The sequence below is a fragment of the Mytilus edulis genome, chromosome 6 (genome assembly GCF_963676685.1).
Source record: "Mytilus edulis chromosome 6, xbMytEdul2.2, whole genome shotgun sequence".
In the NCBI taxonomy this organism is placed as follows: Eukaryota; Metazoa; Mollusca; class Bivalvia; order Mytilida; family Mytilidae; genus Mytilus; species Mytilus edulis.
In genome coordinates, this window is record NC_092349.1 from 5449843 (window position 1) to 5521931 (window position 72089).

Here is a 72089-nt window from a genome sequence, read left to right on the forward strand (position 1 = left end):
TGTTTAAAGGGAGATAACTAGATAAGACAATTAAAGCATAACATATTTTTGATAAAAACTCATGCTGAAATAGACAGCCATTAACACAATAAACCAATCAATAAGAGGACATATACTGTCACAATACAGTTGAGAAACAACCCAGTCAAAAGATGATCTAGATTAACTCAACTCAGCGAGACAACTCAAGACAAAAACAACATAGAGTAGTACAATATAGTTGCAATACAATCAAGCTAATATTGGACCTATGATATAGTTTATAATTATAAACAAGTGTGACAACCAAGCAAAGGGCCGACATATCTTACCCCAATACAAAACTATGACACACAGTACCACGACAACATCACAAGGTAGACATACATTTGCATAATACAGTACCAAGACAACCCAAGCCATAACAGGTCCGAGACTATGAAAAAACAGATGTTAGACAACCACTGCCAAAACAGGACCGCGACTAGCAAAGTACAGCTGTACAGAGACATCCACAACCCAAAGAATACATAGTACTACACGCACAGTTGTGTACCGCGTCGAACACAGCACAACGAGGACACAGACGAGAACAATAGAGTTTGTCAAGACAAACAAAGAAAAAACACCACATTAAGCACACAATTCTAATGCAACAACGTTTGTAACGTTCATTTTGATTGGATAACGTCACTTTCTTACATGGCATCAATTGACAATTGATGCTATGGGACGTACGCGCAAGCAAATACCCGTTAACTGTCTCCGCTAACGCGTCGCCAGTAAACTTAATTTGCGACCATCAAATCCCCAATTGATGCCGTCGGAGCTTAAAATACAATACAGTTATCTCCTAAGTAGTCGCAAAGATATGTACACCTGTAAAAACGTCAATTTTCTGTGATTCAGCAATTGAATATAATTTGTTTTCGATTAAGAAAACTATAACGGTTTTATGTAAATAATGGTACGTTTTTATTTTTATTTTTAATCAATATTACATAATTTTGTAGAAATATTTGTAAACATTTTCCATAGTTTTTTTGAAATCTTGTTTTGAAACGGAAAAATGTAGAAATACTACATATATCGTCGTACTGAAACTATCCACGGAGATAATGATGTTTAGCCCAATACAAATAATTGACTAGGCATTATAACTTAGGACAGCGGACTCTTGATTTATTTATAAAATATATTTATATATCATATAGATAGATTGTTTTTCTTTTTTTCTTTTTTTGTTTTTATGGTTTTGTTTGTTAAATGTATTTTGTGTATGTTTATATTTGTCACAAACTTAATTGTTCAGAGTTTATATGACAATAAATGTTTAAAGTATTTGAAGTATAAAAGGACACGAAAAGACATATGCAAAACAATCCGAACGGGAAAACTAACGACCTGACTAATGTACAAAACAATTAACTAAAACAAATGTAAAACAACAAACGATAACCACTGAATTACGACCTCCTGACTTGGAACATGCACATACAGAATGTGGCGGGGTTAAACGTGCTTATTCCTCTCCCCCTTATATTGGACAGTGATGTAACGGCACAATATAAGAACACATTATAATAATCAGTTGAATCAGGATCAAACAAAGCAGAAATCTAAGTTTAAAACACACATACCAGACTTGACAGGATATTTATAAATCAATAAAATTGAGGAGAAGACAACGTACAGATCTTAAGGACTCGAAGTTACTGACAGCAAGTTCAAAGCCAATAACGCCAATAAAAAACATGCATCTACGACTTAAATATCAATCAGTACACATCCGACATCAAATGGATTCAGTTAAAGAAGTAATTTACAGTCATAGAGAAAACACAGACCGGACGTTACAGGATATGTAATCAAGTATGTAGGTAGGGAATTCAGTGTCCAAGTGGTCTCAGTATTTCTACTACTGTAATCACTAGCCATTCGACATTGAGGTTGTGAGTTCGAACCCTGCTCGTGCTAGTGCACTCGACTCCAATCATAATTGACTAGGATTGTCAGTTTTCGTATCAAAGGTCTGTTGTTTTCTTAGGGCACTTCTGCTTACTCCAACAATAAAACCTTGTCACCCTAAATAGCCCACAAGTGGTGCTTAAAAGTGTCGTTAAAACTCCCAAAAATCAATCAATCAATCAAGTATGTAGTTGACAAGATTACAATTTGTGTAAAATTTATTATTATTATCACATAATTAGTACAAATAACAACATTAAATGTTTGAAATACTTCAAAAAAAAAAAAATTAAATTATTATATCACATATTTAGTAACAAAATTTAATATCATAAATAAAAACATCTGCTAAAAACATTATTGATAAATAATATTAAAACAATTACAAGTAAATCATATGCATCCAGCAACAAGTATAATAACACTTAAGGTAGATAGGGTGTCTTCCTCCATCTTGGATTTGGAAATACCAGAAAACAAGGTCTAGATCTTTAATAGAATGTGCAAATTTTTAGAGTAGTGGGTAATTCATGTGTAAGAACTTCCACTTCGGTATAGAAATGACATGTTTTATCATACTTGTGGTTGTATTTTACAAAAAAACGAAATCATTTGTCTGATCAATTTTTTCCCAACTTTACCGCATAAGGGGGGGGGGGGGGGGGGGGGGCAACTCAAATGCAAGGGCAGATAATTCAGATTAAGGTACTTTTACAATAGAATGTGTTAGGAATTTACCTATTTTATAATGTAGCAAGAAAACGGGTCCGGTGATCCCATTGTTTCTTTTTCTTAACTAAAAGCATATTATTAAAGCCATTTTCTCATATGTTATCTCAAAATTCTATGGTGTAGATTACGCTTTATTGCAGAAAATTGGATTTTCCATACATAATCTATACAAAATTTGTTAATTTTGAACACCGTGTAGCGTGGAAATAAGCCTGGTGACCCATTAATTTTATTATTATTTTTTGAAAAGCATTATATAAACTACATTTTGGCAAATTATAAAAAAAATCTATGGATTATAATTTAGACACCCCATCTACCTTAAACTGCTACGTTTAAGAACTTTATTCACGTGTAACCTCGTGAGTAATCAAGGTCGTTAAACACCCCCACCCCTTTAGTACATGTAGCAGTATATTCAACGAAAGTCTATTAAATGAAATATTTTTATCTGATATAGGTTTGGACGGAGAAACCAGTTTGTTTCTTTATTCATACAAAAATAAGAAATTTTGGTTTAGTTGCCATTGAGACAACTCTCTGCAAGAGACCATATGCCACAGAATGCACTAACAATAGGTCACCATACGGCCTTCACCAATGAATAAAACCAACGTTACACTTATGTATTATTCCTTCAAAAATATATTTCGAAAAAAAGAAGGAATTTTGGTATAAAGTTGATTTTTTATAAAGTTGGTAGTATGTGTCTACAGAGGAAGGAGCTTTTACATTTATAAATTACAAATATGAATGTCAACGTAAATTAAATCAGTCTCAGAAATACTTTGTGCAGAATTTATGTTTATTTGAAACCTATGCATTAGTTAACTTATTTTTAAAATTTACAGTACAAAATACCTAAAGCTGTATAAACCTGACATTCTTAGGGTTGGTGTCTAATCAACTTTGGTTAAAACTTTGGAAAATGATAGGTATAAAACTACCAATTAAGGGGAAACAAGGTTCTACATATAACCTACTAAACTGCCATTACTGACACAGAATAAAAATCAATAATATCAATAAATCATAAAAAATAAAAAGAAGATACAAATGCAACAATCAAAATTCATAAATCGATTTAAAAACAATACTCTGCCTCAAAGTTTTAAAGACAAAGAGTAGAAAATATTAACAAAAACATTACATTCTACAAACAGGAGCAACCATTAAACTTTAAAAAGGGGGGTAACGTTGTTGTTTTTTTTGTCTAGCCAGGAATTGTTTTCCGCAAAGCGAGAACATTTTTTTTCGACGCTTTATCAATCAAATTTAATTTTTTCAAAAGTGAACATTAGGTATTGTAAAAATCTGGATTCAGAATATTTTTGTTTTGTCATCTGCTTGACCACAATAAACCCAGCCCCCTTTTTTAAAAAGTGAAGTTTTATTGTAAACTGAGCACGTTATCTTTCGCTGGGTGCATGTATCTGTCTCAATGATGTAAAGCCCAAATCTCCCATTATTCAAAGAGAGAAGAAAAGGATGTTCGCTTAGACATTTCGAAGATAAATATGCAAATTTAATTACCCCTTTTTCTAACCTCAACATAATAATAAATATATTCGTGTCTGTATCCTTACACATATAGTACTTTATGACGGCCTTACAGTAAATGTTTATTTCAAAAATATATATTTTCATATCTTTTGCATCTAGAATAATATAGGACTTTCATTGACACATTATTAATACGGATTCATGCAAACACTCATGATATACCATGAATTGTTCGACATAAATGCATTTAAATCTATTTTCAAATTGTTTGATTGTCATCTTCAATATCACTAAGCATTGATCGTCTTAACGAATGACATGTTAAAGATGTTGCCATGCGCACTTGAGCAAGCCATGGTTTTTCTTTGAACGAATTTGCAATTGTTAAAGATTTGATAGCTCTGTCTCTAGAAGTTGCACCTTTGTGTTTCGATACTTGATCTAGTAAAGGCAGAACATAATCCTCCTCTCGTAATCCGTTCCAGTAAAAGAATGGACGACTCATGTTTTCTGTACTGATGAGGGGAAGCGGAACTGCACCATCGGAGGCTTTTGCTTGAGAAATTAATAAAGCAGACGTCAGTCGCTTTCGCTTACGTGACTTCCGCTCTTGCGTGGTAGCACTTGATTTTTCGGTATGAGTAGGGGATCTAGGTACTTCAGAGATCATCGTTGATGTTTTTGTTTTATCGAGTTTTAAATTAGACAATGTTTTGCTTATTCCTTTATTTGGAGTTTGAAAGAAGTTCTTTGGGTTTTTCATACCGAGGCTAGGCGGGTTGTTTTCTTTGACATCTGTTGTATTATCTGTAAACACATTGTCGTCAGATGTTGTCTGTTGGTCCTTGCGTTTTAAAATTGCGGGAAGCTTCAATAAAGTTCCCTTGCTTTCAGTTTCCTTATCTTCAAGTTTCGACTTTTCAGTCTGATCCGGCTTCTTTGACGTATCGTCAGTGGGCTCTATAGTCTGGTCTTTTGATAAGAGTTGTTTACTTCTGAATGCTGGTTTGGCTGGAGTTCTAATGGATCTTTCGTTTGATTCGTCTATGATTGGAGCTTCGAGAACGCCCTTGAGTTTGCCTAATATCCCTGTTTTCAACGGTTTTGTGGGTTCTGAATCGTCTTCCGAAATGCTTGTAACTGTACCTCGTCTTGCACGACTTATAACAGAACCAGGGGGGCCAGTAGGTTCATTGATTGAACTTATTGACTCTAGTGTTCTCTGTTTTGCACCAATTATTTTTCCTAATGTAGAACCAGGCTTTTTCGGTAAAGCAGATCCCTCGTCTTCTGATTCTTCAATAGTAGACTTAATACCGGTGATAAATCGTGTCCCCATATCAGTTCTATCCAGAACATTGCCCCACTTGGTATTTTTCTGTAGTTTCATATTTTTATAGTTTGTAACTGCTGACATCTGTTTAAAGTATTGTTCAGGATCTTCCTTGTTGATTCCATATACATCTTGAAATACAGACAACGATTTCTTTCGAATGATGCCAAGTTCAGATCGAGGTTTTCCGGTCATTGGGCTATCAGTCACGCCATTGACGACGGGTAGACCAAAACTGACCAGTGGTCCACTAGTAAATGATTTTTTCTTCAAAGATGATCTTGTTGTTCCATACTTTGCGAAACATCTTTCTTTTGCAATGGTAGCCCATTCTTTAACTTTACTTAACGTTTGAACAGATAATGCACCAAATTTACCAACAGAAACCTTTGACCATTGCCTTGTTAGCAGAAACGAGGCGCATGGTTTAACTTTTTGACGCAAGGCGATATTAAGTGGCGCAAGGTCGTTTCCATTTTTAGCCATGACGCAAGTGATATCGTGATTAACCATTAATCGCAAAACACCAAGCTGATTATTTTCAGTTGCTTCGTGCACCGGTGCTTTCTTTGTTTCGATATGTGGCTCGATTCTCATCCATTGTCGGAGGGGATGTTCGCCAATCTGTTCATCTGAACGAATGCCTTGCTTTATAAGCGATCTAGCTAAATCTACGTTTCCATAATGTGCCGCAATAAATAATGCCACTTTCATTTGAAATCGAGCTATGACTTCTTCCGATGATATTTGAGCCATCACTTGAGGAGTAAATCCCATAATACAAAGATTTATAAATTCATTCCATCCATCCCAGTTTTCTAATCGAATCGTTTGGCCTGCCTCTACACCATAGTCGAAGAGCTGGTGGTCATCATACAGTTCTTTCTTGTTATACACAAGACGGAACACCGATACCGGAAGTCCTGATTTCTTAGCACAGAGCGTGCGCAGATCCTCAATTTTCATTAACGGGACAGACAAATCTTTATCAATAATTTCGATATTTTCATCGTTGTACGTACAGTAGATGAACAACACAGGTTTCACTTCTTCCTTTATGATAACCCTGATAGTAGATCCCGCGGGAATACCGAGGTCAGTAAAACACCAAGATTCCTCCAAATCCGCTCCGCCGTAATGGAGCACCAGGATATTTCGATCCTTTTTATTCAACTCATCAATATAAATGTTAAATTTATCCTGAAACAACTTTTTCACATTACCAACTAACGTCCCTATGGGTACATCTAGAGAGCATCGCTCTCCTTCGTATAATCCGAAAACTAACATGGTTGTCTTTCGAATTTTTGCTTTCCTTTTCATAATCTTGATTCTTGACGGACAAATTTTATACAATTTCAAAAACTCCTACGTTGAAAAGATGGCTGCTCCCGGAAAGGTGAACTACCAATATTCAAAATGGAGTTTTGACGATAAGTTTAAAATAAACAATACAATCCGTGCACAACACTTAAAATGCTGACACTGCCGAACTTCACTGAAAATCTGCTATTCCTAAAAAGTAAAAAAGAAAAATTATATTTATAAAAATTTGAAGGTAATAAAATTAATGCATATGTTTATATAGGTTTAAAATGAGGAAACGCGGTCTTTAACTTAAATGTTCTGTGTTGTTAATGTTTGGTTTTGGTAAACAAGAGGCTTTAAAGAGCCTGTGTCGCTCACCTTGGTCTATGTGAATATTGAACAAAGGAAGCAGATGGATTCATGACAAAATTGTGTTTTGGTAATGGTGATGTGTTTGTACATCTTACTTTACTAAACCAATTATCTCTATCTATAATGAGCTTGGCCCAATAGTTTCAGTGGAAAATGTTAACAAAAATTTACAAATTTTATGAAAATTGTTAAAAATTGACAATAAAGGACAATAACTCCTAAGGGGGTCAATTGACAATTTCGGTCATGTTGACTTATTTGAAAATCTTACTTTGCTGAACATTATTGCTGTTTATAGTTTATCTCTATCTATAATAATATTCAAGATAATAACCAAAAACAGCAAAATTTCCTTAAAATTACCGATTCAGGGGCAGCAACCCAACAACGGGTTGTCCGATTCATCTAAAAATTTCAGGGCAGATAGATTTTGACCTGATAAACAATTTACCCCATGTCAGATTTGCTCTAAATGCTTTGGTTTTTGAGTTATAAGCCAAAAACTGCATTTTACCCCTATGTTCTATTTTTAGCCATGGCGGCCATCTTGGTTGGTTGGCCGAGTCACCGGACACATTTTTTGCTCACCTGACCATGTGAGATTTTCTCATCACTTTGCGTCCGTCGTCCGTCGTCGTCGTCGTCTGTTAATTTTTACAAAAACCTTCTTCTCTGAAACTACAGAGCCAAATTAAACCAAACTTGGCCACAATCTTTATTGGGGTATCTATTTTAAAAAATGTGTCCGGTGACCCGGCCAACCAACCAAGATGGCTGCCATGGCTAAAAATAGAACATAGGGGTAAAATGCAGTTTTTGGCTAAAATTTTCAGATGAATCGGACAATCTGTTGTTCGGTTGCTGTTCCTGAATTGGTAATTTTAAGGAAATTTTGCTGTTTTTGGGGCAGGTGAGCTAAAAATAAAGAGCGCATTATAAAAACCCAACGAATTGTTCTACGCGACAATTATATATTACATGTCATGTACACTATCATATAGTGCTGTAGTTTTTTGTTTTTTTTTATTGGATCCTGTTGAATAATCATCTCGTTAGAAAAGAACAACTTCAATGTATATTATTTTCACATAACATCAATACCCTGTGCATGTACGCAGATATTCACATGTTCGTATGTGTCAACCATAAAAAAAAAACTTTCGAACAAAATTGTCTATTAATATTTGTCTGAAAATTTATGACTTCCCTGAGGTTAAGTTATAGTATATGTCAATGGAAATAAAACATTGAAATGATATCATTGTCCAACATATACATTTCAATACTCCCCTTTCATGAGATAAAATTCGTGACACTCCAAAAAATCATGAAATAATGTTTTAATATACACAAAATATAAAGTTGGATAATCTCCCTTTAATAAGACAAAATTTCATATGTAACAATCTATGAAACATAAAAATAATGTTCATCTTGGTGGACAGTATTTCATCTTGGTGGACAGTATTTCATCTTGGTGGACAGTATTTCAACTTTGTGGACAGTGTTTGATTTTGGTGGACATATTTCATCTCGATGGACAATATTTCATCTTTGCGGACAATGTTTGATATTGGTGGATAGTATTTTATCTCGATGGACAATATGTTATCTTAATAGGTGGACAATATTTCATCTTGGTGGACAATGCTTCATCTTGGTAGACAGTATTTCATCTTGGTGGACAGTGTTTGATTTTGGTGGACATATTTTATCTCGATGGACAATATTCCATCTTTGCGGACAATGTTTGATTTTGGTGGACAATATTTTATCTCGATGGGCAATATTCCATCTTTGCGGACAATGTTTGATATTGGTGGATAGTATTTTATCTCGATGGACAATATGTTATCTTAATTGGTGGACAATATTTCATCTTGGTGGACAGTATTTCTTCTTGGTGGACAGTATTTCATCTTGGTGGACAGTGTTTGATTTTGGTGGACATATTTTATCTCGATGGACAATATTCCATCTTTGCGGACAATGTTTGATTTTGGTGGACAATATTTTATCTCAATGGGCAATATTCCATCTTTGCGGACAATGTTTGATATTGGTGGATAGTATTTTATCTCGATGGACAATATGTTATCTTAATTGGTGGACAATATTTCATCTTGGTGGACAGTATTTCTTCTTGGTGGACAGTATTTCATCTTGGTGGACAGTGTTTGATTTTGGTGGACATATTTTATCTCGATGGACAATATTCCATCTTTGCGGACAATGTTTGATTTTGGTGGACATATTTTATCTCGATGGACAATATTTCATCATTGCGGACAATGTTTGATATTGGTGGATAGTATTTTATCTCGATGGACAATATGTTATCTTAATTGGTAGACAATGCTTCATCTTGGTAGACAATATTTGATCTTATTGGACAATATTTGATATTATTGGACAATATTTGATATTGGTGGACAATATTTCATCTCGATGGGCAATATTTTATCTTGTTGGACAATTTTTGATAGGACTATTGCATGCTTTATAGTATTTGCAGTCTTGAAATACAAGTATTTAAACATACGGAACTGGAATGTAAGGAGGGTTAAAGAGGTTTTGTTTCATGTATATTATAAGTCTTTTTGAAAAACGATTTCTGTATCTTAACACATGACATGAAAAAGTTTCAAGTTCCCGAGTCCAGTTATCGTCTTCCAAAACTAAGAATTTTAGCACAATTATTGTCGCTTACCTTAGTGGCGAGAAAAATCCAAATTGTTTTCTCTTTTATAAATATAACATATGTTTACACTTATGAAATTTTATTTTGAATGACGTGAAATGAACACACGAGATGTAATATGCTTGAACTCGTTTGTTTATTAGCTCCTTGAGGTTACGTTGTTATATTTACATTCAGTAGTACCTGATTAACGGATTTGATTATAGAATTAGTAGGAAGTAGATTAATCACAGTATGAAGTGGATTAATAATTAATAATCTGAAGAAAATGAGAGTGGCGGGTCAATAATAATTATGATTCGCTTATATATTATATATAGTCTGATAAGATATAACAACCATGTGTTCATTCCTTAACGTCCAGTGACAAATATGTCATGCATGTTCAGGACAAAATGCAAGCATGGTGCATGATATCTTATGACAAAACAAAAAGTGTCTGGTGAAAAAAAAGAAAACAGCTATAAAACATGTAAAAATATTATTCCCAATAACGACTAGTATATTATATATAAATAGATGTTTGATTTCTGCAACGGGAGACATAATTTTATGCTGAAAGTCGCGAGAAGGTTAATCCTTTAAAATAAACTATTCATAAACACAAAGCTTACAATTCTGTACGGCAAACGCGAATTTCGTCAAAAAAAAGTCTCATTAGTGACGCTCGAATAAAACAAAAGTAATAAGGATATAGAATTTGGACACATAATTGTGTAATGGGAGATAACTAGATAAGACATTTAAATGTTTTTGTTCAATTCAAATATGTTTTTAACGAAAAGAAAATAGGATTTGACACAATTTGTAATAACATAAGAGACTACTTCTTTCAAACGTTGTTGATAGTTGCTTCGTATCCAAGAATATACAGTTAAAACACATATGGGACTTAACAACGCAACTGGAATTTAAATTTGCATTTATGTTATCTTTTACGATGCTACTTTCGTTGATAGTCAAACAATTATTCTGCAATTTGTAGTAATACACAACACACAAGTTACCAAACACTGCTTTTTGTTTACTTCTTCCCCTCGTTTCAACTCTTGCCAGTAGAATTAAAACGCATGTATAACACGCTGGTAGTAGATACAACAAAGCAAATATAAATATATGATATAGTTTCACATTATAAACTAGCGATACGACCCAGCCCAGCTGACCTAGCTTAGCCCCATACAATATTATGACGCGTCCAACCAAATAAGGCTCACACAGTACCTCGACGATAACATCACAAGGTTTACATATGCTAGCATAATTTAGAACAATGAAAGTCGTAAGAGGTCCGAGTCTATACAAATACAGGAGCGAAACAACACCAATCATTATAGAAACGCGACTAATACAACTCACAGTAGACAAACAACCCCGGCAAAAACGCGACACGAGCACTATATACAGAACAGAGAAATAATATCTATAAGAGGACCGATACAACCACTGCTAAAATATGACAGAGATTACCAGAATACAGTACAAGACATGTACAGCCACAATTCAGGGAATACGAGCACAGTGAGGTACAAATGTATCAATTCAAAACAGCACAACGAGAGACCAGCACAATAAAAAAAGTATTAAGAGGACTAAACACGAAGAGTAACGAAACTATTGAGAATTATAAGTCGCAAAGATATGCGCACATGTAAATACTTGAATCTTCTGTTACAGTAGTTCAGCAACTGAATAAACTTTGTTTTCGATTAGGAAACCTATTATGGTTTTATGTAAATAACGGTACGTTTTTACTTTGATAATTTAACATCACTTTAATTATTACATAATCTTATAAAAAAAATCTAAATAATTTTCCATAGTACATGTATTTAAAATCGTGTTCTAACAGAAACCGGAAAATGAGTACATGATACAAGGTCTCTATAGAAATACTACAATGCATATAGTCCTACTGAAACTATCCATAGAGATAATGAGATATAACACAATAAATAAAAATATTTGTTGTAAACATCTAAAGTCCTTATATCATCAAGTCGCCAAAGTATTCTACTTTCTTTCAATTTGATATTCATCTGTATAGCAAATATACAATATCTATATCGAAAAATGATTGTAAGCCCAAAACATAATTTGAGATGATTTAAAAGCTAATATTTAAACAAGCTCACATTTTCCCCATTAGCTTTTATAATCACCGCCCCCATTAGACGTTAACTTTGATTCACATTTAAAAATTAATTTATTCCCTTTTAAAAATAATTTCAACGCGGCTTTCCAAACAGTTATATAATCCAAAATGTTTTCTTCGTTATGTTATTTTATATAATCGAACGAAATTAAGCATGATAATATCATTTAGGTTAAATTGTCCTGAGAATTAATACAGTTATAATGTTAATTTAAACAGCGTATTTTATATTATAGTAGAAACACGACGGGTGTCACATGAAGAGCAGGATCTGCTGAGATCATCCCCATTTTTTGGTGTAGACTAGTGTGTGTTGCTCAGTCTACAATTTTGTTGTTTGTGTACTATTGGTGTGTCTTGTTGTTTGTGTACTATTGGTGTGCCTTGTTGTTTGTGTACTATTGGTGTGTCTTGTTGTTTGTGTACTATTGGTGTGCCTTGTTGTTTGTGTACTATTGGTGTGTCTTGTTGTTTGTGTACTATTGGTGTGTCTTGTTGTTTGTGTACTATTGGTGTGTCTTGTTGTTTGTGTACTATTGGTGTGCCTTTTTGTTTGTGTACTATTGGTGTGCCTTTTTGTTTGTGTACTATTGGTGTGTCTTGTTGTTTGTGTACTATTGGTGTGTCTTGTTGTTTGTGTACTATTGGTGTGTCTTGTTGTTTGTGTACTATTGGTGTGCCTTTTTGTTTGTGTACTATTGGTGTGCCTTTTTGTTTGTGTACTATTGGTGTGTCTTGTTGTTTGTGTACTATTGGTGTGTCTTGTTGTTTGTGTACTATTGGTGTGCCTTTTTGTTTGTGTACTATTGGTGTGTCTTGTTGTTTCTGTACTATTGGTGTGCCTTTTTGTTTGTGTACTATTGGTGTGTCTTGTTGTTTGTGTACTATTGGTGTGTCTTGTTGTTTGTGTACTATTGGTGTGTCTTGTTGTTTGTGTACTATTGGTGTGCCTTTTTGTTTGTGTACTATTGGTGTGTCTTGTTGTTTGTGTACTATTGGTGTGTCTTGTTGTTTGTGTACTATTGGTGTGCCTTTTTGTTTGTGTACTATTGGTGTGTCTTGTTGTTTCTGTACTATTGGTGTGCCTTTTTGGTCTTTTTCTATTTCAGCCATGACGTTGTCAGTTTATTGTCGACTTATGAGTTTTAATATCCCTTTGGTATTATAGTTCGCCTATCCTTTACCAAATATGTAAAATCTGCTCACAAGAGTACAAAAAACCTAGAAAATACTGTCATTTGCTACACTGTTCGGAAACTTAAAAGGGAATGGATAAATATTCAACAATGTTTTGCACATGCGCTAGCTTATACAACATACAAAATTGAGAATCAGTTGACTGTATGTATATCTGATGCAATAATTGGTTCATATATATGAAAAGAAACTAAATTTTCGTCACAAATAACAAAATTTAAGGTTTCAAAGTATGACCCCCATTTATCTCATCTAAAGTATTGAAAAACTTTCTTAGAGTATTACATAATTATCAATCTGAGATAGTTCTTTGAGTAGTAGACGTCATTGTTTAGTGAGAAAAATTGGCAAAAATCAGGTAAATACCAAAATTTACACACATAAAATTTATAAAAATAACAGCGATATAGTTAAAGTATTGTTTTATGTTTAATGAAGTTGAACATTCTACATGTTCACTTTTACTACGAACATTTTTAAAGAGTTTAATAATAACTGCTTTAAAATAGATTAATTAAACAATTAAAAGCCGTTTGTAGGTCTATATGTACTGATCCATACCGCATGCTGTTCTAATTTTTAACCATTCGTATTGGATTAATAAAATCTTGGCTTAGCTGAATGACAATGGGTGATGATTGAAAATAAAAACAAATTCGAATAACTGACGACATAGAACAATTTGTAATTACTGACGAATCAGACAATGCGGCTACAATACATCGACAATATTTAGATTAGAACTGTTGACCATAACCGACCGGTCAGATAAGGCCATCGATCCCATGCATGTGGTTTTCACAACAACAAAAAATAGATTTTTTGTTTCCTTATCTAATATTCTGTTTCTGTCATTTTCTGTACATTCCCAGATTTATTTTATTTTTTATTTTATTGAAAATAGCCAGGATTTTTTACTCCAGACATCAATGATCTTAGCCATGTCTGACGCAATTTGCTGATTTAAAAAAAGAATTAATTCTAAAATTAATTTTTGATTTGTTCTTCCAACTGTTTTGAATTCAAGTACAACCGTCAGTCATATTTAGACGGAAACGGCCGTCTGCTTGTGTAAACAATGATTCCCTTTTATGACTTTTCATCGGAGAGCATGAAAAGGGAGGCTACTGATGAAAGATTCCAAAGACTTAATTTTAGATTTTCTGATTTTACTCTTCGCCAAACGCTTAATGGCTAAACGGGTGCGGTAAGTCATTTGTTAGATTTTGGCCAAGTCGAAGAGTTTCACATTTGTGTTTGCTCCTAGTGCGGTAAGTCGTTTGTTAGATTTTGGCCAAGTCAAAGAGTTTCACTCCTAGTGCGGTAAGTCATTTGTTTAGATTTTGGCCAAGTCAAAGAGTTTCACTCCTAGTGCGGTAAGTCATTTGTTTAGATTTTGGCCAAGTCAAAGAGTTTCACTCCTAGTGCGGTAAGTCATTTGTTTAGATTTTGGCCAAGTCAAAGAGTTTCACTCCTAGTGCGGTAAGTCATTTGTTAGATTTTGGCCAAGTCAAAGAGTTTCACTCCTAGTGCGGTAAGTCATTTGTTTAGATTTTGGCCAAGTCAAAGAGTTTCACTCCTAGTGCGGTAAGTCATTTGTTAGATTTTGGCCAAGTCAAAGGGTTTCACTCCTAGTGCGGTAAGTCATTTGTTTAGATTTTGGCCAAGTCAAAGAGTTTCACTCTTAGTGCGGTAAGTCATTTGTTAGATTTTGGCCAAGTCAAAGAGTTTCACTCCTAGTGCGATAAGTCATTTGTTTAGATTTTGGCCAAGTCAAAGAGTTTCACTCCTAGTGCGGTAAGTCATTTGTTAGATTTTGGCCAAGTCAAAGAGTTTCACTCCTAGTGCGGTAAGTCAATTGTTAGATTTTGGCCAAGTCAAAGAGTTTCACGTTTGTGTTTGCTGCTGATTTCCACAAAAAGTGCGGTTTAAATTAGTTAAAGCAAAGGCGTTTGAACTCAGAGTCAAAATTATATTTGCGGGTAGAGTGAAATATCCATCGGGACTATAAAACATGTCACCTAGCACGTAAATATTCGACTTAGCATGTTGGTCCAGTACAAGCAAGACTTTAAATGGGGTTCATCCCGAATATGCATGTAATATTTGCCACTGAATGTTGAGAAGTCGTAATTACGAATCAATTAATTTAAATCTAGTACGTCAAGATGATTTTTATTGAAAAACAAAACATAGTGCTTGACTGAACTGATAAAATGACAAACGTGTGCATATTCTCCATAACTGGTTTAACACCAAATCTTGGTCAAAAAGAGTATTACTATAAAATTGAGGAGATGTGATGATTGCCAATAAACAACTATATACCAAATGAAATGAAGTGGAAGTAAGCTTTTATAGGCCATCGTATGGACTTCAAAAGTGAGAAAAAAAACCAATATCGTATATAGCGGACTTTAAAAGGCTCAGACATAAATATATGAAATGATTCACACCAGAAAACTAACGGCCTAATTTTTAACAAAGAAATATACGAAAAACAAATATGACAGACATATATTTGTCAAATTAATTTTTATATTTGTAACCGAAAAGTTTATTTATGGAATAAATTTTATACAAACTAAAAATAGCGTACTTTTAATTAAAATTAGTCCCTTTGATACAATATTTAGAAGGAACAAACCAAAACTAATCAAACAGTAGAGTGAATTCGCCTTTATCAAACCACAGGAATATAACTGTTTTCAAATAAAGAATTTAGAGTATAAATAAATGTTAACAAGGTCTATCATTCCAGTGTAAATTTTAATAATAATAAAAACAAGTGCTTAATATAGCGAGAAGTCATGTATCCATCCTTAGTTCACTTTAAAGCGCGGGAAATGTATTTTTCATCAGCAAATCATTTACTTTATGATATTATGTGACAGTTAATCCCGACTGAAAACTCAGATAATAGATGTATGGTGATTTTTTTAAGTTTATACACCTGAAAGATCAGGAATCTGTACAAAAGTTCATTATTAACTTACAAAATAACGGCTTGATGCGCTGACGTTTCGATGAAAAAAAGAACAATCTCCCAGAAGATTACTCGCAGTTTCAGAATAAACACTTTTATCCTGCAATTAGCCATCTATTGTACAAATAACAGGTATACAAATAAATTTTAGTTTTATTTGTACTACGTGTACAAATAAAGTCCCTTGTACCACACTTCTACGTTGAGCAAGCGGTAATATGAATATTTCTGTTTCCAAACCAGTACATTTTGGGGTCCTCTTCGCGTTTCAACGATGTCGATTTCTTTGAGAAATTAAAGACAATGATTTTGATTTTAATAACTAGTTTCAAGTGTTGGGAGTAATTTAAGGATAAAAACAATATATGTACATCGTCGAAAAATATAAAAGTTATTTGTAATCGCTACGACACAGGAGAAAAGCTCGGCAGAACCTCGCTTTTCGTCATGTTTCTAAAGCTCATACAAATAAATTATATATTTTTCGACAACATTCATATATTGTATATCTACTCTAATATATCAGGAAATTAAGCAAGCAACAATCAATCAATCAATTAATCGATCTATATCATGACACATAGATCATATACTTAATATTTTAAAATAGAACAAATGATTAACCAAATCTACAATCTTAGAATTAATAACATGTAAAAACTATTTGATGACTTTATTCATGAAAACACCTGCTTTTTGACTTCTCACGTCAAAAAATGCAATTAGTCTTAAATACATTTAACTATTGTTAATTAAAGGATTTAACTTAATATGTCATATCATGCATTTTGTATTTAAATGCTATCAGATTTAAAGGACAAATATATGGACTTAGATTGCATGCGGTATTTAAATTTTATAAGAATATCAAAATTCGATCAGTTTTACGATATGTATTTAAACATACTTATCATTGTATAGTCGTTGATTATTTGTAAGGATAAGGTCATTGATATATTCAAAACAGATTTTTGAACAAGTTAAATGTTTAAGGACAGTTATTTCTAAAAACCAGACAAGGTCCATTAAAATGGTAAAATTAAATAACGCACGGATTTTATGGTTTCATTTCATTTAGTTACCGGACAGGTTCAACTAAAAAATATGAAACAATTTGTTTTAAATGTCTTCGATCGTCCTGTGGTATGCTTTTTCTAACCCTTATAATTCAGTAGTTATGGTTGCAGTCTTGTAATTGACTGCTCCATAGGCTTACATGCAAAACAGCTGATCTTTGAAAATAAAAAAAATAAAAAATGCTACATAGAATTTTTTTTTCATGTTCATATCATGTATGTACTAATGTGAAATTGTGATTTAATCCAAAAAAAAAAAGGGTCTTGCCACGAAGAATAAAAAGTTACGTAATCCTGAAGTCAAAACATTTTTTTCTACTTTCTGTTTGCTATTTTTACTAGGCCGCACCACTTCCAGTAAACATGATATCCTTCCACTTTCCTGGATTGATATCCTCCAAAAGATGCAAGATATTTTTAAAGTCTATATATATGTTTCAATTCAGCATAAACCTATAATCAAACAGAAAAAATTTAGTTCAGAAAAAAATTCAGAAAAAAATGCACTATTTTGTTTCCCTCCATGCACCGGAAACTGGAGTTGTAATACAAGACTGGTACCTATAATATACTACTGCTCTACTATGGCTCGCTAGTGGGAGAGACGATGACGGGGATGGACCGAAGTATTCGCGTTATGTTTATGATATCCTTAAAATGGCATTAAATTCTATTGTAATTTCAATAGTTCTCCCCCTTTCGTATATGCGTTCTATACATGTACAATTTATACCCCCACTAATACAGGCATTTGTTTCTATCCATGGGTAGGTCGACTATCCCTTCCCATGGATAGAAACACTTGCCCGTGCTCATTAACCTGTATAATCCAACATTAATTTCCGCTCACTTCTATATCAATTCATTTGACGCTTATCGTAAGAGGGGACTAATTATTCCGAGTTTGTCTCACATGAGATATCTCAACAACAATGCTAGATTTACTATTTGTGTTTATATTATATTCCAAAACTGTGATAATATCAGTGGTTTCCCTCCCCGGACTATGGGTAACCCCTTATATGTCAAAGATAACTGTACCTTATACACGTATACATGAAATATTGATATTGAAAAAGACAGACACGCCTAAAGACCCAATTAAATAAAAAGAATCTTTAATTTTACTATCGTCAACATTTAACTTATGATTCTAAAGACGTTTCTTTTTTACATGACAGTTTTTAGCGATATGTTTTTAAAAATTTACCAGAAGGCAAGATGATTTTTTTTTTTAAAAGAAAACGATATATATGGCCAAAAGAAAACAATAACAGAATACATATATATCAGTTCATTTATATGAAAAGAAAACTAGCGATTGACCACGACAAATCTCAATTTTTAAATGTACTTTGAGGGTCCTAAACATTTTAGTATATCCAGCAGGAAATATTACAAGCATATCAGAACAGCATGTACGGACAAACAAAATTGGAATGGAAATGGGGTATGTGTCAAAGGGACAACAACCCGACAAGAGAGCAGAAAACAGCTGAAGGCCATTTAAGTTCTATGTTATTTTAATTTATGGGTATGTATATTTTGAAATTTTCTTCAAATACGATATCTTAGGGAGCTACCATTTTAATTTATTTTAATTTATTTTTTTAGCTGTAATCTCTGTCCTGCCTTTTTATTTTTCACTCTGTTCGGTCCTGCCTTTTTTTTTTTTTTTTTAGTTTATCCGGTATTTTTTTTACCTAAATGTCGTCCTGGCTTTTCTTTTTGTAAGTGTCTCATCCTGCCTTTTTTTTTTACTCAAAACTCCTGTCCTGCCTATTTTTTTCAAATTTCATCCTAGCCCCCCCCCCCCCCCCCCCCCCCCCAAATCAAATGGTAGCTCCCTTACATCATATTTTTTTCTAATTTAAGTACAATATCAAAGTCCTCCGTAATTTCCCATACCTTCTAATCTATGTGAAATATATCAGTTATGCAGATAGAAAGGTCACACGTACAGATCTTATTTGTTAAAAAAAGTAATTCACCAGTTTATAAATGTTTCTTAACAGTTGTTTGCGCTTATATTAAGAATGTTTACTTTGATTTTTCGAGATGTGGAATATCAGAACCTCAAAGAGTAATATGACGTCAGTAAACTTCAAAACACCTCTGTCATTTGATGTCAAAATGTAATGCAAATTTATAAAGAACACTGTCACACTATATAGGTTTCCCTATTTAGAAATAAAGGACTACGAAAATTAACAGTTCTCAGACCAACACTCGTCAAGTGTCCGTTTTGTTAAAAGCTTATAACCGCATAACACACACTTCAAATATGTCTACAGGTGAACCAATTGAAAAGACGTACATTAAAGTTTCATTATATTAATTACAAACTGTACTGGCACATTTATACTTTAATATCATATACTAGTATACAAACTTAAGGAAAACATTTCATATTATCTTCTTATAATATAAGATCTAATAAGAATAGACAGCTAAAGAAATGCTATATTGCCAATATAGCCTTTAGACTGGTGTGAAGAGTTGTCTCATTGGCAATCATCCCACATCTTCTTTTTTATATTTAGAAAATCAAAACTTGTTGAAAATAGCTTTGCCTAAAAGATTATCAACTTTTTTTTTTTTTTATTCCGTAACTGCGAATTCGCAAAAAAATGTATAACATTTGAAATCACCTTAAAGCATTTATTAAAAAAAAATATACGATCTATATATACTCACAAAATATAAGTCTTATTCAGTAGTGACCAACAACTTCAAGTGAATGTTTGGTTTAGAGATTATAAATAAAACCCCAAAAGTGACTTGACATAAAGGAGCATTAACACGGACATTAAAACTACATAATAACGCTTTAAACTTCGCAACCACCATACATGTCACGCTTAAATCGATTAAAGATTGATTATAGAATTAAAAGGATAGAAATGCAAAGTTATAAGATAAACATATCGCAAGGTCAAAACGTCTAACATTTTGTCTTTTAGAATAATGCTTACAAGTAGAGGTCGAATCTCACTTGTATCACACTGAGTTCAATTGAGAAATAAGATTTAGTAGTTTGATTTAGGATTTCATTTACGGTTATAAACGGAAGATAACAAACAGCATGGTTATTTATTATGAAGAAAGGGAGATAATTATGATAAACGTCAATGAGACAGCCATCCAACCACACCAAATTATTTTCAAGTGTTTAAATATTTTTTTCTTTACCTGACCAGTGACAATACAATATACCGATCAATGACTAAATTAATATCCATTCATTTCATCTTACCCCCCCCCCCCCTCCCCCCAAAAAAAAGAATACAATATCAAGATACATCTTATATAACTGTAGCTCTTATGTCCTTACGTTATGTTGGACTATTTGCGGACCATATAAGCTGTATTAGTCTAAATGACTGTCTGACAAATTTGGCTCGTTTTCTATCAAACTTATTAAACCCAGTCTTATGGCAGACGATCTGATAAAAATCAAAACAATACTCTGGTCATTAACATTAACGACTTATACCAGCAGTTTATCATGTCGTTAAGGTTGATTTTCAGATACTGTACACCACATCTTCTTTTATTCATATGAACTCTGGCTCAGCTAAGAAACTGAACTTTTGCTGAAAGTTATATGAGGGTCTTCATGGGGTATACAGAATAAGGAGTAATAATTGACAAAAGGTTAGGAGAAAAAAAATTAAAAATATAAAGACTAGAGAAAATAGGCCAAAAAATACAAAATAGTAAATAATGGGTAGGGGGTGCTTAAATATAATAAACAGAACATGGACACAATAATTAAAGAATAGAGAAAACTGTAGAAAACAAAGAAGTGAAGAACCCCAATTTGGACCCCCTATATTGGTTTCCGATGTTCGGTTAATTTCTACATTTCTTTCAAACTCTAACCAAGCTGTTTGTTTGGTTGTAAAAATGTCAAAACTTATAATCCGACAGTGGAAGAATAGCGCTGTGATTCTTATTTCTTCGAATGACTTAATAAATGCAATCTTTTTTATAAGTTAAAGGTTAAAAAAACAAACAGAATGAGATCAAGTTGTTTTTCTTTTTTCATTTGAAAAGTGTTTTAGTGCAATTAGTTTTAAGAGACTGTTAACCATTTCATCATAAACTATTGAAGTACAATGGACAGGCATAAACTTTTCTTTTACTGTCAGTAATTTAAAAACTTACACAAAATAGTATTCCCAAAACCAAAGCCAGGATGTTATTGGAACAACGGTACGTATAAGTACTTTTTAATTGCCTGGGATTTATTCTTCTTCCAATGTAAAAAGTACGATAATTCTACAGCAGAATTCTTGTATTCAATGTTGGTGAACCCACTACGCGCGTTATTCAGTACGTGTGCACCAAATTTTTAATGTTATTTCTTCATAGACTGAAAAGATATTACAGTCATTCCTTAATTGTTTTGACTTCTCTTTGTTATTAATTATGACAAAAACTATGTTTCCTAAGAACAGTAGCAGTTATGGCTCCAGCATGGTCAAACCCGAATTACGGCTTTGAAGAGTTTTCGACTTGACGATCACAGGCACTTGTCTTAGATTTGTTCCCCTTTATACCTTAATATAACACGTTATATTTAGGTATATATAGGGAAAAAAATTCTGAGACAAGTGCCTGTGCTGACGCCGTCTCATTTATTATAAAAGGACCCGTGAAATTTAACCAAGTTCAAAAGTTGTTATGTAGATTACCACTGGTGTCATATTTGATAACGATTGTCATTGTGACCTGATGCATTTTTTGAACGTGTCCTTCTGGAGGCTAGCCGTGTTTTCGGCTGCAGTAATGGTTCGGTCAGATGTTTTTAACTAGTTAGGTCAAAGAGGTCTGTATATTTCCCACTTTTAATTTTCAAATTAAATATACAACAAAACTTTGTTAGCCAATGAATAAAAAACGTATGGGCACTTTACACTAAAAACTTTAAATCTGAAAATTGACCCCCTTGACAGCTACGTCATGACTGTTAGTATCATCATTTAGTCGTAAACAAAACCTATTAAATACTAATATTTTATCTAAGAACAAATATCCTTGTCCATTAAACGGTATTTACGGAACCAATCAATTGATTTCTAGTAAGTTAATCACATCCATGTCATTCGATAACAACAGGAAGAAATTCTCTTAAAACCCTTTGATAAAATTTATCATGAAAGATAATTTTATGAAATGGATTTTCTGCAGTTAATTATAAATAAAGGGATATCGTGCATAATGACTGGTCATACAACAAATTTCATGACAGAAGCCTTTAAAAAGTAAGCAAGTGGGTTTAAGGGAGGACCGGGCAGGGGCCATGTCCCCACAGGCCACACAAATAAGTAGCTGCATAAATGTTTAAAGCATGATATACATGTATATACTTTTTACAAGTCCGATTCCTAGCGTTGTCTTGCCGGCGCTCTTTTTTATAATCCTGGATCATCATCATCCTCACCTACATGTATGTTGTAATAATGTTGTGGTGCACTTATCTTACTATTGTCTTGTGCATATTCGACTTAATACATGTGATATAATTCAACTGATTTTGTCTTAAGGAGGAAATTTGCTTTAATTTATGTTCCGTATTAATTTTTATTTGCAATTATTACGAGTTCGATGTGGTAAATTATAATAATCATTTTATCATTGATACGCATATTTTCGTCAGTTTGCTTCAATAGAAATAAATTGTTTTTTTTTTTTTTATGTCCAGTGGACAATATCTCATACATGTTTTTGACGTTGAGCATTAAAAATACGAATGGTTTGTCGACTAGGATTAAGTGCCGGGGAAATATGCCGCAACTGCAAAATGAGGGAATGCATGGATCGGCTTTTCTTAATTGATTCTTAAACTTTTAATTTTGCTTCCAAAACTTTCCATCATGCGGTTGCCGTACCAGCTGGTACAATTAATGAATCATCTTGTAATTAAAAATTGGTATTTTACATAAAATATTAGTAATATAATGTACTTCTTGTGAAATGAACTGCTCGAAATTATTTACAGTGCGAGATTGTTTGTTTAAATCATAATGGTTGCCAATATTCATTTTTACAAATATTCAAAGAACAAAAGACAGATAGATGTGGAGTTATGATAAAGATTAATATTTTTTTACTCACGGATTCAGACAGAAACAGTCCGGTCTTGTTCCAAGTAAAATTAAAACGCTAGTGACTCTATTTCAAGATTTTTTTTAACAAATATACCAAATACAAAAGATAGATATAAAATCTGATATGAAATCATGATAAAAAAAACTTACGGTTTCGGACAGAAACAGTCCGGTCTTGTTCCAAGTAAAGTTAAAACGCTAATGACTCTATTTCAAGATTAAATAAATGTTAATATTCATGACAACTAATTGGTAAATATTGTTATATACCGCATTTAAATAGGTTTAAATCCCAGTTTCAATGTTTAATTTTCATTCATTACAAAAATATTGTAAAATACAGTTAGAAAATGTCACCTTATAATAAGGCATTAAATTGTCACTGATTCCGACAATCAATACAACGCAATTTTAAGTAATGGATATATTTACTGTACAGTCTGGTTTTAGAACAATCAGATCTACTCAACGATCTTGGACAGACGAGATTTTGAAATTTTAATTTACTAATTGTCATCGGTTTAAATTGAAATTAATTGGATGTTGACATAAATTGTTAAGTATAACTTGTCACATAAATTTTACATTAGTATGATTTCAGTTTTAACAAAAATGTTTTTTATCCTTTTCTCCACAGGTTCTTGTCTCTAAAAAAAACCAGTCTATATACTTTTCTTATCAAAGACAGGGGCGGATCCAGCCATTTTAAAAAGGGGGGTTTCCAACCCAGGACAAAGGGGGGTTCCAACTATATGTCCCCATTCAAATACATTGATCGGCCAAAAAGGGGGGTTTCAACCCCTGGATACCCCCCCCCCCCCTGGATCCGCAAATGAAAGAGTATAGGTATTTTATTCTGAGAGATGTGCCTGTGATTTTATTCCCACACTTTACACACAGTTAATTCTGTTACTATCTGTAAGAAATGTTAAAGAATTAAAATAACTCATGGGTAAATACCTGTAAGATATGTTATGCTATTGTTTCGGAAAAAGGGAGAAGGTTTGGTACCATTAAAACGTTTAATCCCGCTGCAAATGTATGCACCTGTCCTATGTCAGCAATCTGATGTACAGTAGCTGTCGCTTGTTAATGTAATTTATACGTGTTTCTCGTTTCTCGTTTTTTTTTTTTAAAGATTTGACCGTTGGTTTTCCCGTTTGAATGGTTTTACAATAGTAATTGTATGGTTTTTTTTTCTGTACAAACTTTTTTTTCGCCTGTGGCGAAAAACAATCTATTTTTTTCGCGACAAGTCGAAAACAATTTTTTTCTTTCAATTTTAGCATTACATATAGTGGCAGCTGAGGGTGTAACAAACAATTTTTTTTTTCAGAATTCAAAAAAAAATATTTTTTTCTCCAAAAACTGGAAACAAACTTTTTTTTCCAAATGTGTATCTGTTTATCCTATGAGCTGTATTTTGAGTACGGAATAAAGAATTATTATATACTTATATAAGTAGTAGAAACAACTGAAAAAAAGGAAAATCACTCTCGTTTTTAGAAACGTATAATTATATTTTAGAAACAAAATTATAAAATACAAGAACTATTGTAATGTGTAACCAGGCGTTTCTGTTTCAAGTTGTCCACAAACAATACGGTAACAGTTATACTAAAAACAAAAAAATGGCATATCATCACCAAATTATATATTTTCATAAACCATATGCGAGCCTATCTCCCACCTTGCAATGCAGCACCGCCTAAGTTGGTGGCTTTTGCTGTTAAGCTAAATATCCAACACATTGCCAATTTGTTTAAGAAACTTTTTTATGTTGGTGTGTGCCTGAGAAGAAGGGAAACACTGTTAAACGTATATTTTTATATTTTTATATCTTATATATGTGTGTAGCTCTGAACTTCAAGATGTTCAAAGCTACCTTTTCGTTTCTTTGTATGTACTATACTAGACTTTAGTTTGTCTCTTTTTGTCATTGTCTTATTTTCTAATTTTAGTTTCTTGTGTATAATTAGGAGTTTTGTGTGACGTCCATTATCACTGAACTAGTATACATATTTACTTAGGGGCCAGTTGAAGGACGCCTCCGGGTTCGAGAGTTTCTCGCTACATTGATGACCCATTGGTGGCCTTCGGCTGTTGTCTGATCTATGGTCGGGTTGTCACTTTGACATATTCCCAATTTCAATCTCAATTTGATTAATAATGTCTCGTATTGAACTATGCTCCTTGTGAGCCAATTTGATGGAAATTAAGCATCTTCTTCTATAAAAAGGGCATACAAAATGAAAAGAATAAAACAATCAAGGCCTCTGCTTCCAGACCCTCACGTGAGACATTTTTCCGCGTTTTTTTCCTGCCCCTACCTCTGTTTTGTATGCCATTAAAGCAACGTCACTGCTGTTTCGGAGTTTGATTATATTTCTGCCGAAATATCTCATTGCGGATGATGAAATTCTGTCGACGAATCCGTTTCAGCCAAACATAATTCACGGAATTCACTCGAGTTTGTTTTCAGTTCGGTTGGTCTGGTTTGTATATACATGTAATGTTATATAAAAAAAGAGAGAGACAAACAGTATCAAAGGGTAATTCAAACTCAAAAGTCGAAAGCGAACTGAAAAGGCCATGACAAGAGCAATATAACCGATAGAAAGGCTAAGAACATTTACAGTTAACAAATCACAACAAAGAAAACTGAAGATTGAGCAAACTAAAACCCATCAAAACCGAGTCCGATCTCGGGTGCTCCGGGAGCATTTATAAGCATATATAATTCGGTAAGGGAGCTACCATTTAATTTTTATGGGGGGGGCTAGGATGAAAAATTTTGTCCTGCTTTTTTTTTTAGTTGTAATCCTTGTCCTGCCTTTTTAGTTTTTACTCTATTTGGTACTGCCTTTTTTTTTACTAGTTTATCCTGACTTTTTTACACAAATTGTCATCCTGCTTTTTTTTTTACCAAGTTGCTCATCCTGCCTTTTTTTTTACTCAAAACTCCTGTCCTGCCTATTTTTTTCAAATTTCATCCTAGCCCCCCCCCCCATAAAAATCAAATGGTAGCTCCCTAAGTCAAATTTGAGGTAAAATGAAGACGGGAATATGGTTACAACTGTTGTGAAACAAATATTCCAAACGGTCAGCTGACTTGCGATAACGTGTATAAAATTTCCAAACTGGCGATTTCAACTTCACCACTTGAAAGTCTTGGTTCAAATTTGATTTACAAGTTAACTACAATAATATAATTATGTTGCCTGTTATTTGAATAGAAAGAAAGATATGAATGAGTTGATTAAACCTTACAGTCATATAAAATAACAATTTGATTTTGACTTTGAATTTATAATAAGTGATTATTAGGTTACAGCGTACTTAATATCTAAAATATTCTTTAAATCGCATGAAGCTATACAAATCATAGAAAAAAATATCAAAGGATTACACCGACTTGTAATTATATTTCAAACTTTAAAAACTTCAAATAATTACACTTGAAAAAAATGTATACAACTTTTAACGTTTCAAACCTAGAGATAAAGAATTTTAAACATGTCATCCGAATTTAAATTTGAAGACTGTAAATAATAATCTAAGGTATTCGATTTTTCATCTCAAGTATTATCAAATATTGATTGATTGATTATTAAAGCAAGGTCGTGGAAATATCGGAATATAAAAGGTATTCTATTGAGAATTGTTTTCAACAACCGATACACCTTAATGGGACGTTTCAAGTGTTTAAAACTCGTATTTCTTATCAAATACAATTTATATATTTAAATGCTTTTGAGATTTATAGATCTTGAATAGATCTACACGAATAAAGTGCTTCATGTCAGATTATTCATGATAAATTGAAGTTCGTTTTGTACAAATATATATTTCAATCATCTGATATTTCTATGCGGGTAGCGTATATATATATTGTCCTATATTAAGCTTCTGTGTATTTGCCTTATCCTATATACCATCTAATATAATAGTACATGCATGCACTATTTGCTTAACGAGTATTAACCCTTGTCTTATCCAATTCCAGTAAAATATATTCTATATCATCTTGCTCAATAAACTATCTAGATGCGGATTCAGGAGTTTAAAAAGAGAGAGGCAACTAGACAAAATTAGGAGTTATACATTAACCACATATGTACAGAGCTCCATACGGAGGAATCCCAGTGCCCCTCAAAAAGGTGAACAAAAACTATATTTTAGTATTTAAATGTAAACCTAGAAATTTCACTAATTTTATCGCGTGGTTGTCCATTAACACATGCGTTTTTATTATCATGTAAGTTATAGTCTGCTGACTTCAAAACTTATCTATGTCCAGGGTTATTTAGAGGTTAATGTATATATCTATGGAGTCTGAACACATATCTTAGTCAGGAAAGTCTGCTGATCTCGGAAAACCGGTTCAATTTGTGTTGTCGTTGCAACTTCCGAAGCAGGGTTGTCGTCGACTGTCTGAACTTTTCCGACGTACTGTGTTAAAAACCAGTTCATGAACGTCGGTCATGCTTTGAAGTTTGTTGTCGTTGTTATTTTGTGTGGGTGTTGATTCATTGACGTAAACCAAAATCGTTCTTTCAATGTTTAAATTTTCAAAACAGCAGATAGATAATTCATACAGAATTCACAAACGCGAAAGTATCTCAGAAACCTTTCTATTACCTGGGTCGTGTTCAATATCGTAGCGGCTACGTAGATTTATGACTATCGAACGTGAAGCTAGAAGGCTAGCTACTCGTTCAATAGTCATAAATCAACATAGCAGCTAGGCTAGCTACTCATTCAATAGTCATAAATCTACGTAGCACTACGTAGCCGCTACGTAGCACTACGTAGCCGCTACGTAGCACTACGTAGCTGCTACATAGCTGCTACGCCGGATATTGAACTCAACCCAGCTGTCGTCCGAGATTGTTTTGACATATATTAGCCAATTAAAATCCTTGGTAGGACCAACAGACGTCATGGCAATCTTGCGTACTTTCAGACCTCTACGCTAACTCTATAATATTTTCTAATTTCTAGAACTGTATGTTTTTTATGTTTTTTTTTAACAATTATCAAAACTTACATAATAAACAATACAATAAATTATTTATACACGTGTAGCGAAAGTGTCCGTTTGGATATATTTCTCATGTAAAGTCTGTGTTGACATTTTTATGTATTACTGAATAAATGTCTTTAGACACTTACATTTTTTGTGTACTTTACCACATTTCTATTCTTCATGAGAGATAGGTTTAATTAACGTCCTATGAAACCTCTTCAAAACTAACAAATTGTCAATAATAGCTTTGAGTTTCCGGATCAAACAAAGCATCAAATTGCCTGTTTAAATCAATTTTGAACATTCTAGATACGACCTAACTTAGTATTTCCAAACGCAATCAAGTAGCAAAGTAAAGTTCCTGCAACCAATATGCAATACATCAAATTAATCAATTTCCTAGCATTTATTTTAAAGTGAGGTATTTAAATCAGTGCAATGCGCTTGTCATAATACATGTAACCTCGTCTGTTTCCTTGAAGTTTTATTGGAAATTGTTGAATTCAAGTAGTTCAAGCAAAAAAGGTTTTAATATACCAAATGTTAATGACATCCAGACACATGAGTTGAAGACAAGCATAAGACGAACAGAAGACAAAAACATCAAGTCAAAACCATACAAGAAAACAAAACAAAAACCATAAGTCAAAAACATACAAGAAAACAAAACAAAAACCATATGTCAAAAACAAACAAGAAGACAAAAACTATGTCAAAGACAGGCAAGAAGACAAAAACCAGTAGCCGAAGACAAAACCATGGCAAAGACATGCAAAAAGACCTAAACCATTTCAAAGACGAACAAGAACACAAAAAAACATAGGCAGAAGACAAAAACCATTTCAAAGACGAGCAAGAAGACAATTTTATACGATTGTCAAAAACAAACAAGAAAACAAAAACCATTAGTCCTCAAAGACAAGCAGACGACAAACAGACAAAACTACGGCCCCCAAAAAAAACCAACAAACGAATCAGCACAATCCTACACAGAAATCAAATAATGAAACTGTGACTACATAGTACAAACTCCGTACAAATGGTACAGTGATTATTTCCGTTCCGGAACTATTTTCTTTTACTACATGTATATGCGGATCGGAGCTGCCGGGAAGTTTCCACATTGTAAAACTAAAGTGCTCAGGATGGACAGTAGGTCTTGTTATTGTATTATAAAAAGAGAATGGAAACAGGGAACAAGGAGACAACAACCAGACGAAAGAGCAAAAACATCCCATGCGAACAATTGGGCTTCAGCACAGTGAGAAAATCACGCACATGAAGGCGGGCCTCAGCTGTCCTCCAAAAATGGTCTTAGTTCAGCGAAAATTGACGTCACACAAAATTCCGAAACATATAAATGATCTAAAATAAAAATGAAAAATACAAGACTGAATGCCAGGGACTCTGTACGTGTGCCTTGCGCAAAATGCAACGGGGTAAATCGACGTTACGTGTTTTGGGAGATATCAACACTTCCCCTATACCTCTAGCCAATGTAGAATAAACAAACACACATCTATACGCACGATGCAACTTGGTTTTAAAGAATTCAGAGTCCATTGTTAGAATTGGTAACAAGAAACTTAGCAAAATGACAATGATGTATGTACTAGTATAAAACTGAAACTTCTAACAGATAAAACTGTTGAATCCAGCGATTCATGTCTGAAAGGATTACATGTAAAACAAAAGCCCGATGTAACCGAAAGCCATCGAATTTGAAATGCTTTAGGTTTATTTTCAAAGTTGCGTCACCTCTCTCCCAAAACGGCAATAAAACATTTATACTGAACCATATTTACTGAGTTTAACTTACTTTAAGTTTTTGACCGTCTGCGTTGCCGTAGCAACCACTTTTTTCTTTTGAAAAAATCCATTTTGAATTAAATGTCTGAATTATGAATATAAACTTCTTATAAATTTTAATTCATCCCATTGCGTTTCGGCTCCCAATAACTAATTAAACCAGTTGATCAAATCGAACTCTTGTTAACAAAAAGCCAGTTGCTATACGAACGCTTTGACATTCGACCTTTTGTACATCTCGGTATTGTTCTGTTCATTGTTTTATCGTGAAACAGGTCATCCATTCCATTGAAGAAGAGGTTAAGAATTATCTTTTAAATAAACAGTTTACATTTAAATGGCAATTCATCTGAATTAAAATTTCCTTAGATAAAGATCTATTATTATATTGTATATTACTATAAACAAAGTCCTTTGTAAATTAGGCCTTATTATTTTAGCCTACAATAGACATACTGTAATTTGTATATGATACAAAAAAGTTATATGTAAGGGGGACATATGGGAGAGTAAAAAGCCTCCTCAAAGGGGTTTTTAAAAGGGTTTTTGATTGCGTGATTACTTGGCCCTTTTTAAAATGATTATGTGATTATCAGACCAAATATTTTATGATTATATTATAATTTAGCATTCAACATTTGATTAATTGATTATCTTGTTCAAAAACATATTTAATGATTGTGTGATTATGTTGGCAATACAATTGTGATTAGGTATAGACAATAGACAATGTGATTACTTGGACATCCCCATGAGAGGCCTCAGTATAAATTAAAATAAAATATATGTAATTTTAATACATGTAGATATAATATATAAGAGCTTCAGCATTCAGGAAAGTTCAATTTAAACGAGTAAAAAGTGTCCCAGGGTGCTTTAAACATCCACCGATTCTATAAATATTTAAATACGCCAATTCACTAGAGAACAAAACTTTGAAAATCTAAAAACACATTTCATATAGAACTTACTTAAAAATTCATAGAAATCGTTGATTGTCAAAGATATTTTACCGATCAATAAACAATTTCGGAAAGCATTTGAAATATGATATTTCTAATTTTAATTTTTACTAATTATTTATTGCGAAAACTTAGTATTTGAAGCCCAAATCGTTATTTTAAAAAGTTAATGATTAATTTTGTTTTTGCATGTAGGATTTCATTCAAATAACTTAGAAAATATAAAACGTGTTCATATTTACGATAAATGATTAAATAAAAAAACTCAATTGTTTTTTGGAAACGGAAATGTTTCATATGAGTTGTTCAGTTACCATTTAATTTTTTTGTTTATTTATACAAACAGTACGGTGACACATTTTGTTGTTCGGGTATCTTTTTATAAGGGCAGACATAAATTCCCGGTTGTTCTTTGTTTCTTGTGCAGTAAAATTGGACAGAAACGGTACATGTCGCGGTGTTGTTATTATGTCCCAACTGGGTCGATTTTTAAAATCCTAAAATGTTTCAAAGTACATTTCTAAAATTGTCACGCTGTGTACAATACGAAGAATTATTAATATTATTAAGACTCTATCCACAGGGTGGGGTATCTAATATAAACAACTATACTTTTAAAAGAGATATTACAAGTTTAAAGAAGAGTGTTTGATAAAAACAAATTAGTGAGATTTTGTTGAAATATAGATATAACTATAGAGGTATTAAAGATACCATTTCTGTCTCTAAGATAGAATGCGTCTCGACTGTTAAGAAACCATAGAATAATCATACTAACAAAATGTATTCACGAATAACTAGGGTATCGATCACCAACTAACGAAATGAATAATCGACCATGGAATCACCGACTAACGACAGGAATCCCTGATTAGCGAAAAGCATTACCGACTTACAAAGAGTATCGCCGATTAACAGAATGTATCTCCGACTAACAAACGGAGTAACCGACAAGGCTATCACCGACTAACGAAATATAAATATATATAATATAATGAAATGAATAACAGACTAAGGAATCCCCGACTTACCATATGTATCCCTGATTAATGAAAAGATTCACCGACTAACTAGGAGTATCGCCGATTAACAGAATGTATCTCCGACTAACAAAAGGAATAACCGACTAGGGTATTAATTACCGACTGGCGAAATATTAAAACGACTACAGAACGGCATCACTGACTCGAAAAATGTGTCAACGGTTAATGGAAGGTTTTGCCGACTAGTGAAAGGTAACCCCGACTACCGGAAGGTATTACCGACTAACGAAAAGTATCAACTATTGAAACATATCATCGACTAAGGAAAGGTATCACCAACTAAAGAAAGATAACAACGGACAAAGGTATCACCAACTGACAAAAGGTTACAACGGACAAATGTATCATCAACTGACAAAAGGTTACAACGGACAAAGGTATCACCAACTGACAAAATGTTACACCGGACAAAGGTATCACCAACTGGCGAAAAGTTACAACAGGCAAATGTCACAATGATCACCAACTGACGAAAGGTTACAACGGACAAAGGTATCACCAACTGACAAAATGTTACACCGGACAAAGGTATCACCAACTGGCGAAAGGTTACAACAGGCAAATGTCACAATGATCACCAACTGACGAAAGGTTACAACGGACAAAGGTATCAACAACTGACGAAAAGTATCATCGTCTATTGAAAGGTATCCAAGACTAACAAAAGTTGACAACGGACTAAGGTATCACTGACTAACCAACGGTAACCACGGCTAAAGTTATCACAGATTTATGAAATACATCGTCGAGTAACGAAAAATATCACCGACTAAATAGTCCCTATTTTACGACGGGTATCCCCAAATAACGAAAGAAAACAACAGATATCGGTATCACTGACTAAAAAAAGGTAACCACGGCCAAAGGTATCATCGACTTATGAAAAACATCGTCGAGTAAAGAATAATATCACCGACGTACGACGGGTATCCTTGAGGCAACAACGACTTATCGAATGTATCAGAGACTAATATATCACTGACTTACGACTATGAGTTACCGACTGAAGGAAGTATCACCGATTTATAAAAGATATCACCGACTGATATATAAGGAAAGTCATCAGCGACTAACGAAAGGTATAAGCGACTAACGCAAGGTATAAGCGACTAAAGCAAGGAATAAGGACGAACAAAAGATATCACCGACTGAATAAAGGAATCACCGACTAACGAAAGGTATGCATGTTTATGAATCTTAGCTTGCGTAGCGGTCTTAGGACCTGGATACAGTATATGCAATTGAAAAATAGAGATTGAATTTTGGGCGAAAATTTTTTTTTTTATAATTATATACGTACGTAACTTGATTCAATACTCTTGTGTTTTAATTATCTTTATCTTACCCTGAAGAGTCTCGTTGTTAAGTAATTCCAAGTGAATGACAACCACCGTATTCCATCTTAAATACGAATTTTCAAGAGAATTGATTAGTGTTTTTTTCTTCGAACTGAGTAATATTTGACACTGGTTACTTTGATAACGCATCTCGTACTCCTTTAAAAGATATATGCAAAGAAAATCAGTCACATCTTCGAAAATAATAAAGATATAGGGAGATGTGGTATGAGTGCCAATGGGACCACTCTCCATCCAAGTCACAATTTATAAAAGTAAACCATTATAGGTCAAGTTACGGTCTTCAACACGGAGCCTCGGCTCACACCGAACAGCAAATTAGACCACATATATATGCTATATAAGGTCCTATGTTACACTTTATTTCTCGTTCAGTATGATTAACTCGCAACATACTTTATTATCTTGTCTTTACTTAAATAGTTCAATCTATATGCACAGTCCTAAAAAATAAGTCAATAAGATATCAATCTTAAAGACTTTCGAGTACAATTTGTACAATGATAGGTATATCATATAATGTCACACTTCATTCAGAGTTCAAAAATAAGAAATAGTATACTGTTGAAAAGAAAAGTGGTCTTTAACTTTTTTACGCGAATATGCACATGTTAATTTGTTACATCAATAGAATATATTGGTTAAATTTAAATGAAAAAAACCTTTCTCGTTCAAATTCACATGTGATTGTTTCGGATTGTTGGGGCACCATGTAAGGCCAAATAAAAAAAAGTAAATGTGATTCTAGTTACCCTACATACCCTTCCTTTTTTTTTTTTTTTTTTTTGAAATAAACGCCTACCCTTAAGATTTTTTTTGTTATTTTTAATTAAGCACTGGTAAAGTTAAGCTGGTAGTCGACTGACTACTACACTTTGTTTTGAGTGAAGCGAATACAAGCGGATTCCAGTTTGTGGTAAAGTCAGAAGGTTGCTCCCATAGACTATATGTAAATAAAAAACATAAAATAAAAATACCCCTACCTACATGTACCTACCCTAACTTTTTTTAGGATGTAACTGTAGCCACACATACTATTTTATTTGGCCTAATGACTTGAACTATGAAATATTACTAGTAATCAAAATTAGTTTAAGGAGAATGAAAAGCTATGTAATTTTAGTTTAAAAGTTTCAAAATATAAAATAAGCATATACCTAACATAAAAAAAATGCTGCATGATAATTTGACTTTTCAGAATATATCTATTCTACGTTTTTAATCCGAGTAAGATCATTTAAACGTTGAACTTTTATAAAAAAAAAAAAATGTTTGAGATCAAATGTGTTTCGGACGAAACTTATTAAATGTATAAAATATTAGATTGATGTCACCAAGTAATGTAATAACTGAAGAAAGATGAGTATAAAACGCTTATTTTTAGATTTATAATGGAAAGCGGATATCATTAAAGTAATTGAAAAAGTTTGAACTGTTCGAAATACTAAGGATTTTCAGTCTACCCAAGGAATAGATTACCTAAGCTGTATTTGCCAAAACATTTCAGAATTTTGGGTTCTTAACGCCTTCAACTTCGTTCTATTAATAATTTGGTCTTTTGACTTTTTTTTATTCAAACATCGCTGATGAAGACTTTTGTATACGGAAATAGTTCATTGGTAAGAAAAAGCAATTGCTTGAAATGATAAGCCATATGTTTTTATTCGAGCGGCACCGATGAGTCTACTGTTGACGAAACGCGCGCGTCTGGCTAACACAAATTTAATCTTGATACCTATTTATTTCCAGACAGGCAGTCATTCTTGTTTTTCTTTATAAATTATTTGTTTGAAGTGGCCCCTACAGATGTTTTATTTGGAAATCTTTCATTCAAAACCTATGCTTTTAACCCCTTGATCTATTTCTATTCTTGATCAAATATTAATTTAACTACAAAAGACAAAACGGGTCGAAGAATATAGCAAGTGGACTATCAGCTGAAACGTACCACGAACATAGAATTCAGAAAGATTGAGAAAGTTGTGGGCATAATTTCAAACTTTATTTTGTTTGTCCATTGTGGTTTAGTGGTGAACAAACAAACAAATACTAAAATACAGATTCAGTGTTGCCAAGATTTTTAATTACTAACATAAAATAAGAACAAAATATTTCGAACAAGGTATGATAGACCATACACGGTACCGGTGGCATTATTGCATATGGTTGCATTTATATTCTCCAGAAAAATAAGCAGCTTGTTGTCAGAAGTTAAATGAGCTAAATGTGTCTCAATATACCAGCAAAACAGAATTCTTAGCACAATTTAAAGTCGTAGAAATCATTATCTTTTATGTCCTGTATAAAACATTTATTAGAAATGTCACACAAGGTATAATAATTGAATTCTCTAAAAAAAAAAATGATTGACACAAATTTGAGAATTCAATAACTTGCTGGCATTTTTTCATCTAAAGTTGAAGTACATACCTTTTTTGGGTAACATTGACTTTGAAAACATCAATCTGGGATTATTAAATGACTATAGGTTCCGTTCCAGCTTCTGGTGACAAATTTCTAACATTTTACTTAGATCTAGTGTACTTACATATGGAGGTCTAGATGGGGTCCTTCGTTTACTTTAATTTGTTAGGTCTTTTTATTCTATTCTTTTTGGTTGTTGTTCATTTTCCCTATTCTTTATATTTAAACACCCCAATTCTAATGATTCTTTATTGTTACATATTTTTTTGGACTAATTTATACATTTTTTTATTTTTGGAGAGCTGCAACAAATACTTTTCTGTAGGAGCCTGGAATTCAGTGGTTGAAGATTGTTATTGTGTATCATGATTTGTTGTTTAGTTCATAAATCAGGATTATGAGTTTTCTAGTTTGAATTATTTTACATTTGCCGTTCATGAAAATGTTAAAGCTTACTGTTCATTGTTGAAGGTGACCTATAGTTGATGTTATTTATTCTCTAATGGGTTTTTCTTTCATTGGCAATTATACCACATCCGTTCTAATTTTAATACTGTTAAAGTGAATAATGTTATTTTAAAGTTTGATTGTTACTTATGACTTCAAATGATAAGATAAAGAGGAGGAGTTTTCAATTAACTAGAGGCTCTAAAGAGCCTGTGTCACCTGTATTTACTGATGCTTTGGAAATCATGTAAAATAAGTAAAAATCATAATTTATAGTATAAGATATCATTAGATACTATAATAATATCTAAGATAATAGCAAAAAACTGCAAAATTTCCTTAAAATTACTAACTCAGGGGCAGCAACCCAACAACTGGTTGTCTGATTTGTCTGAAAATTTTAGGGCAGATATATCTAAATCTGATGAACATTTTAGCCACCAGTCAGATTTGCTCTAAATGCTTCAGTTTCAGAGATAAACCAAAAACTGCATTTTACCCTATGTACTATTTTTAGCCATGTCTGCCATCTTGGTTCGTGGGCAGGGTCATCAGACACATTTTTTAAACTAGATACTCTTATGATGTGTGTGAACAAGTTTGGTTACATTTAATTTAGTAGTTTCAGAGGAGAAGTTTTTTGTAAAAGATTACAAAAATTTAAGAAAAATTGGTAAAATTTACTATAAAGGACAATAACTTCTGAAGGGGTCAACTGACCATTTTGGTCATTTGACTTATTTGTAGATCTTACTTTGCTGAACATTATTGCTGTTTACAGTTTATCTCCATCTATAATAATATTCAAGATAATAACCAAAAACAGCAAAATTTCCTTAAAATTACCAATTAAGGGGTAGCATCCCAACAACGGGTTGTCAGATTCATCTGAAAATTTCATCAGCAGATAGATTTTGACTTAAATATTAAACAATTTTAACCCATGACAGATTTGCTCTAAACACTTTGGTTTCAGAGATATAAGCCAAAATATACATTTTACCCCATATGTTCTATTTTTAGCCATAGTGGCCATCTTGGTTGGTAAGCTGGGTCACCGGACACATTTTTTAAACTAGATACCCCAATGATGATTGTGGCCAAGTTTGGTTTAATTTGGCCCAGAAGTTTCAGAGGAGAAGATTTTTGTAAAAATTAACGACGACTGACCATGAGGATGACGACCAAGGACGGGGCTGGACGCAAAGAGATGAGAAAAGCTCATGAAAAAATCAATTATCATTCTGAGAGTATAACATAGTCCTCCACCGGTTAACAATGCATACTATTGGAACAAAATGCTAACTTGATTTATTAATTGTCATGGTGTAAACTATATAACAAATATCAATTCAACATCTCCAAGCATGACTGAAAAAAGTGTGGAAAACTGATTAATTAACTGAATTTTCTAAATTCCAAGGGCCATAACTCTGCACATTATATTTAGACTGGAAAACAATTCAAAGTTGATCTGTAACTTGTCATAATAAAACTATATACCAACTATCAAATCAATATCTTCAAGGATGAGGGGGGGGGGGGTGTGAAGACAACAAATTGACAACCAGAAAAAAATACTTATTGTTATACAACAGTCCATATGATATTACATAAATAACAAAAGCTTGCATTAAAGGATCTCTTCCAAAATCCTATGCCAACTCAGAGGCTCCTAATGGGTAGCATTTTCTGCTCTGCTAGTGACACCCATTTTGAGACTATTAAAAAAAAAGACAATAATTTGACAGTATAACCAATTTATTAGACACAAGTTTTTTATTCTGAAAGAAAATATATAAATAGATAATATTATCACAGACAACTTCTTTTGACAACAATACAATATATATATATATATAATACAGTGAGCAAAGTTTGTTTTCATGTGGCATGAGAACATTTCTAAGTTATTTTCGAAATTTATTTTGAATAAACTGATGATACTCCCACCGCCACTAGATAATTTCAGTAGCGTAAAAATATGTAAGTGTTTGGTAAACAGAAAGTTGTTGAGTGATGAATATGAAAACACATCACACGGTATAGCTGACTAATATAAACACTGAAACCAAATTTCCGAAATCCTTATGATGTAGATCTTGAGAAAGATGAGACGAAAAATATTCATTGGACGGATGGATGGACAGACAGACAGAGGTAAAATTGTATACCCCCTCTATTTTTAAAGCAGGGGTGTTATAGTTCTGGTGATTTAAATCTTAACATATGACAAACATATAGATTCTACAACTGCATCAAGTATGATACAATATTTATGCTCTCAAGACATTGAATTTTCATATTTAAACCACAAGGCTTGCCTCACTTTTTAAATATTAGAAAAATTTAACTGTTGAGAGTGGATAAATGATTTTTTTGTAAAAACGGTTTTCAAATTTTTCCTCCAAAATTGTAGGTATATGTAATTTAAAGTATAAACCTCTTAATCAAATAATTGAAATCAGCATCAAAATACTATAGTCCACATATATCTGTTTACAAAATATAAAATTTCAAAGTTAATATATATATATAAACACAATTTCATAACAAGAAAAAAATGTGACAACATAAAAATATAATTTGTCTACACAAAAAATCTCAATAAATAATTATTGTAAAATAACCAATAAACATGCTTTTAAAAGCAGATGTTAAATATTTCATCAATCAAATTTTGTGTGGTTTCTCAGTGTTCTCAGCTTGTTTTCTTTTCACATATATTTTTCACTACCTGTAGCTTTGAAATAAGCACCTAGACGCAACCTTCTTTTTTAATCATATTTACCAAAAAAGAAGCATGAGATAAACTTTTTTTTGTAAATCATTACATTTTCGACTAATTTTATCTAGAGCATCCTCCCCCTCCCCCCAAGTTTGACATATATTTGGTTCTTTTTTTTTATTCCTGCAACACATGTCAATTGCAAGAAAAATATCTAGTTTTTAATATTTATATAAAAAAGCAGAAGTTGAAACTACAACTGCTCAATGACTTGAGAGTAATATTTATATTATTATATTAACCTTATAAAGGGTTTGACAACAAAAAAACAATGACAAGGATACTAATTAAGGTATAAACAAGAATGTGTCCATAGTACAAGAATGCCCCACTCCTCCCAACATTATCATTTTCAATGTTCAGTGGACTGGGAAATAGGAGTAGAATTTGGAGTAAAAACTGTAATTTGGCATTAAAATTAGGAAAATTTTATAATAGAGAACATGTGTACTAAGTTTCAAGTTGATTGGACTTCAGCTTCGTCAAAAACTATCTTGATCAAAAACTACCTTGATCAAAAACTTTAACCTGAAGAGGGACAGACAGTAAAATGGACTAACAAACTGACACACAGACTGAAAAACATATAGTGCCCATAAATTGGGCCTAAAAATGAACAAAAATGTAAAATAAGTTTTATAATGACTTGTTATCGTTACTACACTGTTAACAGCAGTTCTAGTAGAGTATATCAAATAATATTAAAGATTGAGGCTCTATAAATGTCTTATTTTTTGTTTTTTCAGGTTGTTGCCCTTTTTGGACCTTAATTTTTTCTTTTTAAATAATTAAAAGCTATTTTCTCTTTTTGTGACATTATCAAAGACTTTCATAAAATACAAGAGTGTTTCAGACTTTTTCTAAAGAAAATTAAACAGAACAACCTCTATAGTTCCATGAACCACACAACCGCAAAATTTGTACTTCACTGTTTGATTTCATGTGTAATATTGTCCTGAAGACGCCACCCTTGTTGGCGAAACATGTAGACCAAAATAAACTACTACCATGCGGTAATTGATGGGTGTTGTCTTTATTGTTCTATTTTTTAAGAAAGAAAAAAAATAAAGATCTCACCTTATTAAATAATTTTACTAACAAGGGATAAGAGGTCAACTATTACCAAATTTATCATATTTACTGCACTAGAAATATATACTTTTCAATGCAGCAAAATCTGACAAAAAGAACCACTGATAAATACTTACAATCAAAAAGATAATAATTCTTAATCTCAATATATCATCAACCAAATTGATTGATGGATGATTGCTTTACACCACTTCAGCTGTTCAGCACAAAAAAAGCTGATATCCTGGTGAGTCTCCAACCAAATCAATTTACTCTATTATGTACAAATATAATATTATGTTCTTATAAATCTGCCTTAAAAAAATTCAACAAATATAAATTGTTTGCTATGTTTCATCACCATGACGACCTTGTTGCTATGATTCTGGTTGTTTCAAGAACTCCATTTCTGATGCCAACACCTTGGTAACCTGCATACATTTGGCAGCATGGTCTCCGCCCATTCTCTTCAAAGCAACTTCTGCTGCTTCTCTCACATGCTTTATAGGGTCATTCCTCCTGTTTGAATATTAAACCTTTAAGTAACTCATAATTTTTTATTTTTTTTTACAATAGTCAGCAATTAATAGAAAATGACAAAATAATTTGAGATGTTTATTCAGATTTGTTGCTTGTTTTATTATAGTATATAATTTTATCATATATAAATTAATGATAAAACGTAGTATTTGCAAAGAATTTTTGTCATATATATGTATAGTTTAAAATATCTAAATTACACATTTGGCTAATTTAAGGGAGATAACCATTAAACAAACTCAAGGGGAGATAATTAAACTGGTTATTACTGCTAACTAAAATTTACAATACTAACTTTAAAATGGCAAGAAAATATCATAATACATGTTTTTCTTTGGTCCCTCTTGTCCCCCATTACATGTTTTTATTTTTAAACATTTTTCAAGTAAAAAAATTATTTTTACCTCATAGAATCTATACTAAATTGTTATAAGCCCCTAATGTCTAAAAATAAGAAACAAGATTATTCTTAACCAAGCGTTAATTAAGTTTACATAAAACAAATCAGGAAATGAAGAATGATTGCAAATGAGACAAACTATCCATCAGAGACCAAATGATATGGACTTAAAGCAAAATTAAATATATTTTGGAGAAGGGAGGCTTTCAAATTAGATTAATATGGATGGTTCTATGTTCCTTAACATTTTGTAGGGGATATATAAGAAAAATAGAAATTTAATTTTATAGGTGGTCAGGATATTAAAAAAGTACCTCACAAACCCCATTTTTATAATTCTAGAACAGCTCTAAGTAAAACCATAAGCAATGCATATCGATTACGTAAAGAAATGGACAGAAACCAATCTGTAGAGTAATGATTTACTTCATGAATTTAATCTAGACAAGGTGTAAAATAATTTAATAACAGATGATTTTTTTAGGTGAATAGATGATTTATAAGATACTGTTGACTCTTAGCAGCACCTGATTTGATACCAGGGTTTTGATCAGGTTTATTCTGGTAATCACAATACTACTTAAGAGGGGGGTTCTAATGAGGGATTTTTTCGATAATTTTGCAATATTAAAGATAAAATATTGCCTCTCTTAAATTTTATTATTGAAAAAATATAAAGAATCTGGGACATGAATAATCTCTCAAAAAGTTTTGGTTCCATAATAAATAAGTTTTCAATTGACACAATATGAACAAGAGTTATTTCCCCTTGATTGCCATGTTGACAGTCTGTACACAGACAAATTCAACTTGTTATACTGTCTACTAGTCTTTAAAAAAAAAATTAATCTGAACAATTTTAATTTCTTTGAGCCTTGCTCTATAGTTCATAACTATGACCCAGAAATGATATCTTAACAATCAAAGTATGTCATCTCAAAACCTATCTTTAAAATGAAATTTAATCTCAACCAAAACAAAAAAAAACACTTTACAGGGTCAAGAAAGATTAAGTCTGTATAATGTTTCTAACTCAAACTAGATGTCAGTATAGAAAAGCACATAATGTATTTGGATGTTAATTATTTTTTTTTAATAAAAGTAAATTTGACCAACCATTTGTCCGCCACTACCTCCTCAGCTTTTGTCCCTGGTTTCAGGTATCCCAAAGCAAGGCAGGCGCTCTCCCTCACGAGTCTGTCCTCATCGTCTAACATACCCATTATACGGTCAACAGTAGCTTTCTTGTTCTTCGCTATAATAATAGATGGTGAAATTTATATTGACAATACTAAAATTATAAAATTTTAAATAGTTGATACAATTTCAATCAAAACAATCATTAGGAATTGATATAATATAGATTTTAAAAGACACAAATTTACAGCAGTACATTTAGATATCGATCAAGTATTATTCCTTCTTACATTTTCATCAAGACATTTTTTTTTTATTTGTCTTTGTATTTCTATATTATTATCAGGATGCCATCCTGTAAATGAAATTATTGCTTGTTTTTGTTTATTTGTACATAATAATTAAATTTTCATGTAATACATCTAATGATTGTCAGAGAGTTTTTTGTCTATCTTAAATATGGAATATAGAATCTTAAATATGGAATATAGAACTAAATAACAAAGAATGACTGCAATATTTTTTTCTATGAGAAATCAAAGTATTAACATAAAAAATATTGTACACACTAAATACTCTGTGTAGCAGGATATTTAAAAGTGTGCACAACATTTTTGAGGTTATTTACTATAGATAGAAAAGTTCCTTTCATAACTTTGACACTTAAAGTAGACCTTAAATATTCTGTGTAAAAAGAAGTTTATATGAGCTTTGAGATGAAGAACACCAATAAAAGTACTGTTCCTTCAACTTGCTTTACTTTTGTGGGTTTTTTTGCAGTGCATAAGCTGAATTTGTTTCATAGAGAGATACCCCATAAAACTTTCTTTCTATTATAAATCTTATTGCATAGTTTGTCAAAGTATTATACTGTATCTATGTCTGAGGGTATTAACAAACTTAGGAAACTAGATATGCATAAGACAAGTATGTATACGATGTAATCTAGCCTAAATCAGTTGTAAATATGTAGGTTTTTTAAATGTTGCTATCGGACACAATTCCTTTAATGACAGAAAAAAGGATATAACTAAAGTTTAAGACAACTGACAAGAAACAAGACTTCGGACAGGCACATGTCTAGTCTTCCAACATGATAAACCAAAATATTTCTGCAATTAACAGCCAATTGCACTGAGTGTGTAGGCAAATGTAGTATCCTTGGTTAGTTTGCTTGTTAGCAGAACCGTGAAGACACATTTTGGTTTGGTAAGCTACCCTTCTTTACGACTGGACTTATCTGACAGATAACCAATCTGTTTGTCTGTAGGACTAGGCTACTTCGACAGGAGGGTAGTATACCTTACCTTCTAATGACTTAATGGTTCAGCTAAGAAGCAAGCTAACTAAAGATATTACCTTAGCCTACACACTCAGTGCAATCTACTGTAAATAATAACCAGTGTTTACCTGATTTAGCCAAAGCAATAGTTGCGACAGCCCTGATATTTGGATCAGCATCTTTTAACATCTTTGATAGACCTTGGACAACAGCAGGAAAGGAGAAATTGCCTGTAAAATAAAAAAAATTAAAATAAAACCATTCACAACAGTACGAAAAGCATTGAAAAATGCATAGTATTGTAAATTGAGAAATTTTTACATTGATTTTTTTTTAATGCAAAAATTGCTGTATGATACATGTAGGTGTATCAAAATATTTAAAAAATGGCTTAAAATTTTGATATCATTATGTAGAAGCAGCATTTCTTGTAAATCTAAGATAAATCTCATATTTCTGCTATTGTTTGAAAAAGTAATTACACACAAACATTTCTGTATGTATATACAGTCCAACATATTGAATACTAAGTTCAGGTTATTAAATCATTGATTTAAAAAAAAATTATAAATAAATTATGCAGAATTAGCTTTCTTAACTTTCCAGTCTACAAAATAAATACAACTGTCTTGTCTTGATTTACAAATAAATCACATGAAAATAAAAGGAAACAAAAGTTATCTCCCTTTTTTAATCAATTGCATGTGGGTATATATATATATTTGTTCAAATACTTCATTTCAAAAGCCATGCTGGATTTTTTTTTAATTCTAGAAATGCAATTAAACAAGAATGTGTCCATAGTACACAGATGCCCCACTCGAACTATAATTTTCTATGTTTAGTGGACCGTGAAATTGGGGTCAAAACTTAAATTTGGCATTAAAATTAGAAAGATCATATCATGGGAAACATGTGTACTAAGTTTCAAGTTGATTGGATTTCAACTAAATCAAAAAACTTTAACCTGGACCAAAAGTTTTAACCTGAAGCGGGACAGACAACAGAATAACAAACGGACGAATGAATAGACAGACGCACAGACCAGAAAACATAATGCCCATAAATGGGGCATAAAAAAAAGGAACTATATGAAACTAAATAGAGTGTTGAGAAGAGCAGTATTTGATGAAATAGTTGTAATTAATCTCACATTTTTATGTCATTATTTAACAACAGAAAAGGTACATCGATAAGTCATTTTTTGGCACCTCTGAAACGTTTAAAATCCTAATTGATATATAAAACCATTGCTTTAGTCTAAAAGCTTTAATGCAAAAACATCACTTGTGATATCAAGGTGATATGATTTAGCAAAGTATGAAAAAAATTTAATATTAATGTTTAGATACCCATATCATTTTTTATTAGGGGGGGGGGGGTGGCGCAGGACCTTTTTCGGGACGTGTTTAAGCCCAGGATTTCAGGATCAGGACCCCTCCTACCCCCCTCTTTATTAAGGCAAAAGATTTACCAAGATTTTGTATAGTTGTGAGTCGTAGTGAACTAGACATATTAAAAACCTCCACCATGGCATGATATCCTGTAGCATAAGCCTGAAGACGATTGTAAAATCTATGCATATCAGCATCTGGGTTTCCTTCACAGAAGGCTTCAAATTGACTCTTTTTCACAGTTTTTTGCAAATCAAAAATATCTTTATAAATCAAATTAACGAAAAACTTAAATCTATCCTCTGAGTATTGTTTGACAATTTTGTCATGGTAGTCTGTTTCAAATTTCTTTTTGAATTCCACCCATGAGACTTCACTTTTATTGTCAAAATTTCTGTCCCAGAAATCGTATTTCAGTCCCGTCTGTCTGGTTTGGAGAGGTCTGATTGGTCTACGATGTTCAGTCATGCCCTCTTCATCTTCTCCGCCAATATCATCCTCATGGTAATTATTCTCGTCATTTGTATCGAAATTTATACTGACGTTCATTCCGTGAAAATTAATATCCCCCGAGTCGGAAACTTGAGTTGGGTCAAGTTGAGGCTGCAGATTTGACATATTTTCCGTCATTGATGCCAGCAAACTCTGCAAGCTGCTTTCATATATTTCAGGCTTGAAGAAAAATGTCCAATTTATCCTGGCGAGCATAAGTTTCCTGTAAAATTACAAAATGTGGGTGAAAAAAAGTATTTATATATTTATAGACTGTTGTTTACTATTAATCTATGGAATATAGTGGTTTCATTTATCTATTCTAAGTTGTTCCCAATTTTTGTTGATTGAGAAAACAAAATTAATATTCCACTGTTATACTATCTGAATTTTTGGGACTTAAAATAAAAATTTCTAAGGTGACATACATTCCTCCTTCTAGTAAAGGGCTGATATCTCTGAACTTCTCCAGACTGACAGGATATATTGAAGAATTAGAGATGTAAGCCAAGGCAAGCTCATCAGCAAACTGTGAGTCCTTGCAGGAATCCTTGCTTATAATCATAACAAACATCTGAAAAAGTTCAAAATCAAAATTACACAAAATGTATACTGTGGATTCATTTATTTTCGTGGGTACCAATTTTCGTGGATTACGGAAAACTTGCATGTTCGTGGATACTAAATTTCGTGGTTTTGACGAAGTCTGCATATAAGCTTAAGGAAAATTTGCTATTCGTTGAACATTTAATTTCGTGGTCCACCTGTACCCACAAAAGCCACGAAAATTGGTATCCAATGAATAATAATGAATTCACAGTATAAACTTGTATTTAATTTGCATGAAACAAAAGGGGAAGGTTATTATTACAAACTTCTGAAATAGTTCAAAATCAAATTACTCAAAATTTCTAGAAAACCAAAATGAAAATGAGCATGAAACAAAATTTATTTAGAGTAGTACGTATAAGATCTGAAAAAAAGCAAATGGGGATTTTTTTTCAGAAATTATAACTCTTTTTAAAGATGATATTATATTTGGTGTTTACAATGCATTCAATACAATATCTACCAGTACATTTAAATGATTTGTCCTACAAATACTGTTTACCTTACAACTAAGGATTGCCTCCCCTTTCTTACTAAGAGCTTCTACAGGATCCATCTCTGGTCTGGTGTACCATACTGTCCAACCCTGCTCTTCTATCTTTTCTAAATGAAAAATATTTATAAGAATTAAAACTGAAATGAATTTAACTATGGATTCATTTATTTTCGTGGGTACAATTTTTTTTGGATTAAGGAAAACTTTCATGTTGTGGATAACTAATTTTGTGGTTTTATGGAAGCCTGCTTACAAGCCTTTAGAAATTTTGTTATCCCTTGAACAGTTAATTTTGTGGTTCATATGCACCCAGGAAATGTACAAAAATTGATATCCAACGAATAATAATGTATCCGCAGTATAATATATTTGGCACCAGCCTTCTTACATTTTCAATTATAAAACTCTGTATATAATGGCTTGTCACATCAAAGGTGTAATACAGAGTTGGGGTAATTGTAATTGTAATCGTTAATCAGCTGTAATTGATTACAATTTTTCAAGTAATCATTGTAATCATTAATCAGCCAAAAATCTGATTACATGTAATTTAATTTAATCAATTACTTTTCAAAATACCCTGTAATCCTGATTACTTTTTGATTACATTCTGATTACAATGAAAAAAACTTGAACTGTGTTTATGGTCAATAAATGAACCTTTTTTTGTTATTCTTATTTAATAAATATTTAACATGTTAAAATAGTTTGGTTTACATTATAGCATGATAATTGATTGGTATACTTTAGAAAAAAATAAACTGTTACAGTATTGAAAAGTCATCATTAATTAGCCTAAAGAAGAGACATATAATACAATTTTATGTCTCTGGTCTTAGTACATGTAGTAAAAGTTATTGTACATTTATTCATAATTTAAAGATTTTCATATATATATTTGATAAAAATTGTTAAATATCTAAGTATTATTATACTATTTTAACCCTGAAGTATAATCTTTTGTTTATACTGTGATTTTTGTCAACTTTGAATTGACAGGTAGGAAACCAATTAAGGTTTGTTTTTATTGCAATTTCTAATTGAGTATAGCTGAAGGACAATATATATGATAAAAGATTAATCTGACATGAGAAAATTTATCTAATTAGCACAAACTTAATTAAAAGTTGGACAAATATCTTGTTTAGAAAAAGCAAATTTTTGTATGTACTTGGACTGGACTGGAGATTAATGATGGTAAAGTGTAATGGGTCATGACCAGTGACACAATGTTCATGTATGTGTGTAGTGAACTTTTGTGGTTTATTAAATGGATGAAGTTATCATATATATATACTGGTATATATTTAACAAAATCCTTTCTAAAAAGTGCTATAGTTGTATTAAAAGATAATTCATTCACATTATTCAAATGGTTATATTTTTAAATTCATTGTAATCAGATGTAATCATGAATACTTTGCCAATGTAATCATTAATTTAATCAGACACATTCAGAAATGATGTAATCATTAATTTAATTTAATCGTACAAATGACAAAGTAATTGTAATTTAATCAATTACATTGAAAGTAATCGGACCCATCTCTGGTGTAATAACCTGGTTATGGCAAGAGTTGATCATTTTCAAACATGTATCACCCTACTTCATTCTTTATGTGCCTGTTCCAAGTCGGGAAACTGTAGTTCAGTGGTTGTTGTTAGTTGATGTCTGACATACTTGTTTTTTGTAAACTGTTTGGATATGCATTAGGCTGTTAGTTATCTTGTTTGAATTGTTTCCATTTTTTTTATGTCTGGCCTTTTATAGCTGACATAATGGTATGGATTTTTTTTAATTGTTTAGGGCTGTAAGGCCTATTATAAATTGCTTACATCCACCTCATTTGAACTCTGGTGGATAGATGTCTTATTGGGTATCATAAACAAGCTTCTGCAAATGTTTTATAGAGTTCTATAACAGTACGTTTGAGAAAATAGCTAATGTAAAAATTCAAATGAGTCACAGACTGAACATAAATGTTGACTCCTACAATGGCATGTAGGATCACATCATGGCTAGAAAAATATATACAAATACCTGCAATTTTCTGTGTGAATTTCAAATCTTTTGAGATAAAACTGATCATGACATAATGGTAATCCCCCTTAAACAACCAGTTACCTAATCACAGACTTGAACCAAATTTGATGCTGCTGCCAAAACAACATACCTTATAAGGTTTCACTTTTAAACTTCAACAAGGCATGAAAAAAAATAATAATACCTGCAATTTTCTGGGTGAATTTCAAATCTTTTGAATTAAAACTGATCATAACATCACACTGAATCTTTGACGGTAGATTGGACGCCATTTTTACGTGACTCTGGTCTAAGACTGAGTGACTTTATACTTCCTGTCTTCCTGTGTTCATCATTGTCATTAATATAGGTGATACTTGTTGGTTCTATAACTGTAAAATGTAAATTTAACAATGTAAAATATACCTGTAAAATGTAAAATTTACAATGTAAAATGTAAAATTTACAATGTAAAATGTAAAATTTACAATGTAAAATGTAAAATTTACAATGTAAAATGTAAAATTAACAATGTAAAATATAACTGTAAAATGTAAAATAAAACTGTAAAATTTAAATGTAAAATTCAAAATGTAACTGAATAAACAGCTGCGCCATGAGTGCATGATACGCCCGACGTCTTGTGTGGAAGTTTTATGCAATAATCATAAATAGTTTCTGAGGAAGTTTTAAGCAATAACCATTTATTGTTTTTGAGACGCAGCGGGACATGTGAAACTCCCCCCCCACCCCACCCTGTTTTTTTTTTTTTACAAATATCACTAAAATAAAATTTTGAATCAAACCAAAAAGTATACAGATCTTTAAATTAGTATAACAAAGAAGTGTGTACAGTTTCAAGCAATAATCATAAATTGTTTTTGAGATACGGCGCGACATGTAAAAAAAAAACCTCTTCTTTTTTTACAAAATACTCAATAACTCAAAAATAAAATTTTGAGTCATCATGGTCATCACCAAAAAGTATACAGATCTTTAGATTAATATAACAAAGAAGTGTGTAAAGTTTTAAGCAATAATCATAAATTGTTTTTGAGATACGGCACGACATGTTAAAAAACCCTCCTTCTTTTTTACAAAATACTCAATAACTCAAAAATGAAATTTTTAATCATCACCAAAAAGTATACAGATCTTAAGATTAATATAACAAAGAAGTGTGTAAAGTTTTAAGCAATAATCATAAATCGTTTTTGAGATACGGCGCGACATGTAAAAAAAAACCTCCCCCTTTTTTACAAAATACTCAAAAACTCAAAAATGAAATTTTGAATCATCACCAAAAAGTATACAGATATTAAGATTAATATAACTAAGAAGTGTGTAAAGTTTTAAGCAATAATCAAGAAACGTTTTTGAGATACGGTGCCACACCCCTGTTTTAGTTACAAAGTGCCGTAACTCAAAAAGTTTAAATATTATTTTCAACAAAAATTATACAGATCATTTGACCATCATAAGAAACAACTATATTAAGTTTCAGGAAATTTGGATTAGTCGTTCTCAAGTTATGGTGCGACATGTTTACGCCGGACAGACGGATGGACAGACGGACGGACGGACGGACGCACACCTGACATTTGTATACCATAATACGTCCTGTCAAAATTTTGACGGGCGTATAAAAATGTAAAATACAAAATGTAACTGAAAAATGTAAAATTCAAAATGTAACTGAAAAATGTAAAGTTTACAATGTAAAATATAACTGTTGAATGACATTATGTAAAATGTAAAATTCAAAATGTAACTGAAAAGTGTCGACTGTAACGTTAACTGTAAAAGTATAATCTAATATGTAAAATTTAATCATGTTAATTGTAAAATGTAAAATTTAAAACAAAAAGCACATTTTTTTCTTTTCAGTAAATTATCGTGATTGAGGTTATCATTCAACCTTTGTTATACTAATTATTAGAATTTTAGACAAAGTTGCAATTCTACATGTAAGTGCAATTAAGTCAATTATTCAAGAGCAGATCTGATATCAATTGAAAGACTAGATTGTTACTATACGTCTTAACTACACTACAATAATAACAAACACAAATTGCATTCAGCCGTGCAGACTAACAGAGCCGGCGTTTAATTTATATTTTATATTATAAATCATGATTTATATGAAATACAAATACATTCCAAATGAGGTACACAGAAAGAATAAACATCTGAAACAAGTTTACTCTGAATCAATAAGAGCCCATATCTCTTTGTACATGTATGTATCTTACATTAATTTGTAGGATCCTTTACTATAGATAATTTAGCTGATCTGTAACAATAACATCTTCATGCCTTATATATCATGTACTGTAGTACGCCGCTAGATTAAAACTGACGTGGAAAGGTAACACATGCCCACCGAAAGCTCTTTTTTTGAGAGCCCAGGTGGTCGTGTGGTCTAGCGGGACGGCTGCAGTGCAGGCGATTTGGTGTCACGATATCACAGTAGCATGGGTTCGAATCCCGGCGAGGGAAGAACCAAAAATTTGCGAAAGCAAATTTACAGATCTAACATTGTTGGGTTGATGTTTAGACGAGTTGTATGTATGTATATATATCCGTCTTTAACGTAACCTCGCCGCCCAGGAAAAACCATCAAAAAACTTTACTAAAGAAAATTGATATGGAAACCTGTGTTCGGAGCAAGTGCAAGGCACGCCTCGGGACATTGATGCCAAACTCAATCACAAGAAAAAACAGCAAAATAATATACAATATCAAATATTATGAAACATTGAAGTTTAAGTGTTGAATGTCTGCGGCTAGAATGATTTTCAAACACATGAAAATTAAAAACCCACTTTCACCACAATCCAAATGATTGGTCCACGTAACCACGTGTACCACTACACATAACAAAACCCGCCAAAAATATATACCGTTCTTATAAAAGGTTCCTTTTAGACAACATTTTCCCGCTATACTCCGAAACGCGGGAAAATACATATGTTACACCTGATTTAACCTGACACTTTAATTTATTTGTCAAGTTAGGACTATAATGAACAATTGTTACATCGATCAGTATGAAAGATTTTTACTAAGTTGGTCTGTATAGACTGGAAGTCACATTTTTATCTCATTAATTATAATTACCATCAATTTAATCAAAGTAATTAATTAAAGTGCAAAAAAACAGGCTTTTCAGCATCATACTTCATGATAAGAAATCATACAACTATTGAATATGTAAAAGTAGATTGATAAATAATTAAAATGTTATCCATATTTCCAAAAATATGATGGTGGGGGCATTTATTAAGTTACAAACCTTAATTTTCCACACACAAAGTTTTAGGGAGAGTTAAACAGAATAATATGAATGCACATTTTGTGTATATTAACAATATTACATGTACATATTAGATTTTATTATATAGAATTATATTTGTATTTGGGTACACAGTTTAATTTGCAAGGTTTCTATATATCTGAGAAATATTTTCTTGACCATATTACAAAATTGTATTACATAAATTGTAGTTGAATTCAAGATACACTCAGAAACATTATTTATTTGTATGATAATAACAAACATTGATGGCAATGATTTAATTTACTTACCAGCTCAATGAAAAAAACAGTCTATAATTATCTTCATTCAGATAACTTATTTTAAAATGGGTAGAGATGAAAGGGGAAATAACTCCTTGTTAATAAATGAGTAATGACTTTTATAAAGTTTCATATATAGTTTTTTAAAGAATATATGTGATATAGAATTCAAATCATCTGATTTACTTAGAAGCTTCAAAATATATTGATGAAAGAAAGTTGACACAAACTTTGAAGTGATTTTTAAGAGTTACATCCCTTTCTGAGAGTTACTTCCCTTAACAGGTCTACATCTATCTACTATTAGTGTGAATATATATATAAAATTAGGATGTGTACATAATTTCCTTTTGAACAAAATATGTCTAACAGTATACAAAGAAAGTTCTAATAAAAATAACAAAACATTAATATAAAGGTATAAAGCTGTATCCTATCAGGGGAGATAATCAACACACATCAAGATAAAGGTATAAAGCTATATCATATCAGGGGAGATAATCAACACACATCAAGATAAAGGTATAAAGCTGTATCATATCAGGGGAGATAATCAACACACAACATCAAGCTAAAGGTATAAAGCTGTATCATATCAGGGGAGATAATCAACACACATCAAGATAAAGGTATAAAGCTGTATCATATCAGGGGAGATAATCAACACACAACATCCAGATAAAGGTATAAAGCTGTATCATATCAGGGGAGATAATCAACATACAACATCAATCCAAGGGAAACAATCTTCACTGTAATCATGCATATCCTAAAATGAAAATAAAATCATTAACAAAAAAAAAACCTCATACTATTAACCTAAATATGTTAAATATAAGCCCAGAAATAAGGGTTCCAGATAAATCCACTACCATAAAACTTAACTAAAGTATCCATTTCATGGAATTAAGGTCACTGAGACCCAAATGTTACTGAATATATACAATCTCAAGAGAACTGTTACTACTAGTAATAAAACATAACATTCATAAAAATAGCTAAAAAAAGAAAATAAAAATAAATCTGTTGTACTCCATGTACACACAAAGCTTGACTTAATTATGATTGGTTAAGTTAAAAGGTCATAACCCTAATACCAGCTATCATGGTGAATCCAAATGCTCTTTATTCATGTGCATGATGTGCTATTAGGGAAATTTACAGCTTTATAAAAACAATTACTGTACGGAAATAGTTATGTGGAAATAGTTATGTATCCACATACAGTGTAAACAACCATGTAATTGACAGCAGATGTAATCCATTGTCTTATAGCCAATCAAAAACTTTGTCACATGTCACATGGGTTTTAATAGAACTATATGATGATTTTGTCTTGTATAATGCAGGGTTAAGTTCATGCAGTGTAAAAATAAGGCAGGTTACATATTAATATCAATCATCTCTTGTGGGGGCATAAGTTTTTTTTCTAGGAAAACAGTAATTGAAAAAAATCATTACATAATGAAAAAAGATTTTTTTTAAATAAACATTATTTTCACGCTAGCTGTTTATGTTACTGTTATACTTTGTAACAAAATGATGTTATTTTGAATAACAAATAATTTCTTTCATGTTTCTAAAAATTGAATAAAAAGATTCAATCAATTTATTGAAAATCAAATGCCTCATTCAAAGATGTTTGGTCCTTATACATGTAGCTTATAATGGAAAAACAACACAAAAACACTAAACAACAACAAATTCATACCATTAATGTGAATCTTTCTTCCGTCCGATTCAGATGTACGAGAAGGAGAACAACCCATTCTCCATTCATTCAATGAATCATTCTATCTTCCTGAAAAACATCTCATATTACAACGCACCATGATGATATCAATGTCCATAACTCAGTTTATTTCAGGCTAAATTGATTTAGTGTTTTTAGTACACATACAATTACTTCTTCCTGAGATCAGCTGTACCGATAAAGTAATCAGATTCACTATTTAACCTAGTGTTGCACTCATTTACGTCAGTGTCCACTCACTGTCCATTTAATTCAGTAACAATAATTATTAATATGTGAGAAGATATTTTACTGTTATCATAATCCAATCTTGTAAATCAAAATCATCTGGTTGGAGAAAAGTGCTAGACGAAATATATACTATAGTAAATATCTTGATATGTTTTGTCAATTAATGAAAAATGTTCACAATAAGATTTTTTTCTAAAATTTTCTTATAATTTTCATAAAACATGTAAAATGTCATATCAATTTAGATATACAAATGTACATGTATACATTTTTAGTACTGGTTTATTGTATAGTTATAATTATAACAAGAAAGCAATCATCACATGTTATTTTTAGTAAATTATTGAAATTATTCCAAAAATCAATATGAATTGCAATTGGGATTATTTCAGTGGATTAATTAAAAAAAAAACAGTCAATATTTCCATTGTGACATGATCATAACATATATATGACTTCAGGTAATATTCATGGTTTTTAATCAATATTTTAATAACATTCTGGAGCACTTGTAAACAAAAGCTTTTATATTTGAAACAAGCAGTTTTAATTATTTTTTACAAAATTCAAAGCTGACCCAGTTAGATTTATTATTAAATGATCGTGATAATGAAATTTATAAATAGATAAGAATTAAGTGCCAGCCATCTGCTTAACAGACATCTACTTCCAAAGTGCAAAAAAGTCATGTACAATTATCATGATTATCAAGAGTTTCAAAAAAGTAACTCATAAAGAGGGTTTCCCTGGACTATCCCCCAGTCTGTAATTAGCCTTTTGATCATCTGCTTGGCACACTACCATTAAATTGGCTGCATTGCTACATGCACATATCTATATTAAAATGTACTTCCACTGAACATTAGCCTAGGTATGACATTTACCTCAGGCAGAAAAATTAACATCTTCAAAATATATCTCCTTGCTATATGATTAAATCTTTGACTATACATGTATATCAAATTTAACCAAACACAGAAAAATCAGGGTTGGCAAAGTTTATATGAGTTAAAGTCATATAAAAGGAGTGACTACAGGTGAAAAAAGAAGTCTATCCAATTCTTCAACCAATGCATGTATATATCATAAACTTAGTCTTTTGAGTGCGAATTTATCATTTATTATGCAAACATATTGTATAATCGTCAAATTTTTTCCCTTTGTCTGTTATGAGATGAAATTATGGCTGCTCATAAATTGTCATGTTTTCAAGCCGTAGTTTAACGATTGTCACCTTATCATGCTTATAGTAAACAATCAACAAATAAGCATGGATACTGAGCATGTGTATAACATGTCAGATAATAGTATATTTTAGTGGCAGATCATGTGTATTGCGATCACTGGATTTTTACAAGAAGGGTCAAGCTAAGGTCACTTTGCATACAAAAAATATGTCAGTGAATTGCTTCCTGGAAGCAAGCAATTAAAAAAAAGTAAACTTCTTCTTATTGTGGACAAATCAAAAAAAAATCTTCAGAAAAAAATTTATGTACATAAGTTTAATAATGAAAACTATCCAATTTAAAAAAAAAACCTATGCATAATTTTGTTTTAATTTGAGGTTTCATATGACTTTAATTGCTAGCCATAGACCAAGACTCTATCTATCTATACCTTTATATTACATGCATTGTAGTAACTTCTCAGTTATGGTCAGATCCACTTACAAACCAGATGCTCTGCAGGGCACAGCTTTATACGACCGCAGAGGTCGAACCCTGAACAGTTGGGGCATTAGCATGGACACAACATTTAAACTGGATACAGCTCTGAATTTGGATTGTGATTAAATAGTTGATACAGCATAGGTTTCTGACACAGAATGAATGTGGTCTAATGAACTTACATGTAATTTTTTTTTGTTGCTTTTGAGCAGTTCATTATGCTGTTGAATATTAATCCTCTCAACCAGTCAGGGATATAACGTTAACTCTATAGGGTTATTACAGGAAAATAACATACATTTGTTATTGTGCACTAAAAAATCAAAGAACTGTGATAACATATGTACATGTATATGTATGCTACATGTTTCTAAGGGACAATATACATCATTAGTTTAGTTAAAATGTATAAAAGTTCTATTGATATTACTTTTTTCTATATAAAATTGAGAATGGAAATGGGGAATGTGTCAAAGAGACAACAACCCGACCATAGAAAAAACAACAGCAGAAGGTCACTAACAGGTCTTCAATGTAGCGAGACCTTCCCGCACCCGGACTCCCGGAGGCGTCCTTCATCTGGCCCCTAAACAAATACATGTATATACTAGTTCAGTGATAATGAACACCATACTTAACTATTTTAAGATACATTGTATAACAGTTCATAGTTTGCCAATTTTGCATAGTACACCTATATGTTATTACAGAAAAATATGCCTGAAATAACTAAAGGGTGTTGTCACAGCTTCTCTATATCACTTCAAAGCATTTGCTCAGACATACATCATGCTTAATTACAATATAGTTTAAAAAATTTTGTAAGAAATAATGACCAGAGCATGTATAAATGAGGTTCTGCACAAGTTTCTCAGTAATTCCCAAGTGTCTTATATAATAAGTTACATTCCTTTAATAACTGAGCCTTGTTATCATAGCTAAGTTTACCCCTTAATAGCCTCGACTCATTGATTTACCATGGTCCATCAAAAATGTATTAATTTAATTAAAAAATTAGTTATCAAGACTATGCATTTAGTTTCTGCAAAAAGTCTCAAGAGTTCCCTAGAGCCCACTATAAATGAAATAATTTTACAAATAACAAGCATATATGTTATTACAGATTTAGAAAATTTAAGGTGAAAATATCTGTAATAACACACACAAGTTATTTCTGGAATAACCCTATAGAGTTATACACATGTATCTCTGACTGTCAACAACAAAAAAATATTTGAAGAAATTTTCTTTTTAATTTCTGAAATATGAAATGAAAAAAATTGACCCTCCCCAATTTTTTTTTCACTTCCCTCTTTCCCTTATTCCAAAAATGATCTCAATTCAAATTTCTAATGGACTTTGCAACAATAACTACTCATTTAAATACATCATAAAGTATTAAAATATAAAATGTCTTACAGTCATGGTTAAAATTAATAGTAACTTTTAAAAAAATAAATTGGGAATGTGTCCAAAGGGACACAGATGATGCCCCCGCTAGCACAAAACGTTTTAAAGGGACATAACTCAAGAACTGTAAAAGTGAAGCTGCCAAAAATTGAACTTAAACTGAGGTTAGAGGTAATAAGCATTATATACACATTTCATTAAATTTAGTTGAGACAATTTTAGTTAAGAGAACAGAAACTAAACTAGATGTGTCAAAGCGACCTGAATGGCCCCATCTCAAAAAGTTGAAAAATGTGCAATTTCAGTAACACATGTGGACACAAACATGATGGTAGTCTCACATATCAAAAATCAGCTCAAAATCTGGAGGGGTATAGAAAAAAATCCATATAACTATGATTTTCAATAATTTATCAAAGTTCAAAGCCTGTAATTTCAGCAAAAATTAGCGAAGCGAAACAAAACTTATACTTGATCTGTAACTATTCATGGTTAACTCACATATCAAAAATCAACCCAATATCTGAAGGCATTTAGAAAAAAAGTCTGTATAACTGTGATTTTCAACAATTTCTCAAAGTCCAAAGTCTGTAATTTGAATTATTTCGGCCAAAATTAGTTGAGCCGAACGAAACTTAAACTTGATTTGTTACTCATCATGGTTAACTCACATACATGTACCATAAAAATTCTTCAATTTTTCCACTTGTAAAGGGGCATAATCCTAGAATGGTAATCAAAGTTCTTGTAATCACTGAACGGTAAAGATTGCTTTGATTTATCATTGTTTATCAGTAAAAGTGAATATTGCATTGTATATATTGTATAGCATTAATTTAAGTTGATTCAACTATTATTCTGGAAAAAGAAAGATAACTCCAATTTCCAAAGAAAATTTCATAAAGCATTGGTTTTAGGTGATTCAACAATCATTCTGGAAAAAAGAAAGATAACTCCAATTTATTGTCTTGAACTACAAAAATGCTTGTTTTTGGCCCTTTATTCCTAGACTGTTTGCCCCGTATGCGTAACCCTTAAAATATATATCCCAACCTTCTACTTACAGTATTAAACATTGTGGTACAATTTCAGAACAATTGATTTTCTTTTAACTTATTGTCCTGACACTAGATAAATACTTGTTTTGGGCCCCTTTGGGCCCCTAATTCCTAAACCTTAAGAACCATAACCCCAAAATCAATTCAAACTTCCTTTTGTGGTTATATACCGTAAACATTGTGTTAAAATTTTAATGATTTCTATTTACATGTACTTATTGGTGTAAAAAACTTGGGAACGTATGAAGGTACATGTATGGCTGTGCAAACGTGAAATGGAGCAAAAGAGAATGGGAAAAAATGTTATTTTGGGTGAAAGGATCAGGATTCAAATACTGGTACAACATATTGTATCTACATGTACATCATGTACATTGTATGTATATTCTGTAGTGTATGTTCAGCTTCTATTCTAGTAGAGGCACCACCATGGGTTATGGTGTAAAGGAGGACATTTAACACATTAATTGTAATTCATATTGCCATCGGTACAGATTTAATGTGAGAATTTGACTATCCATTTGTGACTGGTCTTTCTACCAGAAAGTTAATTACTGTCCCAAAAATACAAAAATACAAAGTACAATATGTAATAAAACATATGAACACACCCACTAAACTGATTCACTCATCATGATCATCCTCAAAAATATAAAAAACACAACAACATGTATATATACAAAATATTAAGGATAATTAGGTCACCCTGATGCCGCACAAATGAGGGTACTTATTGGTGTACCTTCATGACAAATAATGGTAAAAATTCTTGCCAAATGACGTTAACTGTAATTTTTGGGGCATAACGATTAAATATACACATTTCTTTAAGACGATATAAAAATCGATTGATATTGACGCATTGCCATGATTGCCATTAGTTTAATTTTTCCCAAAAATGATGCTCAAGATAATAGGGCTCTTCATGATTAGTTCGGCCTATTGGATAGGGGGCAGATTTTTAGAAAGAGGTGGAAATACATTAGTATAAAAGTATAGAAAATCATATGGTATCCAGTCGTTCTGGCCCCAAACTCATCCCGCCCACGTCGATCCAGCCCAAAGTCGATCCAGCCCCATAATAAAATAGGAATAAACTATATATTCACTATACGAAGGAGTTTTTGAGAAATTTGAATAGTATTTATAAATGGAATTTACAAAGAGTGTCAATGATGTATTGGAGTACCAGTTAAAGAACTATTTTAAATCCATACGAAACAATGCGAAACTGAGTGTTATTGTGTCTGTTTGTCATGTTTGTATAGCAGCTCCAACATATGTTAAAATGTGATGATACTTTCCATGTTCACTTTGATTGTCATGTTTTACGCAAAAAAAAATATGTAATAGCCTTTCAAGACGTCATTTAATTTGGACTAGGTAAAACAATGACTCGTATATATGAGCTAGAGTGTATAATTTAAATTATCCTACCAAATGGGTACAAGTCAAATCGGCACCTGGTCAAATCGGCACCCATAGAAAAAGTCAAATCGGCACCTGGTTAAATCGGCATCTAGTCAAATCGGCACCAAATTAAAGTCAATTCGGCATCCAATAATATTTGATAAGATATACATATATAAACAATTCTAAATATCTATTAATCTTTCTATTTTTAATTATTTTGGGGTTGGATTGTCACGGACTGGAAGTTCTTTCATAATATTAGGAATAAATATTACAGTATATGTTCCTAACGGAATAAATGGTATAGAATATTTGTTCTAACAGGAATAGATATTATGACAATGTTTATAACAAAGTTTCCATTGGAACTTTAGTTAGGTGGAACACATATACGTTAATTGACAGTATTAAATAATTAGATACATTGATAAAAATGTTCAAAGTCCTAGATTTATCAGTTACATAAATTAATTAACATTTTTGTTGTTTTAACTATTTACAGGTAGCTATTGCTGTGTTTTCTTCAAAAACTTAATAAAACAATGAAGCCCTTATTAAAATACCCAAGCTGTTGTTTAATTATGAGAATATAACAACAATACAAAGGAAAACCATGAGTCCCTTTCATGATACTATCAAATAAAGCATGCTAAGTAGCAATTAAGGTGGGTTTTTAATTTAGGAAACTTCAATCAGCATTAAACCAACAATCATGCAAAATGTTCAACTGGTTAAAACATGCATAAGAATATCCAATACTCTGAATACACATTACGTTGAATGAAAAATACATACAGAAACCTTGGGGGCCACTTCAATACTTAATTGATAGTTGCCGCGGTGTTTCTGTTACCCCACCCTTGACCTTATCATATATTTTTGATAGTTTTCCTGACCTATTCACATATTTTCAAGCTTGAAAAGGTGACCTATTCCAGGGGCACATCCTATGACCTTGTTTGTAGAAAGTGGACCCCCGAGATAGAAACACCCCACACCCACCCAAAAAGACAATAAATGTAAATATGTCAATATATGGATTACCCCTTCTTTGTTTATTTTTTTTTTGTTAAAAAAACTGAAACAGAACATGTATTAACATATCTAACATGGGTGCCGAAATGACTACATCGGGTGCCGATTTAACCAGGTGCCAAATTGACTAGGTGCCGATTTGACTATACCCGGTGCCGATTTGACCAGGTGCCGATTTAACCAAGTGCCGATTTGACTAGAATTCCTACCAAATGAGGATTGACTAACGAACACATTTGACTGGTTTAATAACTTTACCTTTTTACTACACCTATAGCTTCGTTATTACTTACTGTACTGTTGATGTCTGCAATTATGTCCGAAAATGAGTGAAATAAAACTGAAGAATAATGGTACTGTTTTTTTGTAAACAGGAAATGTAAACAATCTATGGAAACACGAATCGAGGACGGAATTGACACAATTTTCCGTAATTAAATATAATAAACCACTTATTTTTTCTTTATTGGTGGATCTTGTAGTAGACTTACTCTGTTGTAATACATTCTGCGATGGAATGGCTATATTTTCATTAAAAATTTTGTGGAACATGACAAGCCTTGTTCGTAGTCGGCGTTCTTTTAATGGTTGCCATTTCATGGTGTCTAACGTTAGCATCTCAGACACACTGCTGGTGTTGTGATGTCTATTGCACACGTACCTTGCTGCCCGTCTTTGTACTTTTTCTAGTTATTTCATATTTTTGTTTGTGGATGGGTCCCATACAGTACAACTTTACAGTATTCTTACTTTGATCTTATAAGTGTTTGGTATACGCTTTTTCTGTAATTGTTTGCGATTGGACTTTAAGGTTTCTTCTGATGAAACCTAAGGATTTATTTGCTTTTGCAGTGGTTTGTTGGACGTGGGTGTTCCATTTTAGGTCTGCTGAGATGGTGAGACCTAAGTATTTTGCATGTTTTACAGATTCTAAGATGTGTCCATACATGTCATACATGTTATAGTAAAAGTGGATTGCAATATTTTGTTGGAAATAAGCAAGGTGCGAACCACATTAAGCGGAAATCAACGCTCTACAAGATAAAATCACAAACCTGACAACATTTTCGTGGATATTTTATTTAAGATAATGTGTTGAACATCAAATTTGTGGTTCACATGAAACCACCAAATCAACGAAAGTTTGACGGTATCCAACGAATAATGCTAACTTAAAGTTAAAAGGCTATCAAAAAGACATTACTAGAAGAAAGAATACAACAATGTGCAGTTGAATTCAACAATAAAAAATGTAAATCAAGAGATGACTGAATTAAGCATCACAAATATGATGAACAAAGGGGCCAATCAAAGATAATAGGAAACAACAAGGACTGATATTATTGAAAAAAGTTTTTGAGAGTCCAGAGTCAGATAAAACAAAATGTTATATAACCACTTTTAATTCATTTGAAAAAAATCATTTTAATATAAATTGAAATTTACGATATAAATGTTCGTTCAGTTGATATTTCTACAGTTCAGTGATTACTATGATTACATGTGAACTGATTTTGACATATATTGTGCAATGAATCTGTTAATTAACCGTATATTTGTAACGTTATGTATTAACAATGACTTAAGGATTGTCACAGTTAGCACCCTTTATTTCATCTCATTTAATATTTCTTGCGCATACAAAATGTAAGAAATTTTATTTTTATTTCGAACTGTTGGACTTTTACCTAATAAATGTTCACTGAAGGGACGAGTACCAACCTTTCTCAGACATTGGTAGACGATGGCGTTCTCCCCGATGCATAATGAATCTCTGTCATATTGATATTTCTCATGTGGATGGGAAACAGTCGTAATGAGAGTATTAACTGGGAGAGGAGTTATGGTTATGTATAGGTGTAAGGGTTAAGTGTCGTGTAGGGTAGGGGATATGACCCTGAAGTCGGTTAAAGGGTAACAAGATTAAGGGTGAAGTGGGTTTTGGATGAGAGATGTTAAGAATTGGGTTGAATTACGGTTTTGGCCAAAGTGAAGGATTGCTCGACGGTGATGGGTTGGGCTAAAGAGAATGTGAGAGACAGAGTGTGTGTGTGAGAGAAGAGAGAATGTAAGAGGGTGTGTGTGAGAGGAGAGAGAATGTAAGAGAGTTTGTGTGAGAAGTGTGTGTGAGAGGAGAGAGAATGTAAGAGAGTTTGTGTGAGAAGTGTGTGTGAGAGGAGAGAGAATGTAAGAGAGTTTGTGTGAGAAGTGTGTGTGAGAGGAGAGAGAATGTAAGAGGGTGTGTGTGAGAGGAGAGAGAATGTAAGAGAGTTTGTGTGAGAAGTGTGTGTGAGAGGAGAGAGAATGTAAGAGAGTTTGTGTGAGAAGTGTGTGTGAGAGGAGAGAGAATGTAAGAGGGTGTGTGTGAGAGGAGAGAGAATGCGAAAAGGGATAGTGTGTGTGAGAGGAGAGAAACAGTGTGTTTGAGAATGTGAGAGAGACAGTGTGTGTGAGAAGTGTATGGGAGGAGAGAGAGAGACAGAGTGTGTGAGAGGAGAGAGAATGTTTGAAAAGAGAGTGTGTTTGTATGGGAGGAGAGAGATAGTGTGTGTGAGAGGAGAGGGATGTGAGAAGAGAGTTTGTGTATGTGAGAGGGGAAAAGGAGTGTGTGCGAGATGTGAGAGAGACAGTGTGTGTGAGAAGTGAATGTGAGAGGTGAGAGAGAGTGTACGAAGTGTGTGAGAGGAGAGAGAAACTGTGTGAGAGGAGTTAAAGTGTGTGGGGAGAGAGAATGTGAGAAGAGAGAAATTGTGAGAAGAGATTGTGTTTGTGTGAGAGGAGAGAGAAAGTGTGTGTGTGGGAGAGAGAATGTGAGGAGATTATGTTTGTGTTAGAGGAGAGATAGTGTGTATGTGAGAGGGGAGAGAGAGAGTGTATTTCTGTGTTAATGATATAAAATAATCATATGGTCACCGACTTTGTTTTTTGTCTAATACTAGTAATCTATTTGTTACCTTGTTGATAGTGAAAAACGTGAAAAACGTGAAAAACGGCCTATAACGCCAAGACTTTACGATCATTTCGACGTTTTGTGGGATTTTTTTCACACAGTTAGTCAGCTGCAAGGTTTTTCTATACCATTACATCATATTTGAATCGTAACGGTGCACTGTAATTGTCTAAGCGCTTTGAAAATTGCCGTTGAAAACATTGGGATGATAATCGTAACTCTATGGGATTTGTCTTGTTTGATAATTGTAATTTCTTTATTGGATAGTAGTAACTGAAACATAATAAATGTGTCTTTCAGCATTTCAATGGTATTGTGTTAACAAATAGCAATTAAGTGTTCGTTTCATGTAATTTTCAGTATGTTATAAACATAGAATAGGGTTGATGTCTACTACGAAACTTTTTGTCCACTACCATCGAAACGGTTTTGTCCATTACGACACTCATCAAAATGTCCACTACGTAACATGAATTGTACGTTCATGTGTGAAGTACTGTCTAATCTTTATCGATAAAAAATGGTTCTCAAATTCAGAAAAAATGAGATCTTTCTAGTTTATAAAATAAAACAAACTGGAATATCTATAGGAGACATTAAAATGCAATAAGATGTGCGTTTAAAAGAAGTTTCGTATTAGACAAATGCCCCCTACGAAACAGTTCATACATTATGAAAATGATAACATTTTAAAGAGTATTTAAGATTGCGCGTTTTATTTACAAACAGGTCTATAACAGAGGTTTTGAAAATAACTCTAGATTTTTTTTTCGTAAAGTTGATTTTTCATTTTTTCAGGTCTGTAATTTTATTGAAAAACGCCTTTAAAACTGACAACAATATGCATAACCTTTTAATATATAGATGTACATGCTGTTAAAGATATCGAAAATGAAGCAGCTGTCGAGTCAGGTAATGTGTTAAGTAGATATTTTAGTTTCTTTCAAAGTTTTTTTTTGTGGAGAAAATGGAGAAGGATTAGCAATATCCCATATCCCAAAAATGCAAAACTGTAGTTCCTAATTTCTCGTCAAACTGTCTCTGGCGAATACTAAACGTTTTTCCTAATTCATTATGGCATAATGCGGTATGGGCTAGAATTGAATCAGCAATGGTTTCCCGGGGGCAGAAATAGCCCATATAATTTAAAAATGTATTTACTACATTTACTATGTTTTCATTCAGGATAAATCAATGCTTTTTAACAGTCATAATCACAAATCTGATGTAGGGTGACACATGCGTTTCGCCCGACAATTAATGCCTATATAATAACTTCTTTTAAAATTGCCTCTTCGCTCAATCATTCCCATATTTTGTGGTATTCCTAGTTCTTGGAGTTTTCTGTATTTTAACTAAGTTCGTATTTTCCCATTTCCAAGTTACTTGAAGCTTGCCCACGCTTCCAATTTTATGTTATATTAGTATGCAGCTGTTTTCATTAGAACTACTGATAATAAATACACAAAAAGAAATGTCATAAGATGTGTTGAAACGTGGTTAATTCATCACCAAATTTTCATCATGTGCTATCAGATATACGTTCTTAGTGTCAATATCAATAAAACAGTATCTAGTTACGATTATCTTCTCATTTTTTAATACCAGAATTATGATTATCTTTTTTCCGAGTTACGATTATAATCCCGATTTTTTCAACGGCAATTCCAAAGTGCTTAGACAATTCCAGTGCACCGTTACGATTCAAATACGATGTTATGGTATAGAAAAACCCTGCAGCTGAGTAACTATTGACAAAAACTTGCTACATTTGAGAAAAATGACTGTAAAGATTTTACCTATATCTGCTGTCGCCATATTGGGATAGCCGTAAATTCCAGTTACTGTTATCACTTTAACATATTTAATACCAGTGGATATGGCATATGTATTATACATGTTCATAAGATATGCTAGAAATAAAACACAAATACATATTCTCAAAATTTGCATTTTTTTCTCCCAAAACTGTGACAAACTGAGTAATCATATTTCGTATATAATAGTGAACTGAAGATTAGGGGAATATAACCTAACATAGAAGGTCTGTTTGTTTTATATCTTAATCTTTTTTAAACTAGAAACTATGCTAAACGTGAAGACTTAAACTTTCAAATTGTCAACTTCCCATTTAACAGCATTATAGGAGAGGAAGATAAGAACAAAGGGAACATTCAAACTAACAACTCGATGTCAAACTGACAATGCTATGGCAAATTGAAAACGACAGAAAAACAACCGACAGTATACACAATACAGCGCAGAAAACTAAACTAAACTAAAGATTGCACAAGAGGAACTAGATCAGTGGAACCATTTTATACATAAGGAAATGCCTGTACCAAGTCAGGGATATGACAGTTGAGATCTATATGTTTGATGTGTTTGAGCTTTTCTCATTTGATTAAGGACTTCCCGTTTTGAATTTACCTCGGCATTCGGTAATTTTGTGATTTAACTTTTTTTCTGTCAAGTTAAAAAGAAAAAGCGGCCTGGTAGTAGGAAGTAAAAAAGAATCAAGATATACAACGACATAACATGCGTTTGGTATTAAACAAGATAAGAAAGGAATTAAATGAAAACTATTCCAGAAATAAATTTAAACTAATAAAAGAAGCTCGCCTAAATTAGTTTAATTCGGCTCAAACTATTTCAAATTGGAGACATATTCCAATAAAAGTTTTAAATTAAATAATTTGGATGTCAATGAGTACTATGTACATTTAGACCATTTAAATTATCAAACCCCAGGCGGATAATAAAGAGGGTGTAAGCCCTGTGTTTGTATCAGATTGAGAAACGAATTACAAAATGCAGATATAATACATGCACAAAAGAAGAGATAGATCACATAACTATAAAATTGTTATCTTTGGAACTATGTTATCAAAGATATGGATTCGAGTATTTTGACTTTGAATTTGAAGCTTTTATTTGTATATAAAACAAAACAAATAAACAAGATTTTTTCCAAGAGATTTAGCTCTTTGTTGAAATAACACATTTTGGATTGTATAAAACATGTAAAAGTATCAACTTTGGGTTGTTTGTGTTTTCCTTTAAATATAGATGAATAACATTAACGGTACTAATTTTCCTGCACCAGATGCGCATTTCGACAATACATGTCTCTTCAGTGATGCTTGTGGCCAAAATATTTGAAATCCAAAGCTTATATAAAAGATGAAGAGCTATAATCCAAAAGGTTCAAAAAGTATAACCAAAGCTGTGAAAGGAATCAGAGCTTTGCATGAGGGAGATACATTCCTTAATTTATAATAATTTCTAATATTTTGTAACAGCAAATTTTAATAACACAAAAAATCCGTATTTTGTACTGGCTACTGGGCTGGTGATACCCTCGGGGACTAACAGTCCACCAGCAGAGGCATTGACCCAGTGGTAGTAATAACATTAACGGTACTAATTTTCCTGCACCAGATGCGCATTTCGACAATACATGTCTCTTCAGTGATGCTCGTGGCCAAAATATTTGAAGGTTGCCTATTTTTTTGTTTTTAATCAGCCAGTATAAACATTTAATCAATTATCAACATCTCATGAATATCATTATCTTCAAAGGCACTTCTACTTTTAATTTCTTCAAGATTTCAAGAAAGTAAAAGAGAAAGTTGGAAGTGACACTATGTTTACTGAGAATCGATGAAGGTTTTGAGAACCAAAGCAGACACGGATAATTCCTATTGAGCTACTTTTTGTGAAAAGGTGTTGTATCTTTACGATGATATGAACAGATTCAAAAGGTGAAAAGACCAAACTTTAGAAATTACAAACTCATAATTGAAGATACCAAAGATATCGAAGTGAACGTGCGAGAATAAAATGGCATAAATCTGAAAACTAATAATTCTTCTCTGTGAGGTGTAAACAATTTCAAATTCCATGTCGTCTGAAGAACTACTTGACTCGACCTGATACAGCACAGCCTCATGTCTGGCCTGATACAACAAAGTCCCAAGTCTGGCCTGATACAACGCAACCCAGGTCAGGCCAAATACAACACAGCCCAGGTCTGACCTGATAAAACATAACACAAGTTTTGGCCTAATACAACACTGCCTCTGGTCTGGCTTGATACAACAGAGTCCCAAGTCTGGCCTGATTCAACAAAGCCCAGGTCTGACCTGATACAACACAGCACACGGTATGACTTGGTAAAATCAGCCTCAGGTCTTACCTGATATAACAGAGTTAAAAGTCTGGCTTGATAGAACACAAGCCAGGTCTGGTATGATACAACACAAGCAAGGTCTGGCCTTCTACATCACAGCCACAAGTCTGGCCTGATACAACACAGCAGAATGTGTGACCTGATACAATACTGACTCAGGTATGGTTTGATACAATAGAGTCCCAGGTCGACATCACGTACAACCCATTTCTGGCCTGATACAACGAAACCCAGGTGTGGCCTTATACAACACAACCAAAAGTCTTGCCTGATACAACACAGTCATAGGTCTTACCTGATCAAACACATACGCAGGTTTTGCTTGATTTAACACAGCGCCATGTTTTATCTGATACAACGCAGCCTCAGGTCTTGCTTGATACAAAACAGCCCAGGTTTGACTTGATATAACACAGCCCCAGGTCTTACCTGATGCAACTCAGCCCCAGGTCTGGCCTGATACAACATAGCAATATATTTTGCCTGATCCAACACAGCCCAGGTCTAGCCTGATACAACACAGCCCAGGTCTAGCCTGATACAACACAGCCCAGGTCTAGCCTGATACAACACAGCCCCAAATCTGGCCTAAGACGTTGTTGATTAAAGATACCTGAATCAAATGGAAAATATCCGGTATCGTGTTGATATCGGACTGGACAATGGAGAGAAAAGGGCTTTAAAACGGGTAGTCAGAACAAATTTGAAGAAACGTGATATATTCAGAGAATACGTATAAGACGAAACAAAATACCTGTTTTTTTTCGATTTTAATCGATTTTAATCAAAAAATTCTTCTTTGTAATTGCATGACTACTTAAATTCAACTACGGAACGAGAGCTCCAACTTAATACACACTTATCATTAGTTTGCGATATTCAAACCACATATGATTAAAGAGACATAGACAGGCATGTATATCAATAATTAGATATATAACTACATATCAACCTGACAATTAGTCTAAAATCCAGACTTACGTTTAAACGAGATTTCTTGCAGGTTTGAGAGGGGATGGACAGCGGCCCCTGAATACAAATACCCTATCCCAAACTCCAACTTCCCTCCCTTTTACTCCCAGACAAAAATCAGTCAAATATATTTGCCTGAATCATCCCGCCAATTTTTACACCTCTCCCTTCAGCCTGACACCTACTTGTCACGTTCCCTTACCCGCGGCCACCACCTCGTTTCAGGACGATTGTGAGTGAAATTCAATAGTTTGAACCTAATTGTATGCAAGTTAAACAACAAAATCTGAAAGCAAGAGAATGATAGTTGTGAAATTTTAAAATGTGTTTACCGATCAAAGAATTAAACTTGATCCAGATGATAAGAGACCTGTTCATACGGGTGATACGAAGAACTTTGACTGACATTAATTGGGCTTGTTTAATTTTCATACTTGTTTGACAAAGTATTTACGTTCACCCGTTGAAAAAATAGTTAAAAAAAATCTAAAAACTTGAGCTTTATTGGAAAAATTTTCATTGAATATTATCAGTTTGACAAAAAAAGAGGGACAAAAGATACCAAAGGGACAGTCAATCTCATAAATCTAAAACAAACTGACAACGCCATGGCTAAAAATGAAAGAGACAAACAGAAAAACAATAGTACACATGACACAACATAGATCCTTTGGTATCTTTCGTCCCTCTTTTTTTGTCAAACTGATAATATTCAATGAAAACATAGACATTGACAAACACTTGACCATTGAGAAGCGTAGTATTTTGTAAACAATAGAACGTGATAGTAGTGTTATGCACCATCTTTTACAATGCTTAAATTGTAACAAAATGTCTCTTTTTGCATGTATACAAGTCCTAGTAAATGTTTTGAATAGAATGACACTCATACATATACTTATGAACAATATATTAAAAACAAATATAAATTAAGGAAATAAATTAAAGAAACACGACTAATAAAACATAAAATTATGAATTTAGAAGACTTGATCTCAGAATGTCCGATGATGATTAATTTGGTAATGAAAAATTTAATCATCTAAGTTCTGTAAAAGTGAATGGGGTTACAGAGAAAGAATATAACATCCAGCCGAAGCTTATCAATTGATTTGACTGCAATCTGCAATATATACAGGCTACCACATGTTTATGAGACTACTAGAAACGTTATGTCTTCAGATAATATCATATTTCTTATGGTGTGAATTCAGGTTGGTTAAAAATGCTAGGAATGAGTATATGATCAAAGACCTTTTCACTGGAAATGACAGGGAAAGTTTGTATATAGTGGAATATTCATGGAAATACTAGAACTTATTAGATATGAAAAAGTAATTTAAGGACGATCACATAAAGTCTGCAAAATTACATAATACATTGTACCAACCTTGAACAAACTGATAACTTGATTTGTGATTTGACGGCGGTACATGAAGACAAGCAGGTACATGCGATTACTAGATACATCACGTCAGTCTTCAGGATATTGTTATTTTTTTCTAATGTGCTGCATGTTCTATTATAACGTATAATGACAGATAGTTTCTGATGTATATGATTAGGTTGAATGACACTAGACATCCTTGCGATATTATGGTCGAATTTTAAAATCCGGGCATTTATGATAACACAGTGGTGCAGTGGTGTACGGATACTTTTGATTGTAAAAATGATACTGAAGGAACCATTGACAATGTGCTATTGTCATTATGAATAAATACATTTGGACTTCATGCACAAAAAGGATTAAACATGGTTACTTTGTTTGAATACTAACACTTTAGTGATTATCATGTCCAGTTACTAGACACGCCAAAAGCATCAAGTTTGCTGCTTCAAAACAGTGGATTATGCAACAACTAAGCAAATTTGAGACAATTATGATCAAGACATTGATAAACTCTCAAAAGCAATAGAATGCAAAAATAAGCAAGTCTGAAACCACAAAATATACATTCACATTTGGGACGCAGGTTTTTGATAGAAGATAATTCACAGGAAGACTAGGACAATCTTAGAAGGTATATTTATTCAATAGAAACACAGTTAAAACATGTCCAAACAAAGAACATTTTAATCCCAAAAAAAATATTGGATTAACTATTTTATTCATGTCAGATTTGAACATACCAATTGTCGCGAAGTAACCTACCCATTTGAAAGAGACATTTGCTCAATGTATGTACGCCGTTGCGACATTTTTTTTTATATTTTATTTGTTTTTAATCTTCCGAAGTTGATGCTCTTAAAATGATCCCTGTATTTCCTCATCGTTGCAATCTTTCAGACGGTACTTCCGTTGTTATGTACTTAAAATAGTACATAACACTTCTGCGGTTCACTAAGGTGTATATCTCTTTTCAAATTAACCTTTATGTCTTGCGATTCGCAGTTTGTCGCAAAAATAAGTTTAAGTTTTTGCATTCGGGTAATGTTTCATAAAGATGTCAGTATACTTTATTCGTGTTCGTTTCGCTTTCCTGTAACGGGGTTCATTTTGATTGATCTTGGATCGGTGGTGTTATACTGATAGAAAGTTTCACTGTATACCGCCATCTTGGATTGTACAGTATAAAATCGATCAGGTCCGTTGCCTAAATCTTCAAATACGATACATATTTGTAATTTATACGTAAGACTGCTTATTTGAATAAAGAAAAAGGGGGATTCATTGCCTTTTCTATAACAGTAAACAAAACCAAATGTTTATGTTTTAAGAATCAATGTTCTACTTGGTCATTTAAGAGGAGATAAATCTTATAGTAAAAATTGCATACTAGAATGATAGTGTAATTTTTATTTTTTTTACATATAGTAGAAAACAAGTTCGTTGACACGTAGCTCCCCTGGATCAATGGGTCAAATACGTTTTTCTCACCACTTGGCGTCTGTCGTCCGTTGTCGTCCGTTTAACTTTTACAAAAATCTTCTTCTCCAAATAAACTCATCATAGATACCAGGATTAAAATTTTATATTAACGCCAGACGCGCGTTTCGTCTACAAAAGACTCATCAGTGACGCTCGAATCCCAAAATGTTGAAAAGGCCAAATAAAGTATGAAGTTAAAGAGCATTGAGGGCCAAAGAATTCTTACT

The 72089-nt window shown here is 32.5% G+C and overlaps 3 protein-coding genes across 11 annotated transcripts; all 3 read right to left on the reverse strand.

Moving 5' to 3' along the window:
- Positions 1 to 3022: 3022 nt before the first annotated feature.
- On the reverse strand, positions 3023 to 30626 carry LOC139527000 (uncharacterized). Of its 2 annotated transcripts, none has more exons than XM_071322205.1 (2): positions 30275 to 30626; positions 3023 to 7030 (listed from the first exon to the last, which is right to left on the reverse strand). In XM_071322205.1, exon 2 carries the CDS (start codon positions 6836 to 6838, stop codon positions 4442 to 4444), a length of 2397 nt encoding a protein of 798 aa, XP_071178306.1. In that variant the 5' UTR covers positions 6839 to 7030; positions 30275 to 30626; the 3' UTR covers positions 3023 to 4441. The 2 variants fall into 2 exon arrangements, with proteins under 2 accessions (XP_071178306.1, XP_071178307.1); XM_071322206.1 differs by lacking the exon at positions 30275 to 30626 and adding an exon at positions 23577 to 23842.
- LOC139529022 (uncharacterized) lies at positions 12355 to 13164 on the reverse strand. The gene has a single exon (XM_071325257.1). It carries the CDS (start codon positions 13162 to 13164, stop codon positions 12355 to 12357), a length of 810 nt encoding a protein of 269 aa, XP_071181358.1.
- A 7615-nt stretch (positions 30627 to 38241) lies between the features above and the next one.
- LOC139527001 (uncharacterized) lies at positions 38242 to 61287 on the reverse strand. 8 transcript variants are annotated; one of them, XM_071322209.1, is made up of 10 exons: positions 61135 to 61265; positions 54021 to 54110; positions 53034 to 53078; positions 48936 to 49122; positions 46714 to 46814; positions 46031 to 46176; positions 45191 to 45825; positions 43845 to 43946; positions 42414 to 42552; positions 38242 to 40876 (listed from the first exon to the last, which is right to left on the reverse strand). In XM_071322209.1, the coding sequence occupies exons 4-10, from the start codon at positions 49021 to 49023 to the stop codon at positions 40735 to 40737; spliced, it is 1353 nt and encodes a 450-aa protein (XP_071178310.1). In that variant the 5' UTR covers positions 49024 to 49122; positions 53034 to 53078; positions 54021 to 54110; positions 61135 to 61265; the 3' UTR covers positions 38242 to 40734. The 8 variants fall into 8 exon arrangements, with proteins under 8 accessions (XP_071178310.1, XP_071178312.1, XP_071178314.1 ...); XM_071322211.1 differs by having other exon boundaries at positions 61170 to 61189; XM_071322213.1 differs by lacking the exon at positions 54021 to 54110 and having other exon boundaries at positions 61135 to 61261.
- Between the last annotated feature and the right edge of the window lie 10802 nt (positions 61288 to 72089).

Bases quoted from the DNA above. Each gene is read 5' to 3' on its own strand.
- LOC139527000 (XM_071322205.1), bottom strand. From the start codon at position 6,838: ATGAAAAGGAAAGCAAAAATTCGAAAGACAACCATGTTAGTTTTCGGA.
- LOC139529022 (XM_071325257.1), bottom strand. From the start codon at position 13,164: ATGGCTGAAATAGAAAAAGACCAAAAAGGCACACCAATAGTACAGAAA.
- LOC139527001 (XM_071322208.1), bottom strand. From the start codon at position 49,023: ATGGCGTCCAATCTACCGTCAAAGATTCAGTGTGATGTTATGATCAGT. The intron at 45,826-46,030 runs GTATGTCACCTT...GTAATTTTACAG, and splicing joins CCTTTACTAGAAGGAGGAAT to GAAACTTATGCTCGCCAGGA. The intron at 42,553-43,844 runs GTAAACACTGGT...CTATTATTATAG, and splicing joins TATTGCTTTGGCTAAATCAG to CGAAGAACAAGAAAGCTACT.